The sequence below is a fragment of the Pristis pectinata genome, chromosome 29, assembly GCF_009764475.1.
Source record: "Pristis pectinata isolate sPriPec2 chromosome 29, sPriPec2.1.pri, whole genome shotgun sequence".
NCBI lineage: Eukaryota > Metazoa > Chordata > Chondrichthyes > Rhinopristiformes > Pristidae > Pristis > Pristis pectinata.
In genome coordinates, this window is record NC_067433.1 from 23043510 (window position 1) to 23115598 (window position 72089).

The 72089-nt window shown below is 50.1% G+C and overlaps 2 protein-coding genes across 2 annotated transcripts; one reads left to right on the plus strand and one right to left on the minus strand.

The window, feature by feature from the left end:
* Positions 1 to 28058: 28058 nt before the first annotated feature.
* On the minus strand, positions 28059 to 28937 carry LOC127584255 (uncharacterized). Its single transcript, XM_052040904.1, has one exon. The coding sequence runs from the start codon at positions 28935 to 28937 to the stop codon at positions 28059 to 28061; it is 879 nt and encodes a 292-aa protein (XP_051896864.1).
* Positions 28851 to 59168, plus strand: LOC127584256 (NACHT, LRR and PYD domains-containing protein 12-like). The gene is made up of 13 exons (XM_052040906.1): positions 28851 to 28998; positions 30249 to 30327; positions 34087 to 34231; positions 39104 to 39190; positions 43879 to 44045; positions 44979 to 45150; positions 45248 to 45313; positions 51037 to 52774; positions 57856 to 57942; positions 58104 to 58274; positions 58428 to 58598; positions 58754 to 58921; positions 59081 to 59168. The coding sequence occupies exons 4-13, from the start codon at positions 39133 to 39135 to the stop codon at positions 59166 to 59168; spliced, it is 2886 nt and encodes a 961-aa protein (XP_051896866.1). The 5' UTR covers positions 28851 to 28998; positions 30249 to 30327; positions 34087 to 34231; positions 39104 to 39132.
* The last annotated feature ends 12921 nt before the right edge of the window (positions 59169 to 72089 follow it).

Here is a 72089-nt window from a genome sequence, read left to right on the forward strand (position 1 = left end):
AACTGCCTCTCTCCGAAGGGGGTACTGTGGGACGGAAGGCAATTGTGCTCCCGGTCTTACACAGATTTGGACTGGGGTCACTGGGGTGAACCCTAACTCAGCTTTCGACGCGGCCCATCAATCGGGGGTTGGCTCATCCAAAGGGAGTCGGTGGGGCTGATGGTGTCGTAAATAGCCTGTCATCAAGGTAGGTATGAGGTAATAAGTCAGGTCCCTTCTGGAAGTATCTGCGGAACTCCGTAAAGGCCTGTGTCTGCCTGTACCTCACGTCAGTGGGCTCGGAATCCCAGCTCCTTCGGTTTATGTCACTACATGTCTGTGGCCTTAGATACATTCGTATGCGGGCTTTCTTTCCATCTAAGCTAATTTCTAATTCGGGACGCAATAGAGCCATGGAATTATCCTTCGGGCGTGACTTTGCTAGCAGTCATTGGTGGTGAGAGAGGAACGGTTTGCAGACTTGTCGCATTATTAGGGGGCGACAGTGAAAGGGGGTGTAGATAAGGGCTTTGGGTCGGACAATCCTTTGCTCCTCACTTTCGTCCGTATCATTACTTTGGAACAACAGGGGCACGCCAGACATGTCGGGAGGTACCTCCACTTTACCCTTATTTTTTTTCTATTTTTATTCCTACGTTTTTCCTTATTCTCCTGATCTACCCCTTCCCTCTCCCTTCTGTTCCTCTCAGCATCGTGGTCTCCGCACTGAGACTTCAGAACTCCCCAACTCTTAGGATTTCCTTTTTCATCACTCACTAATCCCCCTTCTACGTGCATTATGTTCCCAACTACTCTGTTCAGATTTATTTGTTAGGTCTTCGGCCGTTTTTCTCCGTCGACAGAAATATTTCCCATTTTTCCACTGTATTCCGCCCCCAAATCGCCCTTTCTGCCTTTAGTCACTTTTCCACATCCCAAGTTACCCCCGATGGCCATATTTCATTTCCCAATTTTTTATTGAGGTATGCCAATAATTTACGGAAATCACTCTCATTCTTCGGATCATTTTTACATAACTTTACATAACTGGTATTGGACCCAGACTTATCGAGAGTTTGTCCCACTTTTTGTTCTAACCGTACGGTACAAATCGCAGCGATTACCTGTCAGATCGGTCTCTTTCCTTCACTCACTTCAGGTTCCTGACCTTCCCGTGGGGGATTTCCCCTCTTAAGAACCGGTCTAAGGCAGGGTGGTGGTACCGGAGAACCGATCTCATAACTTAGAGCTCAAAACCTTAAAATTCACAAACTTAAAACCCAAACTTGAGGAGTCGAACCCCAAAACCACACTTGGAGACTCGACCCCCAATCCCACACCTGGGGACTCGAACCCCAAACCCGAAACTGGGGACTCAAACCCCAAACGCGAAACTAACTGAGGACTCGAACCCCGAACTTGAAACTAAGTGGGGACTCGAACCCCGAACCTGAACCTAACTGGGGACTCGAACCCCGAACCTGAACCTAACTGGGGACTCGAACCCTGAACCTGAACCTAACTGGGGACTCGAAGCCCGAACTCGAAACTAACTGGGAACTCGAACCTCAGAACCTCTCTTACTTGTGGCACTCAGACAGGTTCGCGAGGAGTCCGTCAGAGGATTTCGACAAGCGAAGCGATCGACCAGGTGTCCGACGCCCTGAGGGGGATCATACCTTGTGGGCCCTTCCGTCTCAGGTAGTCGTTATCCCCGCCTATCGCTCACGCCTCTTCCGAAACCTCGTCTTGGACTCCTGGCTGGCTCGCCAAATTGTTGTCCCGATTTTAAGTTCCCACTACTGTCTGCTGCAAAGTAACACAGTGCCACAGATTAATTCTGTTAAAACGCGTTTATTAGCAGTATACTACGGGAGAATTCTTTTTTTATTCAAGATAAAGTTTATTCATAATAAAAGAAACTATATACACTAATAAAACTGTTCAAACCTTTACATTCCTGTGCAGTTCAATCCTTAGTATTACCTTTTTATATATAAAAAACACAGCACCGATGCAACACGCGTGGTTCCCTGGGGTGATACACCAATCCCATATTTACAACATTTGAGCGGCTTCCTCGCCTGACCACGCCCCTCCTTCTCCTGTGGCAGAAGGATCCTAAACTGTCGTCCTTCCCCACCGAGCCCTCGCGCTGGCTGCGCCCGGCTTCAGTGCGTCCCTCAGCACGTTCTCCTGCAGCTTGGGATTTGACAGTCGGCAGCATTCCCCTACGGACATCTCGCAGTGCTGGCAGACCAACAAGTTTCGGGCAGACCAAAGGGCGTCTTTCACCGAGTTGATGACCTTCCAGCAGCAGTTGATGTCCGCCTCTGTGTGTCCCCCCGGGAACAGCCCGTAGATTAGTGAATCCTCTGTTACGCAGCTGCTGGGGATGAAACGTGACAAGGATCCCTGCATCTTTCGCCACACCCTCCTCGCAAACCCACAGCCCAGTAAGAGGTTGGTGACCGTCTCGTCCCCAGCGCAGTCCTCTCGGGGGCAGCGCGCTCTGGGGGTGATGCCCCAACCGTGAAAGACGGATCTGACTGGGAGGGCCCCTCTCACTGTCAGCCAAGCGAGGTCTTGGTTCTTGTTGGCGAGTTCTGGCGATGAGGCATTCTGCCAGATGGTCTGGACAGTCTGCTCATGGAACCATCCCACGGTGTCCATCGAATCCTTCTCCTGCAGTGTCTGCTGGATGTTCCGTGCTGACCAATTCCTGATGGACTTGTGGTCCAAGGGATTGGTCCGGAAGAACTTTTCCACGAAGGAAACTCTCATACAGAATCTTTATCGGAGCTCTGTGCAGTCCAAAACAGCAGACAGTGATTTATACAGATATTGTCACACACACTTGATGAATTCGGCTCTACGAGTTTCGTTCAGACCTCAAAGAACCAAAGACAGACATTGCACCTATTGTCCAACATAATTGAGTTATAATCAAGAGATTCAAAGACAGGTATCACCCTCATTGTTTAAAACAGGCTTCCTCCAGTCTGTTTATTAGACCCACCTCCCTTATCGTCTAGTATATTGGCCTGCCCCCAAGGTCCCGGACACAGCAATTAACACCTTATCCATTGAGTCAGCAGCTTGAGTGCTCTTGCTTGCGAGGTATTTTTTCTATCAGCTATCGGAATGGGTACAGTTTTTAAACCTTTACTTCCTCACAATGAGCAGTTCAACAACTCCTTACAGATTTATACAGGAGCTTTCAAGATGTGGTCCATAAGAAGAGTGCTAGCTGTCTTTTAAAGGGACGTGTCTACCAGAAGGCAGGCAGGATACTTTAAGTTATCAGGAGGAACATTCACCTTCACAACTCGGTTCCGAATATGAGAAGCTGATGTTTTTTTGACTGTTGCTCACTGAAGTTTATATTCTGCAATTAATTGAAGTAATTGTAATCTTGTACACCTGAGTGTTGAGTCAGAATTTTGATATTCTTTAAGTTGAAACATGTAATGTTGTCGACACTTTTTGTGTTCCCATGGAAGATGTTCAGCAGAAACACAAGGAGACTCTGCGGACACAGACCGAAACACTGAGAGTGAACACGATCCTGATGAGGGAGAAGGTGAAGGTTTTCCAGCTGGTTGATCGATACGCAGATCTCACGGTCATTTCTACTGTTCGAGATCGGAGACTTGTGGAACATGAACTGCTGGCACGAGGAGTGGAAAGAGAAACATCTCCAGGGAGAGCTGGAAAAAGTCCGGACTGAGCAATTCTTTCAGAGCAGCTTTTCCCGGAGTAAATCCAAATCTGGGAGTTCGGTAGCAGCGGCTGGTATGGCAGGGATCAGGAAAACAACAATGGTGCAAAAGATTGTTTCTGACTCGGCCACATAGAAAATATACCAACACTTGCAGTTTGTCTTCAGTTTCAAATTCAGGGAATTAACCTCCTTTAACTGTAGAATAAATCTAAGGGAACTGGTTCTGGATAAGTACCCTTACTTTGGGAATATCCTGGCAGAAATCTGGAAGAACCGAGAGGGACTTCTGTTAATATTCGGTGGTTTGGATGAATCCAAGCACAGAATCGATTTTGCTGACAGTCGGAGAGACACAGAACCTCAGCACATGTGCCCAAATCCCGAGTGGTGGTGTGAAGTGTCTGACATTGTGTACAGTTTAATCCAGTACAAGCTGCTCCCAGGGTGTTCCGTGCTGGTGACCACCTGTCCCACTGCGTTACATTTATTGGAAAAGGCGGAGATCAGTGTCTGGGCTGAAATCCTGGGATTTGTTGGTGAGGAACCAAAACAATATTTCTACAGGTTTTTTGAAGATCAGACGGTGGCAGCAGCTGTTTTGAAACACGTGGAGGAGAACGAGATCCTGTACACCATGAGCTATAACCCCTCCTATTGCTGGATCCTCTGGCACTGGGCCCCTTCTTCACACAAAGACACAGGGGCCCGCTGTGAGTTCCCAAGACCATCACCCAACTATATTCCTACTAAATTTACAACATCCTGAAAAACCACGGCCCTGAGATTGAAAGCCCCCGTGATGTGTTACTGAGGGTTGGTCAGATGGCTTTCACAGAGTGTCCAAGATGAAGATTGTGTTTACAGAAGGAGATTTGATCAAGTACAATCTGCAGCCTTCCCAGTTCCTGTCCGGGTTCCTGGTGGAAATTTTGGAGAGGGAAGATTCTGCCCGGAGCGTGGTGTACACATTCCCACACCTCACCATCCAAGAGTTCGTAGCCGCACTCACACAATTCCTGACTCAAGATCCCAGGGTTATTCTGAAACTCCTCACTGAAGCCCACAGCACGACAGACGGCGATTTGAGGTATTTCTCCATTTTGTTGCTGGTCTCTCCTCCCCAGTGTCAGCTTGGGGGAGATTCTGGGTCCATTTCCTCATCAAACAATCTGTCGAGTGATTGACTGGATGAAGGAAGAAGTTAACGTCAGATCAGGTGCACAGGGAGTGAAGCTGGTAAAGGAAGGCTCCTGAACACACTGCACTACCTGTCTGAGTCGCAGAAGCATGCACTGGTTCCGGCCGCACTGGGACCTGTGAGTAAACTTACATTTTGTGAATTGCGAGTGACCCCAATTGACTGTGCGGTCCTGTCTCATGTCATTGGGCTCTGTGATACAATAAAATGCCCCAAGCTATGGAACTGCCACATTCAGTGTGAAAGTCTCCAGCGGCTGGGAACTGGGCTGCACAAGTGCCAGGAGTTGGGGTAACTGTTACTTTGTCTTTGCTCTAAATGTTAATATTGTCTTGTTTTTGTTTCTTCTCAATGGAAGATGAGGACATTTTTGGCTAGAATTACAGAAATGCAGGTTCAGCACAACTTTGATGCATCATCAAGGTCAGTAATTCCAAGGAACGGAGTTGCTAAATTGGTTCCTTGTGAGTTGGAGTTTTTATCAGATCAGTAGATAACAATCATTGATTTAACCATTTAGTTACATTTATTGCCAAGTTACTCACTGTCAGCAACGTGTCCATTGATGACAATCCTTCTCACTGTTACGACCACCCAGGCCAACACTGACTGCAGTACTTGGTGAGTCAGAGCATCCCACCATCCTGTCAAGGAGACGGGACAAATGATGACCACTGGACTGCTGATGGGAGCATTCAGTTACAGAGGACCGGCACAGCTGTGGGCAGTCATTTGTCAGTGGCTGAGCTTGATTTCTCCAGATTCTTTACTTGGAAAGCAGACAGCCCTACAGCCCTTCATATTCTCCCACCTACCTATCATCCCTTCACATAGCATTTGAGGTAATGGAGTCAGAACCATGCTGATACATTTAGGAACTAAAGTCTGCCAGTGAATGGTTACAATCTACCAGGTTGTGGGGTTTATCCTGGGAGTACCAATGAAGACCTCCCAAGGAGTGGGCCACTGGGGAAGGAAATATGGGAATTCTCTGCAATCTGCCCCCAGGCACTAGGTTCCGCTGGGGAGGGAACTTCCAAACTTCGTGAACCAGTTACACTTGAAAGAAATATAGGGCTGGCGTAATGGGGATAAAGGGAGAGCTATCCCTCCTCAATGAACTCAGCTGGGTCATTGAGAACTTTAAATGAACAGAATAAATTTTCCCCATTATCTTCTCGTTCAGGACAAGATTTTGGACAGCCGTGAGTATCATTTCAGAATTTAAATCATTCAGTGTTGTACAGATTAAAATGTGGTGTGTGAACTCTTGGTACAAGGAATGGTGGTGTTATAATTTTAATCCTGGGACAAGTTTCCCATTCCCTTAAAATCCACTTTTGGGACACAGTAAATAAAGGACTGAACATGAAGAGCGGGTCACTATGCTTCATTCAGCATATGTCATTCAGGGTATGTCAATGACTTATGGGATGGGAGCAGAGAGTGAGATCCCTTTTCATTAAATGGGAAATGTGGTGATTAATTACCTGAAGTATCAAAATATATCATATCTGATCAGGGATTTGAATCAGTTTGTTTCTCATTCTGAGTGCTTGGGTTTAGACTTGCGAACAACGAATTGGGAGATTCAGGTGTGAAATTGGTGTGTGCGGCTTTGAGGAACCCAGACTGTAAACCTACAGACACTGAAGTAAGTAGCAGAATCTGAACCGATTGTGTTTCGGTCACATTCAGTATCAATGCTGTTGTTTATAAAGGCTTGAGATTTCTTCATCATTTCTTTCTTTCCATTATTACCTCTAGTCTCCAGTCTGCATGTTAACGTTCTCACAGCTTCTTGTGCTCAGGATCTCTCCTACGCTCTTGGTACAAACCGCTCACTGATAAACCTGTACCTGGGTTTTAATTAGCTGGGAGGTTTGGGGGTGGAACTGGTGCCTGTCGCTCTTGGGAAGTTGGACTCTAAAATTGAGAGTCTGTTGGTATTTAGACTGTGAGAGATTGGAGCAGATCTTCTGTTCATTCACCTGTGTCACCACAGACAATATTATGTCCTCATCTTGGGTTTGGTCGGGTGGTCACTTCTACCTCTCAAAGTTCGAGTGCTTTCCATCCACTTGAAGAACCAGAATGCTCATATAGTTATGAATGAAAGGAAAGTATATATGGAATGCCTTTATCCAGTTGCTAGATTGACATCGGCCCACAATATGAAACTGTATACACCTGGCCCCAAATGGCAGTCGGACAATGAAAGCTACAAGGAAGCACAGGCATTCAGCTCACTGGATCTGGGGTAAAGAAACTGGGAGGTGTTGGAACTAATCTGTTTGCAACTTGGAAAAGAATAGAAAAAAATGGGATAATATCCAGACAGTGCTGTAATAACCACTTGAATCTTCTACTGGGTGTCGGCACTTCTGTCGTACTAACCTGGATTTCTGATAACCTGCACCAGTCGTGGCTGTCACTGAAGCAGGTGCCATCTTGTGCTTGCCCCAGTATTGCCATGTGAAGGGTCCATGGAGTCCAGTGGGGTAGCACAGAATTCCTCAGATTCCCCCATTCACAGGTTGCTCTCCTGCTGACCCTGTGGCAGGTTAGACCAGTCATATTGAGTTGACCCAGTAAGATCAATGGACAGCAGTGAATTCTGGGGGAACAGTTAGTTGAACTTACACTTGAAAAGGTGAATGATCTCCAGTGAGTGAATGTTTGACTTTTAAATGGGTTTCTCTTGTTTTCAAAAGTTTGTGAGTGATGTTTGAATATTTAAATGTTTGAGATTCTCAACTGTTCGATTTCAGTGACAGAGACAGTGGTGAGCCTGGGGCAGGGCTTTAGCAACAAACCCCTTTCTGTTAATGCAGCCCAATGTTGAGGTTCTGAAGCCCTCTGCTGCTGAATGATGGGGAGCCTCATTTCAGAGGACGGATTCCCCGTGGATCATGATGGTATGAAGAGCCAATCTCAGCAGAAAGTTATTGAAATCTAGTTCTCTGTGACATCTGCCCAATCACTAATGTCAGTCTGAAAAACAGACTCCTGGAGATTTCCCTGATTACTATTACTTCTCTATCTGATCTGCAGTTTAAGGGGTACCAGTCTCTAGGATGCTTGCACTGAGAAACTTTCCTCTGCTCTCAGTATAATCTCCTCGCTGACGGAGCTCGACCTGGGGGGCAAGAAACTCCTTCACAGACCGATCTGTCCCTGCTCTCTGCCATTTCATTTGAACCTGCTGGAGTCCACAATGGGTTGTATGAGTGTCTGTGTAAATATTTTGTGTAATAAAACAACAGTGGATCCATGGGTTTTTCTGGTGATTTGTCTGTAAGGGATGTTGAAATATTAACCCCAGTCCCCTGTTATTGACATTGTTGTGCAATCTGTTTCCTTCCTCTTTATTCTTCAATCTGTTTTGGCTGGGGGAGGATCATCAGTTCAGTCTAACTTGGGAGAAAGAATTGAGGTCGCTGCAGGAATCCAGACCTGGACTGAGTTTGAAATTGTGAACATCTCAATGTATGAACATCTCTGTCTTTGGGATGGGAATAATTTTGGCTGATTTTCCATTCCCCTTAATTAGATGTATTCCAGGTCTTCGGTTTCCAGAACAAGAAGCGTGGCTCTGTGGCATTGCTTCTGCCAATATCTGGGATTGGGGCTCATGTAGTGGTGACCTGTGTAAATGTGTACAGACAGGAAGGGCCTGAGGTGATTTCATTTTGGGCTGCCTTCAGGTAATGACACACAATAATATTATTTTGTTTAAAAAAAATTATTTACAGCGTGGTTACAGGCCCTTCCGGCCCAACGAATCCGCGCCGCCCTTTTTAAACCCAATTAACCTACCCGTACGTCTTTGCAATGTGGGAGGAAACCGGAGCACCCGGAGGAAACCCACGCAGACACGGGAGAATGTACAAACTCCTTACAGACAGTGACGGGAATAGAACCACGTGCTAACCACTACGCGACCGTGCCTATTGTCGAGAATCTGTTCATCTGGGATGTGGCCCTTGTTCAGTGATCTCACGGCTTGCCATGAGCCAGAGAATGGACCGCATCTTGAGCGTTTCCTGATGATATGCACAAATTGGATAAACAGTGTTGTTTTTGCCCAGTGAAATCATTGACTGGAAATATTTGATGTATATTCTGTCCCATCCATAGCGGAACTCAGACAGGTGTTGTCCGTTTGGGTCTTTTGAACCTGTGTCACCACTCATCAAGGTCATGATTACTGATTACTCTTCACTGTTCCCATATTCCATAGTTATCTTAATATTAGAAGTCTATCAATCTCTGTGTGGAATGAACTCAATGTCTTGGCCTCCACCGCTATCTGGGACAGAGAATTCCACAGATTTATCATTCTTTACATGGTAATTTTTTCCTTGTCTCTGGCCCAAATGACCAACTCTTTATTCTGAGACTGACTTCTGAGTCTAGCCTCTGCAGCCAAGACCACAGCCTGCTTGCATTCTGTCTTCCAGTCCTGTAAGAATATTGTTAGTTTTTACAAGATCTCTCATTCAAACTTTTGAGACGACGGGTGCAGTCAACTCAAACTCCCCATAATGCAAACCCACCCTCCCTGGAACTTGTCTGGTGCATCTTTGCTGCATTCCCTCCACTGCAGGTACGTCCTTATTTTTAAGGAAGGAGACCAATGTCACACGCAATCCTCCAGGTGTGTTCTCTCAGCTTCTATAAAATTGCAGCAGGCCACCTTAACTCTGGTATGCAAATCATCTTGAAATAAATGCCAATAAACCACTTGGCTTCCTTGTGTACAAGTACTGATGGGTTGCTCTTGATATCACATTATAAAGTCATACCGTTTTAAAACCATGCCCTGCTTTTCTGTTCTGTAACAATGTGGCTCACTTCACATTTTTCCACATTATGTTCCATTTGCCTTACTTTGCCCCCCACTTGCCCATCTCACTCAAAGCCTCTTTACACTCTCCTCCCTAAGCTCAGTCCCAGTTAGTTTTGTGTAATTGGCAGGCATGGAAATATGACATCAGCTTAATCATTAATGTAGATTCTGAATGGCTGGGGCCCTCACACTGATCCCTGAAGTACCCATCAGTCACAAAGTCAAAGTCGTGTGTATTCTCACATGCACAATTGCATGAATGCACAAGTGCAATGAAAATCTAACTTGCAGCAGCAGCATCACAGGTTCAGCATTCACGAGAAAAAACACCGACATAAATTATACACAAAATTCTGGAGGAACTCAGCAGGTCTGTGGAGGGAAATAAACAGTCCACGTTTCATGTCAATACCCTCCATCAGCCCAGCATTTTGTGTGTTTTGCCTCAGTTTCCAGCATCTGCAGAATCCCTTGTGTCAACATAAATTATACACAATTTTTACAAGAAAGAACACAAATAAAATACATTTTAGTGCAAATTTATCATAGTGTTGCTAAACTGTAGGGATGGGGTTGTGCTGGTTGGTTCAAGAGCCCACCAACCTGAGAAGCATTCTTTCATTTTTAATTTCTGCATTCTGTCCAGTGACCAATTTTCAATCCATGCCAATCGTGTTTGATTTCTCCTTAGCATGTGCAACAGTGTGAGGCAAAATGGTGTCAGCTCAGAATGTGGTGAACGTTTTGAGAACGTACTGGAGTCCTGGTACCCAAACTTGGGATGTAGGTAATGGTGAATGGTGAAAAATATGTTTTTATGCAAGAGCTGACATCTCGGTCTTTAAGTTCTGTGCCCAGAGATAAGAAGGTACCACCTGGTACCATGGAAAATAACTCGGGTCAGGGGTTTTGAAGGGTATAAGAAATGAAGCTGCTCCTTTCACTAAGCAGAATCTATTTTAGCCTGGAGTTGTGACCAATGCTGAGAGACCGACACCAGGCAGAGAGAGAGAACTGCAGAAAAGGCTGTCGGATACCTGAGGTTCCCTCCTGCATTCTATCAGATCTATTCATTGACTGATTGGTTAAGTATTCTTTCCTTCTGTAGTTTAGTGAAATGGTTATTGAGTGGACTTTGTATAATCCCAATAAAGCAGTTTTTTTCTAAAATGACCTTTAATGTGTGTACAGTGCCTCCTTTGTTTCTGAATACCTCTTGCTGCTGAATCAGGAAATAACAAGGAAGGAATTTTAAAATGTTTCGTGGCAAAATTGACATACTCTGTCGGATTCAGCAAAATGCTTTGCAAACAGGATGTATCCACTGGTGGGACCGAGTTTAGTTACCATGGTGGACGGACAATACACATGGTTTTGAAGTAGTGGTCAACACATTGTGCGTGTGTTGCCCTCCCTCGTGTTGGAGAGCAGAGATGGAAAGCAGCAGTGGCAACATCCTGGGGACGGTAGTCACTCTGTTAAATAAGGTAGGGTATCCCAATCAAAAGTGGAGTAAGGGTACGGCATTTATGGATCTTGCTGTGCGCCTGGAAAAAGGAACAAAACTGGTGTCAGACAGCAGTACAACAGGTGGCCACCCTTGCTGGGGAAGTGGTAACCCTGGAACTGCAAAGTGTCACATTAACTGAATCGACTGTCAATGCACGAACGGGCCGAAACCCAGCAAACCTCCCCAGCCTGTAAGCTCATTCAAGCATACCAGGAAAATTGGGAATGGCTGCGGGATCAGGAACCGGATCCAGTCAGAGCAAGAGCCAAATGTTGGGATCCTGATAGCCGGGATGGCCATTTATGGTATCATCCCGATGCTCAGTGTGGCAACAGTCCTGAAGGTCTCCTGCCAAGGTATGAGCAAGGTATGAGCAAGGTATGAGAACCTGACCATACAAGCTTGTCTGATGATGATCCAAAGTACTGAGATTGTGACCAGGGGATGAATGCATGACGTAGGAAGAGAGCCTGGCCAGGGAAGTGGACAACTCAGGAAAAAGGGGCAATGTGGGATAAATTTTAACAAAAGACCCTTGTTTAAATTTATCCCACATTGAGTCCCTTGCCTTATGCTTGACTCAGTTATTGGATGTGGGTGCCAACGCAGTGTTTCTAACTGCTGAGGAGGCAAATAATTTTCTCCCTTTCTCTGACAAAGCTGTATTAATCAACAGAGGCGAAGTGATAACGGTGACTTGATGGATCTGTTCGCACGGATGCAACATGTGGTATTGAGGGTGTATCCCTCTGTGGTAGATTGGGAGCTACACAGAATACCTTGGCATGCAATAGATGAGGAAATTATCGAACTTCAGTCTATGGCTGCACATACTGGGATTTACCAGAGACTAAGGTGGGATGGCCCAGGGACACATGGATGGATAAATTCAATAAGCAACTGCCAACATGAAGGGGGTCTTGCTGCCTGTCTTAGTACCACAACTGTGACGGCCCTTGAGGGAGGCATGCGACAAGATGGAGGGACTATAGAAAAGTGAAAGTCAGAGCTCTGCGGTGAAAATTAAGTCTGGGAGACAATGAGGATGATGGAGTCAGTAACGCCTGGTAACTCGGAAAGAAATGTTTCTGGCCCTGTTGAGGGCAGGACTGGAAAAGGCAAAGATTGATGATATTCTTCCGGGAACCTTATGGAAGCATCACTGTGCCAGATAAGGAGTTGAGCCTTGTGCCCCTCCCGTGGAAGAACAATTCACAATGCGGGCTGAGGTAGAGAAAATGGCTGACAAGTCATTGGGTTATTTAACACAGAGATCGATGGGTTCTTGACTGGTGGGGTGGGGGGTGTTAATGGTTACTGGGAGGAGGTGAGAGAATAGGGTTGAAAATAACCAGCCATGATTAAATGGCAGACCCGACTCGATGGGTCGAATGGCCTCATGCCACACATGGTCAATTCAGTCCCTCCTCACCCCCACATCTAGCTCCAGCTCACACAGCCTCTACACTAACACTCTCCCCACAGCCAGACCCAACCACTTTTTCTACCCCTTATGTTGCCTCCTATCACCATGACTTTCGGCCATCAGCCACCACTGCCCACCCTGTCCCACCCCTCATCAGCTGAAGCTCCGCCCCAATCCAACACATCCCCGCCACTGTGCACCCCGACCCCTCCCCCACTGTTGTCCATCTCGTTCATTCCCCCACTCCCCAACTGCTACATACCGATCATCTTCCCTCCACACTCAGTCCCGATCAGGGGCTCGACCTCAAGCGTCAACCCTCCCTTTATCTGCACGGATGCTGCTTGTCCTGCCGAGTTCTTCCAGCAGTTTGTTCTTGTGATTCAAACTCTCCATGTTACTGAGGACAGCAGGACATTCACTCCCAGACCATTCTGATGATTATTTTGATTTTCCTTACTAATTAAAAAGTCACTCTGAACTTATGTAACATTTCCCTTGGTGAAATCAATAACCTGTTGTCAGGTTCGGACATGTTGTTCTACATCTGATGATTTGAGGGCTCTTCCAGGAGCACAGGGAGCAGGTGCACAGCCCCACACCAGGGGAGGAAGAATCCAGTCTCAGTGACAGCAGTGTGGATTGACCAGAATGATCCCAGGATTCCAGGGTTACATCATGTGCAGAGATAACCACCCAAAATGTATCCCTGGGATATGGAAAGTTGAAGAGTGATCTGATGGATGTTTCAGGTGGAGGAGAGAGAGAGAAACTATTTCCCCGGGAAGTCTGGCACTCGGGGACAGAGTCTGAACATCAGAGCTGGGAACCTCAGGCTGGATCCCCACAGGCTGAGGAGATATCCATTGACGATGTCTGTCTCACTGTTTCCAGCAGCCACACCCACACAAACTGCAGCAGTCGGTGCATCGGCATATCCCACTCTCAATCATCAGATGTAGAACAGCACGTTTGAAACTGACAACTGGTTATTGATTTCACCAAGGGAAATGTTACTTAAGTTCAGAGTGACTTTTTAATTAGTAAGGAAAATCAAAATAATCACTTCACAGTTCTGTTCCAATCAGACACAATCAGTAGACAACAATGAATGGCAGGTTAAATAATCCATCCCATTTATCAACATCACTCTGCATCAGGGTGACCACTGATTATACAATCACACTTCAGTGCAGCGTCCCAGATCACTGCAGACCCAGGGACAATGACTGAGATATTTGACAAGTTGCCATGATATCAACAGGCTGCAGCAGGGACTGGCGTAAAAATTCCAGCTGCAACATCCTCAGCAACCTGGCCAAAAAGGCTCTCTCCCCAGATAGTCCCACCCACGGGACACTGAATGCTACAACCGGTGTCCCAGACTGAGCCCACCCTGGGCACTGAATGCCATTACTGGTGTCCCAGTCTGAGCCCCACCCCGGACACTGAATGCCTTCACTCGTGTCCCAGACTGAGCCCCACCTTGGGCTCTTCTTGTCAGTACAGTTCCCAGGACCAAGAGGACGGGCTGCTGAGTCAGGGGGCAGCAGGACCGCCCATGATACCACAGCCACCTCAGCTCAAGTTGGGAACCGGTACAGCCACTTGGTGTTAAATCCAGTGTGCAACCGTTTAAAGCGGAGGGCGGGCTGTCGGCCAATTTTCCCACCCCGAGGCCGGTGATGTTCCTGCAGCAAGATGTTCACAGGGACACACTCAGTCCGGGTCTGGTTCCCCACAGTGACTTCAGCTGATTCTCTCCACCTGAACTGAACTGATTCTCCCTCAGCCTGAAACAGGTTGAAGAATAAAGAGGAAATAAACAGATTGTACAACAGCGTCAGTAACAGGGGGCTGGGGTTAACACAACACTTGGGGACAAATATCACCAGAAAAGCCCATGGGTCTACTGATAATGAATCACATTAACACTCACGTGAATCAGCTTCAGATTCGGGAGGGTCAGGATGGGGCAGCAGAGAGCGGGGACAGATCGGTCTGTGAAGGAGTTGTATCCCAGGTCCAGCACCATCAGTGAGAGGTTTGTACTGAGAGCGGAGGTGAGAGACTCAGTGCAAGAATCTGTGAGACCAAGATCCCTCAACCTGGAGATGAGAGAGAGTGAGGGTGAGGGACACAGAGAGACAGGAGATGGTGCAAATCCCCAGTGTTTATCAGTAATACAATTACTGTTCCCTCAGGTTGAAACTGTTCAGTCCGGCACCCTTCAGACCAGACCGGTGATGATCTTGACAGCAGGTGAGTGAACACACCCACACACACAGAACAGAGCGAGGGAGATACAGTCACACTGATTACACATTGCACAGTCGGTGAATGCACTGATGGACAGGGGGTCTTTACGGCTTTACTGCAGGTAATGCAGGTAAATATTACTGGGATTGTCCTCCACATGCAAAAACCTCCTAGGTCACACAGTGTCCGACACTCCCCCACCCCTCCTCCCCCACATACACCACCTATTCCTGGGTCACACACTGTCCAACACTCCCACACCCCTCCTCCCCCACATACACCACCCATTCCTGGGTCACACACTGTCCAACCTTTCTGGGGCCATTCTTCCCCATATCACACACTGTCTAACTTCTCTCCGTCCCACCACCCATACACCACCCATTCCTGGGTCACACACTGACTGATCTCCATCTCCTCAGCTCACACACTGTTTCATCTCACTTGATGAATCCATGACTGTCCAAATCTGCCCCGTACTCGGTGACTGCAATGTGCTGATCTGCAAAAGGAAATGGAGAAAAGCAAACACAATGTTGACCCCCTGTCGGGCAGCATCATTCCCTCCGATACTGAGCGACAGAGTCACATCACCATACATAACCTGACACCACGTGTGGCCTGTCCCACTGAGCCACAGTCAGATCAACAGAGGTATCAGGTGTGTTCATTCCACCCTGTGTGCAGTAAACTCATTCCCGCTCTCCTGGATCATCTCCTGTGTCCCTCAACCTTCACTAATTCCACATGGAATTACCCAGTTCAGCAAAGTGCCACAGCGGATGGAGATCGCTGATATCAGGCTACACAGAGGTCTCGATCTCGGCTGCTGGGAATTTAAATTCAGCTCAATGATCAAATGATTAAATAATGTGGAATAAAATGTCATTACCCCAGTGGCTGGCATGCAGCTACTACACAATTAGTAATTACTTCACCCGTCTCCCAGTGACACTGACATCTTGTGAACAAGTGGTAAATCCTCCCAACTTTAACACGTCTTTTGGTGCCTTCAGTTCCACTGCACCATCATGTGGATATGAAACATTGACTCCAATCTCCTTTCAGTTTGCAAGGCCAGCGTGCATCATCGGTGGGGCTGGAGACTTTCACATAATCACAGTGTAAAATTCTCTGCAGTTCCTGCTGTGGACACACATCATTACTTCACTTGCTAACACACTTACTGTAACCATCCACACACTAAACCAGATGTAATGCACCACCAGTGCTTCACCCAGTCCTTCCCTCCCCCTCATTTCCACTGAGTCATAGTTCTAAGGAGCATTGAGCTTTTCCTTCTCCTCTCTCCAAGAAAAGGAAACACAAACCCCAGCTTAATCTATATCAACAAGGGCAAGGAGATTGTTTAATTCAGAGGGAGGCGATCCCTGCACAACTGAGAATTGACCTCAGTAGCAAGCTGTGTGAAAGGGCCAGATTTCCATTCCAAAGTTTGACTCAGACAGCTGACTCATCAGGATAATCCAACACTTTCACTCCCAATATTACTGACATTAGCTTTCAAAATTAGGTGCCAAAATTATTTTAATTACTTGACCGAGTATTCCAACAGGCCTGGCTGGATTGAACCAGTCTTTAGGGATTGCCAGTTGACTGTTGGACAGAGCAGTGGCAGATTAAATGTAACCCTGATAATTGTGAGGTGATGCATTCTGGGGGTGGTCAGCTGAGGGCATGACATACACCATGAATGATGGAGATCCAGGGAGTACTGATGAACACAGAAACCTTGGTCTATGAATCCAAAGATCCCCGACGCTGGCAACACAGGGAGACCGGGGGCTGAAGGAAGCAGACAGGATGTGAGCCTTCATTAGGTGGGGCAGAAAATAGAGGTGCAGAACGTTTTGGTACAACTTTACAAAATGTCGATGAGGCTACATTTGCAACAGTGCGTGCAGTTCCGGTTACCACACAATAGGAAGGATGTGAATGCACTGGGGAGGGTGCAGAAGACATGCTCCAGTCCCGAGGAAGGGGCTTCAAACTGAAACATTAACTCTTTCACTTCCCACAAATGTGGTCTGACCTGCAGAATATTTCCCGCATTTTCTGTGTTTCACATTTCCAGCACCTGCAGTGTCTTTGATTTTTCACCAGGATATCGCCTGGGGTGAAATGTTTCAGTTATGAGATGGGTTGGGCTTGTTGTCCTTGGAGCAGAGGAGTCCAATGGGAGAGATGACAGAGGTGCACAAAATTATGGGAGGCACAGACAAGGAGAAAGTAAACTGGTCATAGAGTCAGAGTCACACAGCGTGGAAATGGGCCCTTCAGCCCAACTGGTCCATGCTGACCAAGATTCCTATCTAAGCTTGTCCTATTTGCCTGCATTTGGCTCTTATCCCTCTCAACCTTTCCTACCCATGTACTATCCAAATACCTTTTAATTGTTATGTACCTGCTTCAACCACTTCCCCTGCCAGCTAATTCCAAATATTGACCGCCCCTGGGTGAAAAAGTTGCTGCTCAGGTTCCTATTGAATCTCTCCCCTCTCACCTTAAACCTATATCTTCAAGTTCTTGATTCCCCACCCCTGGGGAAAAGATTGTGTGCATCACCCTATCTATGCCCCTCATGATTTTATACACTGCTATGAGATCATTCCTCATTCTTCTACTCTCCAGTGTAAACAGTCCCAAATTGCTCGAGCTCTCACCTTAACTCAGTCCTGCGAGTCCCGGCAGCATCTTCATCACTATATCCAGCTTCACAACATGTTTCCTCGAGCAGTGTGCCCAAAACCAAATAGAATATTCCAAATACAGCCTCACCAGCCTTCTGTACAACTGCAACATTGCATCCCAGCTTCCATGCGCAGTGCCCTGACTGATGAAGGCCAGCCTGCCAAATGACTTCTTCACCACCTTGTCTACCTGTGACGCCACTTTCGGGGAACCATGTTCTACAACACTCCGCAGGGCCTGACCGTTGACTGTGAGTTTCCAAGCCAGATTTGTCTTCCCAAGAGGCAACACCTCACACTTATCCAAATTAAACTCCATTTGCCATTCCACAATCCACTTCCCCAGCTGATGGAGATCCCTCGATAAATCTTGATAACCATCTTCACTGTCAACACCACCACCTGTTTTAGTGTCAACATCACACTTACTGACCACGGCTGATACATTCTCACCCAAATTATTGATATCAATGACAACCAGCATTTGGCCTAGCACCGACCCTTGGGGAACACCACTAGTCAAGGGCGTCCAGTACGATATGCAACCTTCCACAATCACCCTCTGCTTTCCAGCATCAAGCCAACCGTGCATCCAATTCGCTCGACCTCCCTGGACCCCATGTGAACTTCCCACAGCAGCCAACCATGTGGAACCCTGTCAAAGGCCTTACTGAGTCCATACAGACTACGTACCGAGGGCAGAGGTGTCTAAGCCCAGAGGTCATAGATTTAAGCAGAGGAGTGAGAGGTTCAGAGGGATCTGAGAGAAAGGTTTATCACTCAGAGGGCAGTTGAAACCTGGAACACACTGCCCGAGGTGCTGGTGGGGGCAGCTACTTTCACCACATTTAAGAAGTGGATGAGCATCGAAATTGCCAAGATACAGTCGGCTGTGAACCAAGTACTGATAAATGGGACCAGTACAGACAGCGAGTCGATGGGCAGAATAGGCATGGCAGGCCAAAGGCCTGTTTCTGTGCTGTATGATCTCTGACTCTGGACGTGCTAAACTAACGACGGTGGCACCGCAAGCCATTTGGTTCAAAACTCCACACCCCACTCCAACTTGAAATAAATCGGACTGTACCCCTTTGTCCCCATTGCTTAAACCTGTTTCTCTCCAGGTGTCACACAGAGTTTGGCAGCTTCTGCTGAACAGCTGGTAATAGGTGAAGCTCCTGGGCCTTCTTCCATCAACTTTGGTTTCTGTTTGCAAAGCTGCACCTCTCACTGTGTCGGAATCAGTGATGAAATCTGGCCTTCAACACCGTGTTCACATCCACAAGCATTACAACTTGAACCAGCTCACAGAGTCTGATGCAGACCCAACCCCTGCACTCTGCACAGGAGGTCACATCTCTCCTGCATCCATCATTTAAAATACCCGAGGAATGGATTTTAGATTCAGATTGAAGGTTCCGGTGGACCTGACAAACCATGACTCCCCACAGCTGGTTCCACCTGTCGGTGCCTCCTCTTCCCTCCAGCTCCAGTGAGGCTGCTCCTCCACACAAACTGCTCATTTGAGAGGTCTGCCTAGATCCATGACACAGGAAACCCCATCACTGTCACTGTCCTGTCATTGTGTCTGTCCTGCTCGCCCCTGGGGATCCTCCTGCTTCCCGGCTCACTCTCTTCCTCAGCAGCCGCTCTCCTCACTCACGGCCTTTGACCAGTTCACAAAAGTCCAACCAAGATGATTTATTGGAAAGGTCCGGTCTCCCTCCACCAGTACCGTGCTACCCCTGGAGAAGTTAACTGTCTCCTCAGCCCCTTCCCACTTCCCTTTTCCTTTGTGAACTCTGGGTATTCACACCAGATCTGAACACACTGTCAGGACATTTATATCTCACAGAAGGCTGTACAAACCCATGCCCTTCTCTGATGCAGAGGTCACTGCGTCCCCTTCCCCATCTGCACTCTCAGCCATGCCAGTGACAGGTGTTCCCAAATTCTCGTGCTCTGCAACAAACAGAATGTTAACAGGAGAGTTGGACAATAATTAGGATGAAAAGGAAAAGGTTACATTTAGAAATGACACACATACTGTACCAGATCCTCTATCGTTTACAGAATTTAGTTTCGGACCCACCCTCACCGGGTCGCTCACCGTCCCGCTCACCGTCCCATCCCCTGGGACCCACCCTCCCCGGGTCGCACACTTACCCGTTCCCCAGGATCTGACCTCACCGGGTCACGCACCATCCGGTCCCTGGGACCCACCCTCCCCGGGTAGCAGACAGTCTAATCCCCCAAGACCCACTCTCATCGGTTTGTGCACCGCTACATCCCCCGGGACTCACACACCCTGGGTCGCCCCTGTCCTGTCCCCCGGGACCCACCCTCCCCGGGTCGTGCACCATCCAGTTTATCCACCTTAATAAGGCCACCCCCACCCTCTGCACCCACACAGATGGGACCACCCTGTGCAGCCACACAGACGGGAACACCCCATCCACCCACACAGTCGGGGGAGCCCCCTCACCCTACGCGTACACACAGATAAAACACCGCCCCACCCGCTGTACCCACACAGATGGAACCACCACCCCACACTCTGCACCCACACAGATGGGACCACATGCTGCACCCATAAAGACGGGACCACACCCTGCACCCACACAGATGGGAACGACCCCCGCCCTCTCCACCCACACAGACGGGACCACCCCACCACACTCTCCACCCACAGAGACAGGATGACACCACACACTCTGCACCCACACAGACAGGACCATACTCTGCACCCACACAGACGGGACAGCCCCCTCACCCTCTGAGTCCGCACAGACGGGACCAACAACTCATCCTCTGCACCTACACAGACCGGACAACTCACCACCATCTGCACCCACACAGACAGGACCACCACCCCACCCTCTGCACCCACAGAGATGGGACCGCCACCCCACACTCTGCACCCACACAGATGTGACCACCCCTTAAACCCACACAGATGGGTCAGCCACCTCCTCCCACACAGAGGGGTCGGCCCCCTCACCATCTGCACCCACACAGATGGGATGGGCCCCCACCCTCTGCACCCACACAGACGGGATGGGCCCCCACCCTCTGCACCCACACAGACGGGACAGACCACTCACCATCTGCACCCACACAGACGGGACGGACCCCTCACCATCTGCACCCACACAGACGGTACAGTCAGCCACCCTCTGGACCCACCCAGACGGGACGGCCTCCCCACCCTCTGCACCCACACAGATGGGACAGCCCCCCGACCCTCTGCACCCACACAGACGGACCCACAACCCCATCATCTGCACCCACAGAAACGTGAAAGCCCTCTGCATCCACACAGACAGGACCACCTTCTGCACCCACACAGACATGACCACTGCCCCACCATCTGCACCCACACAGATGGGAATGCCCTCTGCATCCACACAGATGGGACCATCCACCCACACAGAATGGACCACCCTCTGCATCAATTCAAACTGGACCAACCCTTGCACCCACACAGACGGGACAATCCCCCAGACAGGATCCACCCCCACCCTCTGTACCCACACAGACATGACCACATCCCCACCTTCTGCACCCACACAGACGTGACCACATCCCCACCCCCTGCACCCACACAGAGGGGACCACCATCTCCACCCACACAGACAGGACAACATCCTGCTCCCACAGACTGGACAAACCCCCCACCCTCTCCACCCACACAGACAGGACCAACCCAAAACCCTCTGCACCCACACAGACGGGACAGGCCCTGCAACCACACAGATGGGACCACCCCCTGCACCCACACAGATGTGTTGGCCCCCTCCACCCACATGGATGGGTCGGTCCTGCTCACCATCTGCACCCACACGGACGGGACGGGCCTGTCCACCCTCTGCACCCACACGGACGGGACGGGCTCCCACCTTCTGCACCCACACAGACGGGACCACTAACAGATCATGTGCACCCACACAGACGGGGCGGACCCCTCACCATCTGCACCCACACAGATGGGCGGACCCCCGAACCCACACAGACGGGACCGCCCTCTGCACCCACACAGACGGTTCAAACACCCCACCCTCTGCACCCACACGGACTGGCCCACCTCCCACCCTCTACACGCACAAGACGGGACCACACCACACCCTCTGCACCCACACAGTAGGATCACCCCCAGCACCCACACAGACGGGACAACCCCTGCAACCATCTGCACCCACACAGACTTGACGGCCTCCGCACCCTCTGCACACACACAGGTGGGTACACACCCCCACACTCTTCACACACACAGACTGGACCACCCTCTGCGCCCACACAGACGGAAACGCCCACCCAACCCTCTGTGCCCACACAGACGGGATCGCCCTCTGCGCCCACACAGACGGGATCGCCCTCTGTGCCCACACAGACGGGATCGCCCTCTGTGCCCACACAGACGGGATCGCCCTCTGTGCCCACACAGACGGGATCGCCCTCTGTGCCCACACAGACGGGATCGCCCCCCCGCCCACTGCACCCACACAGATGCGACCACCACCGCACCCTCTACACCCACACAGATGGGACCATCCTCTGCACCCATAGACACAGTACCACCCACTGCACCCACAGATGAGGAAGTAAAGGGTTAAATTTGAGACTAACTAACTATACCTATAGCTGAAAGAAAAAATACCTCATAAGCAACAGCACGCAAGCTGCTGACTCAATGGATAAGGTGTTAATTGCTGTGTCCCGGACCCTCTGCACCCACACAGGCGGGACGGCCCCCCCACCCTCTGCACCCACACAGGCGGGACGGCCACCCCAACCCTCTGCACCCACAGATGGGAATGACCCCACATCCTCTGCATCCACACAGTTTGGATGGCCCCCAAACCATCTGCACCCACACAGACAGTACCAAACCCCACACTCTGCACCCACGCAGACTGGACCACCCTCGACCCCTGCACCCACACAGATGGGACTACCTCCCCACTCTCTGCACCCACATGGATGGGACCACCCTCTGCTCCATGCAGGTGGGATGACACACTGCATCCACACAGATGTGAACACCCCACAACCCTCTTCACTCACACAGATGGGGACCAACACCTACCCTCTGCCCACACACAGACAGGGCCTCCACACACACTCTGCCACACACAGATGGGACCAGCACACACCCTCTGCACACAAACAGATGGGTACACACCCACACAGTCTGCGCACACACGGAATGGACCGCCCTGTGTGCCCACATGGAGGGGACTGCCCCATCACCCACTGTGCCCACACAGATGGGACCACCATCACACCCTCTACACCCACACAGACGGGATCATCCTCTGCACCCATACAGACATTACCACCCACTGCACCAACAGATGAGGAAGTAAAGGGTTAAATCTGAGACTAACTGTAACTATACTTATAGCCGATAGAAAAAATACCTCCTAAGCAACAGCATGCAAGCTGCTGACTCATCGGATAAGGTGTTAATTGCTGTCTCCGGGACCTTGGTGGCAGGCCAATATACTAGACAATAAGAGTGGTGGGTCTAATAAACAGACTGGAGGAAGCTCGTTTTAAACAATGAGGGTGACACCTGTCTTTGAATCTTTTGATTATAACTCAGTTATGTTGGACAATAGATGAAATGTCTGTTTGTGGTTCTCTGAGGTCTGAAGAAAATCATGGAGAGAATTCATTAAGTATGCATGACAATATCTGTATCAATCACTGTCTGCTGCTTTGGACTGCAGAGAGCTCCGATAAAGACACTGCATGAGAGTTTGAGCAGAATTCTCCTGCAGTATACTGCTAATAAATGCACTTTATCGAATCAACCTTGTGGCACTGTGTTACTTTGCAGTGGACAGAAGTGGAAACTCAAAATCGGGACAACACAGTCAGGAACACTCACCATCCTCTGCACCCAGACAGACTGGACAACTCCCCCCAACCCTCTGCACCCACACAGATGGGATCACCCTCTGCACCCACACAGGTGGGACGGCCCCCCCCAACCCTCTGCACCCACACAGGTGGGACAGCACCCCCACCTTTTGCACCCACACAGGTGGGACTGACTCCACATCCTCTGCATCCACACAGGTGGGACTGACCCCACATCCTCTGCACCCACACAGTTTGGACGGCCCCCAAACCCTCTACACCCACACAGACATCGCCCAGCGACCATCTGCACCCATACAGATGAAACAAACCCCACATTCTGCACCTACACAGACTGAACCATCCCCCACCCCCTGCACCAATACAGATGGGACTACTTCCCTACTCTCTGCACCCACATGGACGGGACCACCCTCTGCTGCCATGCAGGCAGGATGACACTCTGCATCCACACAGATGGGACCACCCCACAACCCTCTTCACTCACACAGATGGGACGAACACCTACCCTCTGCCCCCACACAGACGGGATCACCACACACACTCCGACACCACACAGACAGGACCACCACACACACTCCGCCCCCACACAGACAGGTACACTCCCCTGACCCTCTGCACCTAGACAGGACGGCCCCCGACCCTCTGCACCCACACAGACTGGAATGCCCCCTACCCTCTGTACCCACACAAACCGGACCGCCCACACAGAATCTGCACCCACACGGCCCTCTGCACCCACTCAGACAGGACAACACACCCACCCTCTGCACACAGACATGGGACCACCACCACACCCTCTACACCCACACAGACGGGACCACCTCCCACCCTCTGCACCCACACAGGTGGGACGGTCCACCCACCCTCTGCACCCACACAGGTGGGACGGCCCACCCACCCTCTGCACCCACACAGGTGGGACTGACCCCACATCCTCTGCACCCACACAGTTTGGACAGCCCACAAACCCTCTGCACCCACACAGTTTGGACAGCCCCCAAACCCTCTACACCCACACAGACATTGCCCAGCGACCATCTGCACCCACACAGACAGTAACAAACCCCACATTCTGCACCTACACAAACTGGACCACCCCCCACCCCCTGCACCAATACAGATGGGACTACTTCCCTACTCTCTGCTCCCATGCAGGCAGGATGACACTCTGCATCCACACAGCTGGGACCACCCCACAACCCTCTTCACTCACACAGATGGGACGAACACCTACCCTCTGCTCCCACACAGAAGGGATCACCACACACACTCCGGCCCCACACAGACAGGACCACCACACACACTCCGCCCCCACACAGACGTGACCACCAGACACACTCTGCCCCCACACAGACGGGTACACTCCCACGACCCTGTGCACCTAGAAGGGACGGCCACCCGACCCTCTGCACCCACACAGACTGGAATGCCCCCTATCCTCTGTACCCACACAAACCAGACCGCCCACACAGAATCTGCACCCACACGGGACATCCACGCACCCTCTGCACCCACAGAGACAGGCCACATCCCCACCATCTGCACCCACACAGATGGGAAAACCCTCTGCACCCACACAGATGTGACCACTCCCCCACCATCTTCACCCACACAGATGGGAAAGCCCTCTGCACCCACACAGATGGGACCACCCACCCTCTGCACCCACACAGGTGGGACGGCCCCCCCACCCTCTGCACCCACACAGGTGGGACTGACGCCACATCCTCTGTACCCACACAGTTTGGAAGGCCCCCAAACCCTCTGCAACCACACAGATGGGAGCATCGCCTACCATGCGCCCACACAGACGGGACGACCCCCCACCCTCTGTGCCCACACAGACTGGACGACCCCTCCACCCTCTGTGCCACAAAGAGGGGACAAAACCCCCCCACCCTCTGCGCCCACACAGACTGGATGACACCTCCACTCTCTGCGCCCACAAAGAGGGGATGAAACCCCCCCCCACCCTCTGCGCCCCAACAGATGGGACAACCCCCTACCCTTTGCGCCCACACAGACAGGATGACCCCCCAACCCTTTGCGATCACACAGATGGGACCACCCCCAACCTTCTGCACCCACACAGACAGGAGCAATCCCCACCCTCTGCACCCACACAGATGGGACCACCCCACACGCTCTACACCCACACAGATGGGACCACAACACACACGGGACCACAACACACACACTGCATCCACACAGTCAGGACCACCCCACCACCCTGTGCACCCATGCTGATGGGACCTCCCACCCCACCATCTGTTCCCACACAGACACTGAAGACCACCTGCACCCACACAGACTGGAGCATGCCCCACCCTCTGCACCCACACAGACAGGAACACCCTCTGTGCTCACACAAGTGGGATAGCCCCCACACCCTCTGCACCCACACCGACAGGCCTGCCCACCGACCATCTGAACCCACACAGACTGCACCACCCCACACTCCCTGCTCCAACACAGAGAGGTCCACCACCCCACCCTCTGCACCCACACAGAGGGGACCACCCCTCCCACCTTCTGCACCCACACAGGTGGGATCACCCACTCACCCTCTGCACCCACACAGACTTGACTGCCCTCTGCACCCACTCAGACAGGACAACACCCCCACCCTCTGCACACAGACATGGGACCACCACCATACCCTCTACACCGACCCAGATGGGACAATCCTCTGCACCCATACAGACAGGATGACCCCTGCACCCACAGATATGGGAACACCCACCATCCTCTGCACCCACACAGACTGGACAACTCCCCTACCCTCTGCACCCACACACATGGGATCACCCTCTGTGCCCACACAGATGGGACTACCACACCACCCTCTGCACCCACACAGAGGGGACCATCCCCCCACCCTCTGCACTCCCACAGGTGGGACCACCCCCTCACCCACAAAGACAGGATCACCCTCTGCGCCCACACGGACAGGATGGCACCACCACCCTCTGCACCCACACAGGTGGGACATCCCCCACCGACCTTCTGCACCCACACATATGGGAACACCCCCCACCCTCTGCACCCAAACAGATGGGACAACCACTGCACCCACAGAGACCGGATCACCCTCTGCACCGACACAGGCAGGACCACCCGCTGCACCTGTACAGGTGGGACCACACTCTGCACCCACACAGACTGAACCGACCCCCCGCCCTCTGCACCCACACAGACGGGACCACCCCCTGCACCCACAGAGATGAGAACACCCACCATCCTCTGCACCCATACAGACCGGACAACTCCCCTACCCTCTGCACCCACACAAACGGGATCACCCTCTGCACCCACAGAGAGGGGACCAACACCCCACCCTCTGCACCCATACAGGCGGGACCACCCTCTGCACCCATACAGGCGGGACCACCCCACAACCCTTTTCACCTACAGAGATGTGACCAACCCCCACCCTCTGCACCCACACAGAGGGGACTACCCCCGCATCCTCTGCACCCACACATACGGGACGACCCTCTGCACCAATACAAGCGGGACCACACTCTGCTTCCACACAGTCGGGACCAACACCCCCCCCCCACCCTCTGCACCCACACAGTCGGGTCCAACCCCCCCAACCCTCAGCACCCACACAGTCGGGTCCAGCACCTACACCCTCTGCACCCACACAGTCGGGTCCATCCGTACACCCCCGCGCGGGTAACTACAACAAAATGATCCCACAGAGACGCGGGTTCCACTGTTGTCCAGCGGAGCCCGGTCCCGCTCCGACCCGCTCTCGATTTACACAAACCCATGACCGGCCCCTTCCTCACCGCTGACCGAACTGGAGAACCGCCGGGAATGCCTGGAGGACCCGGTCCGCGTCTGTGCTGGAGTCCTGATCGGCGTCTGCGCATCGCCGGAGCTCCGCACAGCGCCACCGTTGCTTGGAGGACCGAATGAACAGTGCAGTGGGACCGGCGGTTCGGCCGTTTCGCTTGGACACCCCAACCTCCGCCTCTGCTACATCTGGGAGACTTAAATGACCATCAAACATTATTCCGCTCAGCAATCAGCTGTTTAACTGATTCAGCCACAACTGCTTATCAGAAGCAGGGATGTTCAGTGTGCACATTATCAGGGTGTTTAGTTAACTGGGCGACATAAAACACTGCAGCGACTGCAGGTCTATACTAATTAACGTTGGGGAGACTTCTCAGGTACTTATCATTTGCATCAGGGTGTCGTTTCACTCACACAACACTGAATTCAACGTTGAAACCCTGTTACTTTCCTTCTTCGTCCAACCACATCAGTAAAACCATGTTTATCCAAACACTGACTAACGAGACCCTGCACTGACCCAAGCCGCCCCAGACCAGACCATCCTGGAGAGTCCTCCCCAGTAACATTCATTCCGTGTGTAGAAGACCGGGAATGGGCAACTCCCGCAGTTTGTGCAGCTGATGCTTCAGTGTTGTTCGTGAGGCCGGGGGGATGCGAACAGAGATCAGGGTTCAGCAATATCCAAGCGATTGGAATTAAATCAGCGTGTTTCCCCCTCGAGGGTGAGCCGTGTGCGGGTCTGTGAGCGGTGCTGGGGTGGGGGTCGAGCTCTTGTCTCTGGCACTGGGGGTGGGGGGATGGTGACGGGGCAGATCCGGCCGTCAGAATAAACTATAGCTGCTGTACCGGGGAACAGAGCCGGAGGAGGCGGCCGGCGGGTCGGGCAGCGGGTGTGGGGCGGGGGACTGAGCCGGCGGGTCGGGCAGCGGGTGGGCGATGTGGGGCGGGGGGCCGGGCCTGCAGGTCCGGCAGCGGGTGTAGGGCGGGCGGACGGGTCGGACAGCGGGTGTGGGGCGGGGGAGCTGAGCCGGTGGATGCGGCCGGTGGGTCGGACAGCGGGTGCGGGGCGGGGAGCTGAGCCGGTGGATGCGGCCGGTGGGTCGGGGAGCGAGTGCGGGGTCGGGGGTCCGGTGGGGCAGCGGGTGCGGGGCGGTGGGCTGAGCCAGCGGGTCGGGCAGCGGGTGCGGGGCGGGGGATAATTCGGCGGGTCGGGCAGCGGGTGTGGGGCGGGGAGCTGAGCCGGTGGATGCGGCCGGTGGGTCGGGGAGCGAGTGCGGGGTCGGGGGTCCGGTGGGGCAGCGGGTACGTGCGGGGGTCTAATTCGTCGGGTCGGGTCGGGGTGCGGGGCGGGGGGACCGGTGGGTTGGGCAGAGGGTGTGGGGCGGGGAGCAGTCACCGGGTCACGTGACCCCGCCTCCCGCGTTACCGCCGGTTTCCTGTATTTCGTGGCCCCGCCCTCTGAATTCCAGACGTGGCGCACAGCGCGCATGCTCACGGTTACCGGATGGCTAGCAGCTGAAGTGGGTCTGCGGGGGATGGTCTCCGGGACGGGGACTGTGAGAGGGTCCTCGTCCCCCATAGGGCAGGGAGCTGGGACAAGGCTCAGCTGCCTGTGGGGTGAGGACCGCAAGTTCCCATCAGTGAGTATTTTCCGCCGGTCTCGAGCGGGAGGGTCTGATGTTGGGCTGTGACTCCGGTTCTATTCCCCGAACAGGCGGCCACGGCCCCGCCTCCTGCGCCGAACCTGCCGGCATGGACCCGGGTGGTAGGGTCTGCACACGGAGCCCCCTGAGATCAGCCGCCGCTGGCTCCCTGTTGTCCTGGTCCTGGGAGCGGGGTGAGGCTGGTGACGCCGTGACCACTGTCATCCGTCCAGTTGTATCTTTACCTCCATCACCCTGTCTGGTAACGGGATCTGAACTTCACCTGGATCGATGCCTGGGGTTGGCTACAGTTTTATATGATTGCAGGAAGTGGTAATTCGGCCCATTGTGTCCCTGCTGAAAGAGAAGGTTAAACAGAGTAATTGCACTTCGGGACACAGCTCCACGTGTATGACTATCTTCCTCCTTCGCCTGTTCAGGCAAGGCAGTGAAATTTAGATCTGTCGCATCCTCTCGTTAGGCACGCGAGGGGTGCCAATTCAGTTTTTTTTATCTCCTCTCTGTTCCTACAAACTGCCAAACTTCAATTATTCCTGCTATTGGACCCTTCTACGACGGGAAATTGGCCTTTTCGTCTGTCTGGACACCTTAAAAATGTGTACACTTCAATTAACTCTCCCTTCAGGAGTTCCAAAGCAAATAATCCAGGCTGTTTAATCTTTCCATATAATTATTTTTACCATTTGTTCTGGCTTTATTGTTTAAGGAGCTTTCTATATAGTAGTTGTATACCAATAATTCAGCATGCGTATCTTGCTGGAAGGTTGTCAGTGATTCTCCCTGAGCTGGTTCTGTGAGCTGCCAATTCCAACCATGTGGCAATGATGCTGTTTAAGGAAAGAGTTCAAAATTCTGACCCAAAGAAGCAGAAGGAACAGCTATATGTCTGCATGGTGTGCTACCTGGAGAGAAATGTGCAGGTGGTGACGTTCGATGTACCTGCTGCCATTGTCATTCGTGTAAAGTTGTATCAAAACTTTTCTACTTTCGTACGCCACATCCTTGTAATAGTGGCCAATGTTATAGGAACCTTCCTAATTACTTGTTGAATGTGCATGCCAGCTTTGTCTTTCAGTCACAAGGATCCTGGGTGACTTTACACTGCAACATTGTACTCTCACAGTGGGTAGAGACTTTCTCTTCCAAAGCAGATAACCTCATATTTTCCCACAGTATATTCCAACTGTCAATGTCTTGACCTCTCACTTATCTATTATCCCTTGCAGGTTCTTTGTGTCCTCCTCACAAATGGCTAAACCAGCCACAGGACTTTCAGTCCCTTCATCCAGATGGTGAACATGGATTGTAAGTATCTGAGGTCCAGCACTGATTTCAGATAGTTACTGTCAGGTAAGCCAAACATGACCTGTTTATCCCATTGACTGATGGGCTGCAAGTCAAGTGGGCTGCCTTGTCCTCGGTATGTGTTGAACTTGGGAGTTGTTGGAACTGTACTTGTCCAGGCAAGTGGGATGTCTTACATCAGGTTCCTGGCTTGTGGACTATGGGAAAGTATTTGTGCGTTTGGAGGCGAGTTCTTCATTGCAGGATTCTCAGCCCTCGATCTGTTCTTGTAATCACAACAACAATGTCTGGTTCAGTTTCTCTTCAGTGCTGACCCCTGGATGTTGATGGTGAGCAGCTGTGTGATGACAGTGCCATTGAATGGCAGGTGTTGGTGGTTTGTCTCTTGTTGGAGATGGTCATTATCTGAAACTTGTGTGAATGTTGCTCACAGATACCTGTGCCTAAATGTTACCTTGATATGGGCTCATTGTTGAGGACTCCCATCGTTTCTGCCTCACACCTCTCTACCACTGTGCTGCCACTACTGAGAGAAACTGCAGATGCTGGAATCTGCAGCAACAAAAAAAAAGCGCTGATAAAATTCAGCAAGTCATGGAGCATCTGTGGAGGCAAAAGTTGTAAGTTGACGAGTTAGGTCGTGGCCCCGAATCAGGACTGAGACTGAAGAGGAACATTTACCAGCACAGAGCAGTATGAGGCTGTGGGAAGGAGGCTGGTTGGTGATGGGTAGAACCCAATGGGGAGGGGATGATGGGTAGATGGAACCAGGCAGGGGAGGTAATAAAAAGGGAAAGATTGGAATTTCCAGTTTCAGGTATCCCACACCCAGTGTTCTCTTCCCACACTCTCTCTTGTTAACCTCATTTTCTTCTACCTTTGTTCACCTTTCCCAACCCCATCCCCTCCCGCACCTGGTACCACCTGCCCATCAGGTTCCACCAATCATCTTCCAGCCTCTGTCCCACCACCCCAGTGCAATATATTGACGATATTTCTTCTTCGCTTTGTGCTGATATAATTTTTGACCTGAAATATTGCATTGCGCCTTTTGCTTCCACAGTTTCTTCTTGACTCATTGAGGACTCTTTGGGGAATTGGTTTTTGTTATAAAACGACTTGTGCTGGAGTTAATTAGGCCAATTTAGTTCTTTGTTTTAAAAATATTTTGACAGCAATTTTAAATTTAGATGGACAAAGGAGGAAACTTCATGAGTTTCACCTCTGAATTCATTGTGATGTTTACATATCCCCCAATGAACATTTGGAGCAGACATGTTATTTCCAGCAATGTGCCTCTATCTTAGATTTGCTTCTTTAGATACTGTACTTCTGAATGTTCCTTGAAGCTGGAATGACCAGAGGATTTATTGAAGGCACTGAGGGGCAGGGTAAATGCAACCACTGGAATTTTAGTTCTACTGTCAAAAATGCCTGAATGTTCAGGGTTAGTCTTTGACATGATGAGACTTGGGGCATGTGATGTTGAGATTATTTCCATTTTCAGATATTTTTAGTGAGCCATTCCCTCCATTACCAATGTAATAGCCTGCCAGACCTGCAAGGAATGTTGCAAATTTTTATTGTTCTCTGCTCATTTCCTCTCCGCGGAGAGCCGGCGGCCTCAGGAGCAGATGCAACAGAATGATGATGGGAGATATAGGATGTTTTTAGCATTTCCTGTATGGAATGCATGATGCCCGTGTTGGAATGAAGTGAGAACCAATGAACGGGTGGGTGGGGGATTTGGCATTTACACAAATCCGTTGATTATTTCAGTATGTCCCAAACATATTGCAATTAATATTTGTGCATGAAAGGTTAAAAAAAAGTTGATGCAGGACAGTTAAAATTGGAAATGCTCAGCAGGTCAGACGGCATCTTGGACAGTCCCAGTTCTGATCCTGGGCCCCTGTCCACTTCTTTCAACACATACAGCCCTATCTACCGAGCTTCCAGCATTTTCTGTTTTTAATTTCATATTAAATGCATGTTGTTCCTATTACACTGCAGACAATGTGTCAGCCAATGGTGCTTGGCAAGATCCCACTCAAAAATAAGATAATGATCAAATGTGCTCAGTTCAGCTGCCGGAGACAAGTTGAAATGGATCTGTGCCCTCCAGTGACTCAGAGCTGAATTTCCAGCCTGAGCCCCGGTTCAGTTTGTGGATCATTAGGTTACAGTTCTGCCGAGGTGTGGTTTGGAGGCATTAGTTTGTGAACCAGGAATGGCGGGGACACTGCAGCAGCTTGCCAGCAGCAAAGATTCCTGACAATATTCATGCCTGGGGTATAATCCTGGGATGGATACTTCAGGACTATGGAAATATCAGTGTTCAGGCTTTGGCACGGGTTGGTGGTTCTGCACTGAGACTGGATGTTCCTGCTTCTGCAATGAAGCAGGAGTCTAGGGGGTTGGACATTTGTTGTGGGGAAGTCACTGACTACACCTCACGGTGTGAGACATCGGGACGATGTGTGATGCTATCGGTGTGGGTGAGTGGCAGGTCAGACTGTGTCCCATGGAGGGTGGGTCCCAGAGTATCAGACAGTTTGTAACCCGGGAGGATGGGGACGGGGAATCAGTTTGCCTGGGATTATATGAGGTGTTGAGTGAACATTTCTGTTCTGGGCTCAGATGTTTGGGTCTGGCATTCCTTTGGAGGCTGTCAATGTTATTCTGGGGAGAGAATGAATTCCCATTCTATCCCCCACAGAGAGAGGCCGTGCACAAATGAGCAGTTCTGCATTTGCCACATGAGGAATGGACCTGTGGTTCAGTATTCAAACTGTGTTTGGAAGTTCCACCTCACTGTCACCTGTGATCCAGTGGAAATCAAAATGTAAAGATGCTGGAGATCTGCAATGAAAACAGGAATTGTTTGAAGCTATTCTGACAAAGAGTCTAGGAACTGAAACATTAACTTTGGTCCTCTCTCCACAGCTGATCTTTACCAGCTGAGTGTTTCCTGTATTTCTAGTTTTTTTGTTTATCACTGCATACACCTTGGAATTGTTTAAGTCTCCTGGGAAATAGGCCTGTGCACAGGCAATCATTCTGTGTTCATTTTCAGTAAAGAAACCACAGCTTTTCCCATTAAATTATCCTGCCACCAAATTGCATGTTGTTCCTGGAAATGTGCTCATTAGTTGTTGCTTACAAAGTTTACAAGAATGATAAAGACTTTACCTATGAGGAGCTTTTGGTGGTTCTGGGCCTGTACTCGAAGTTCAGAAAGATTGGGGAAGAGCTTTTCTTGGGAGAGTCTGGGATCTGAGGGCACAGCCTCAGAATAAAGGAACTTCCCTTGAAAACTGAATGGGGAATTTCTTCAGCCAAGGGGTGGATGATCTGTGGAATTTGTTGTCACAAAGGGCAGTGGAGGCCATCATTGTTGTATGTATGGCAGAGATTGCTAGGTTCTTGACTGCTGAGGTGCTTAATGGCAACAAGGAGAAGACAGGACAATGGGGTTGGGAAAAAGAACAGCCATAATTGACTGGCAGAGCAAACTCAGTGGGCTGAATGGCCTAATTCTGCTCTGATGTCTTATGCTGAACTTAATGATAACTCCTTCATGTTCCATGTTGATGTTGTGAAGTGAGAGGGACAACTGTATATTTGTTCACTGAGATGATTATATTTGTATTCAACATTTAAATTTCAGTGAGTTTTGTTTTTAGGAACACTGACCAGAAATGTTTTGTTCTCCTGCGTATTGCTAACCTGCTTCATTATCTGTCCTGTTAACTTTAGTCCTGCAGTGAGAGACTGATAGGAAAAAATCTCACAACAGGAAGTGAACAGCAGCTGAAGACTCAAGAACAGCAACAAGTGAACTAGTCCCAGAACTGAGAGAACCCTTCTGATCCTGAGTTTCCATCAATTGGGAGAAAGCTTGGTGAGTCTCATTTACCCAGACAGTGGTTCTTTGGACGTTACAGATCTGTACAAAGAAGGCAGGAGATAGTTGGAGTGAGACTGAATGTGCCTCAAAGTGCTAGGTTACACCTTTGGCAGACCCCGTTTCAGTGACTCCAAGTGTGGCAGCAGCCCCAGCTCTTTAAAACGTTCACATTCCCTCCAAAAGTGTTCCCACATATCAATGTTTTGTATCTTTTGAATTAGTTCTTGGTCAGTTGTTCTGAAATTTTCTCATGCAGTTGTGTTAAGTCATAACCATCTCAAAGTGCATTGAAAATTCTCCCCATTTTAAGATGCCTCAAGTGCAGTCATACTGTAGTAATTGCAAAAATAGGGTATTGCCATGAAGTGCAACAATTTATTGTTGATTCTCTGGATACTGAAAGCTGTAAGTATATGTTATGGCAATGTTGGTCATTAGTTGTGGCAGTTTGCAATATGTTCCACACGAATTAACTCCTGGTGAAGTATCATGCATCCTTTCAATGAAGGCCCACTGACGTGGCACTGAACTGTATTTGTGTAAGTGATGGTTGAAAATAACCAGCACTTGGAAGTGGAAGCAGTCAGAGTCTGTTGGTCACTTTACTTCCGCAGGTTGTCTGTCACAGATGAGTTCTACTCTGACTGCTAACAATGATGTTTTTGGGCCTTTCAGTGAGGGGGTGAGGGATAACTGAGGGGTAGAATCCCTTCCTGAGGTACAAACACTGGGGTAAGTGATTTGATGGAAGCCTATCAGTGTCAGGGTGGAGAAGAAGGATCCCAGTGTGTTAATGGAGGAAGACCTGGAAACAAAACTGTGACTGGATTCACGTTGAGAACTCTTCAAAGAAAAGTGGAACAATGAGAGAGCTCATCTCAAGTTAATATTTTCCTGCCCAATCTTAAACCCCCAAGTTGAGGAATGCTGAGCAGTAGAGCATAGGGGATGGATCAATTTAATGGATCCCAGGTAAATTTGTTGGCGAACTGAGAAACAGACTGTCTGTGGACAGTCTGTCTCTGGGTAATGGGCAGAATCCCATATGAAAAGTATCCACAATCTCTAGCATGTACTATCCTCTGATCTACCTCTTCCCTCAAGACTTCCCCTGGTTACTGGAGAGAACACACAGGAGAGTGCCTCCATCTGCAGTGTGGTGGGAGAAAGAGCAGACAGTATCTGTGGCGTGACATGGCATACTTGTCAAGTGTATCAGTGCTGCAGGTTGTGAAACATTGAGCAGACAATGTGCTCATTGTGGGCTGGACCAGAACACGGAGCTGAGCTGGGGCCAGCAGCCTGTTGGTAAAATGGAGAAGAGAGTATAGGCACCCAGCGCTACTCCAGAGACTAACTATGCCTTATGGGAAGAGCCCAGAGATAAGCAGCTGAAGACTGACTGTGGCAAAAATCTGGCCAGCTAAAACTCGTGGTAACAATTGATTAGTAGTCCAGTGCCATGTTGTCCATATCGGTAACATTGGTAGTATCTACAGGAGGCACTGTGTCAAGATGGCAACAATCATCATAAAAGATCCCCACAAGCCAGGACATGCCATTTTTTTCACAGCTATCTCTCACTCTCTAACTGCCACACCCAGGTCGTGAGGACTGGGACCTTTCTGCCACTTTCCCTGTGCTATGTACACTGGGAAGGGGCGGCCCACTTCAGTCCATCTCCCTTCATGTGTGTAAGCAGCCCCCTGAGTGGACCGGACTGAGGTCCTATGCAGAGGGTGCGGACCCTGGGCTGGGCTCAGGGTGATTTCCCCCGGGACAAGGTCCTCTTCCCACAGCCCCTGGGGATTGCAGGGAAGCAGTAAGGGTACAGTTTTGCCCAGATGTGGAGGGCGGTCCATGAAAGTGAGGAGTGAAGGGGAATGTGGGCCGTCCTCGGCTCCACCCAGGTGTGGGCACTGGGCCACTGACAAGGGGTGGGATAGTCTGTGAAATCACCAGGACAGCAGGGTGACCCATCAGGGGAAGGTGCTGTGGGAAGCTGCAGCTCGGGGACTGAAACTTGTTGACATTGTGATCAGTGCTGGATATCCCAGTGGGCTCCCTCTCTGCAGTGGTATGTCTGTCACAGCATTAATATGTTAGTGGCTGGTTAAAGTGTTTAATTGTATGTGAAGTACATCAGCGGGGAACAAACCACAGAGCCACACAGGATCAGTTCACGTTCGCCCTCTGGCAAACAATGACAATTAAATGCAGGAAATGTAAGAGCAGGTTGTGGTCTCATGCTGTTGCCCACTGGCCGGGTCCTGAGCCCAGGAGCTGGTGACTCCAGGGCTGCTGCAGCACCATGCGCACCTCAAGTGTCCGCTCAGGGCAGTTGGCTCGGGGCTGCTTTAGAGAAGGTTGGATGTCGTCGTTCACACAGCTCCAGGCCGGCAGTGCCCAGAGTCTGGCTCTGGGGGAAGGAGGCAGAGGTGGGAAAGACAAAGGATTGTTTCCCAACACTGGAGAGTAGGGCAGTGGCATCACTGTCCAACTGGTGCTGGATCCCACCGATCTCTGACCATCTCTCCCTGGCTTTGTTGTCGGTGAACATGGAGCATAGAACAGTGCAGGGACAGCTCCTTCGGCCCACCATGTCTATACTGTCGCATGATGCTCATCGGACCTTATCCCATCGGCCAGCACATAGTCTATATCCCTCTTCCTGTCTGTTAACGTGGCTGGCTGAATGGTTCTGAAACATTGCTGTCGGATCTGCTTCCACCACTTGCCCTGGCAGCACGTCCGAGGCACCAACCTCCCTTTTTGTCCAAAACTTGCCTCGCACATCTTCTTTAAACTCCCCCCGCCACATAAAACCTTTGTCCTCTGGTATTTTAATTTTCCACCCTGGGAAATGACTGAGCATCTAATCTATCCACACCTCTCATAATTGTATAGACTTCCGTCAGGTTCCCTTCCTCCTCCGTCACTCCAGTGAAAACAACCCAAGTCTTCCAACCTCTCCTTTAAAGCTAAAACTCTTTGATCTTGGCACCATCCCGGTGAACCTCTTCTGCACCCTCTCCAAAGCATCCACACCTTTCCTGCAATACGGTAAACAGAAATGCACACTATACTCCAATTGTGGCTGAACCAAGGATTGATACAGATGCAGCGTGACTTCTCGACATTTATACTCCACACCTCGACCGATGTCGGCATGTGTGCCATACACCTCCTTCACCACATTACCTCACTGTCTTGCCACATTCTGGGAGCTATGGACTTGCACCCAGGGTCCCTCTGTACATCAATGCTCCAAAGGGTCCTGCCCATTTACTGTATATTTTCCTCTTGCGTTTTCCCTCTCAGATGCACACCTCACACTTGTTCAGGTTCAACTCGATCAGACATGTCTCTGCCCAGTTTTCCAACTGGTCTCTATCCTGCTGAATCCTTTGACAACCTTATTCACTATTCACATCTCTGCCAGATTCTCTGTTGTCTACAAACTTGCTGTTCATCCCACTTCTAACGAGAATATTTTAAAATTCGTTCCTTGTTCTTTTCTGACTGTGCTGCAAGAGGTATTGGCAAACAAAGGAGACTCGGTGAACATGTTACAGGTTATAAAGGCACTACTTTATTGGGATGACAGGAAAACTACTCATTAACCACTTCAAAAACTACATAAGGACAGAATATAAAGAATACTGATCAACCAGTCAGTGAAGTGGTCAGTGCTGGAGGCGAACCCCAGGTGTCTGACAGCCATTTCCATTGTTCGTTCTCTTGGCAGATTATGAGGTGTTGTGTCTCCAACTTGAGTCTGGCCTCAACGTGGTTGTAGTGGAGGCCATGGATTGACACATCAGTAGGACAATGGGATGTAGAATTGAAGTGGCTGGCCACCGGGAAGTCCTTGCTTTTGCGGGGATGGAGTGCAGGCTCTTGAAGAAGCGGTTATCCAATCTGCGTCCGGTCTCACTGATGTAGATGAGGCTGCACCAGATGCAGTAAATGACACCGATAGATTTGTAGGAGAAGCCCTGCCTCACCTGGAAGGAATGTATTGGGGCCCTGGATGGTGGTGAGGGAGGAGATGTAGGGACAGGTGTATCTCTTTGCACAGCTGCAGAGATAAGTGCCTCCTTTTTCAGTAAACAAGGTTTCCCTTCCACCACCATCAATGCAGCCCTCGCCCGCATTTCCTGATTTCCCCACGTCTGCCGTCACCTATCCTCTCACCTACCACCTCACAAGCTTCCGCATCCAACACATAATTCTCCGCGACTTCCACCATCTCCAGCGGGATCCCACCACCAGGCACATCCCGTCCTCCCTCTTCACTTTCCGTACGGATCGCTCACTCCTTTGTCCACTCGTCCCTCTCCACCGATCACCCTCCCGGCGCACAGCATCAACACCAATGTTGTACAGAATCAGTTGCGACTGAGTAATTTGTAGTATTAAGTGATGAGAGGAATCGGTGTTTCATGGCCAGCAAAATGGTTTCAGCCTGTGCTACTGGAACTGGCGTCTATTGCTTAATGTAATGCTACTGGTGGCAGGAGGACCGAAGCAGCGGGCGCTGTCTGCTCTGCTGCTTCAACCTGCCCTGCAGTTCTGATGACCAACAAATTGGTTTTACTCCGTAATCCCGGTCCAGGCCACAGGATTAGTTCTTGAAACGGGACTGGCAAGAATTCCATGATCAGTTTCCCTGGACTGTGCAGGCACAGGGTATAATCCAGGAATAGTGCGGTTTTGGGCACTGTGTGACTGCGGCTGAATGGGCGCAGGTGGATCAGGCCGTGTCACGACCTGAGAGGATGGGTCCAAGTTATTTGCAAGTATTGTTCCCCTTTCCACCTTATTTAATGTCTGACCCTGCTGTTAATTCTGTGTTTATTACAGAGCGCCAGAATCTGACACCTGTCCCCAAAATGGCTGAAGGAGCGGGCAGGGAAGGAGTTCCAGTGAGCTCAACATGGAAGGACGCTGGTATGTTAGAGAATCCTTTTGAATTATAAGTATTGCATTGACAGTGGGGGCGAATTTAATTCAGAAACCGCAATTCACAAAAGATTTGTGAAGGAACCGAGCAGACAGATGGGAGACACTTAACATCTATGGAGGCTGCACAGTCACATGTGGAAGAGGTACAATTACTGTCTGATTCGTGATCCTTATTGCGGATTTGCATTAAAGCAGTGAGAGACTCCAGAGATTTACTGAGGAACAGGGTGACCCAGCAAGTAGAAGGTAACCCAGAGCAGAGACGTCCTGATGGGCAGGTTGAACAGTAACAGGAGACTGAGAGTGATGGGTTTCTACTTTCACGGGAATAACCATTGTCTTCTCCAAGCACAGGTCCCCAGTGGATATTCTATATTCCTGGAGACAGGAAAAAAGAGGTTTCAACAGGTGGGACCATCTCTGGGAAGGGAACTAGGAAGAAATGTAGCCGTAGTTGACAGCAGTAACGTGTGATGGGCTGAATATCCACCTTCTCTGCCATCTCCCTTGACTTGAATCAATAAAGTCATTATAACGTACTTGATTTTTTGAAGACAGGAGAGACATGACCCTGTATCCAGAGGATAGAGTTTGGGTCTGAATCAGCAGGATGGTCCTGAGATTCTTTGATCAGTCACAGGACGTTGTGACGAGGGCAGGTTTAATAAAAGCATCATGAGGGTACAAAAAAAGCTACAGGTAACTTTCACTGCCAAGCACTCTCCAGTGCTTGGACACATCACGTGAGGGCACTTGAGAGTTGGTCAAGCAAGTAAGATGTGGTTTCTTAAATGAAGAGATATGTGGAGAGTTTAAATGTAATAAGGGGATGGAGTGAACTGGTGATTAATGTACTGAATTTGTATCCAGATCAGCGAAACATTCAAACCCCACTAAATGCTTGAATATAAAGCGAAGTGATAAAATAAACCTATAGCAAAATACCAGTGTTCGTTATAGTGAACACACAACGCTGAATTGTCATCAGAACGTTTGCAACTCTGCAGTGCTGTGATGCAGCGCATCATCTCCCATATGCCTGTATTCAGATCCTCTAAATGACGACTGCCCTCAGATGGAGAATTTGTTACTTAGTGGCTGGAGTCTTGTCAGTGATGATGGTTTGGAGACAAAATATGTTTGAGGTAGCTGCATTCGAACAAAATGCATGTGTAACATTAAACAGGAAATGCCAGAAACACTCAGGTAGTCGGGCAGCATCATTGGAGAGAGACTCGCACAGATGCCTCTGGAAGGTCTTTCTTCCTCAACTGTGGCTTCCCATCTGTTGAAACAAACAGAGCCGGGAAGGCATTTCAGCTCTTTCCCACACCGCTGCTCTCACCCGCCCTCTTCCTGGACAGACCAAAAACAAAAGTTCCCTCATACTCACCTTCCACTCTACCAGCATAGTATTCAATGGATCATCCTTCACAATTTCTGCCAACTTCAACATGATTTCACACATTCTCTTCAACATTGCAAATGGATGGATCTCTTCAACTCCCCAGTACGCTCTTCATTCCCCATTAAACAATCCCCTTATCACTTTCCTATGTACCAAGAACACTTGACATTCAAACACACCCACCACCTTCTCACCATCCAGAGACCCAAACAATGTTTCCAGATGAACCAGCGATTCACTTGTACTTTCAAACCCTTTGATAGCACCTGGCGATCTCTGTGGTGAACTCACGCCGGAGAAACCTGACACAGATTGTGGGACCACTGTTCAGAGCCCCTGCAATCGGTTTACAGGGGTGCCCTCAGCTTCCAGTTGCCGACTATGTTAATTCACCATCCCACCCGTACACAGTCCAAATTGTCTGCGGTCTTCCACATCTTACAATGAGGCCCAACACAAGCTCAGAGAACAACGCTTTGCCTTTCATCTGAGTGTATTCACACTTATGGAATTATAGACTTCCAACTGTTGGAAATTCACGCTTTCTCTCTGGAGTAGAACTGGTCATTTCTGCCTGTCATCCATCTAGATTTTGGCTCAGTCTTTTGCTATCTGACAATTGACCAGCATACTGGGCAAATCCCACAATCCAGCTATAACAACAGATAACACAGGCGAAGAAGTATAACGTAACTGCTACTTTAACTCATGTTGACACAGATGTTCCCTTTGTTCTACCTACACCTCCCCCACCTTTTCTGATACTGTAAACTGTTTTATATTATATTACCCAGTTCCGGCAGAGGGCTTTGGACCCGAAATCGGATCCTCTCTGCATGGATGCTGACTAAGCTGAGTGGTTCCATGTTTTGTTGTTGTTCAGATTTCCAGCATTTGCAATGTTTTCACATTTCCTTTCACAATCCATGCCTGTGTCATTCAACGGTAGGAATTGGAATAGCTCAATTCCTGTTGCAATTTGTGACTGGTCATCAGTGGGGATCGGGTGCGATGACCAGGAGATGCAATGTATTTGGTCTATTTATAAAGGATGTTGTGGGGCAGTGAATTTGTTGCATGAGAGGAGAATACGTGCCCGTAATTAGAGGTAAATGAAGTTTTGCGATCTGATGCAAACATAATGTCTGGAATCTCTGGTCCCAGAGGCAATACACCAGGAATACAGAAATAACAGTGAGGTTTGTGACATCCTATTGTACCAGTGGAGCAAAAGGCACAGAACATATATTCTTGTTCACGTTGGTGAGAGCAGTTTCCGTTACCTTTCATGGGATGTTGCTGGCAATTCCGTCATGTATTACCCATCGACGTCATTAAACTCAGTGATATGTTGGGTCACGTCACAGGACAGTTCGGAGTCAAATGTATTGATGAGTCTGGAGTCACATGGAGGTCAGAGTGTGAGGACGGGAGATTTCCTTCGGTTCAGGTGTGTTGTGGGTGAGGAGTGAAGCCTAATGTTCATCTTTGTAGATTCTGGCAAGTGTATTTAGTTCCATTAATTGAAGTTCTCTGCTGCCATGGTAGTGCCCACTACAGAAGAAGTCTACTACAATAGAATTGCTGAACTGAGTAACCAGAAATGTAGAAAACAGGAGCAGCAGTATGTAATTCAATTCTCTCAGCCAGCTCCACCATTCACTATTGCCGTCCATTATCCAGTTTTCTACCTATTTTACTTGATCTCTCCAATGCCAAGCAATGTCTAACTCCTTCTTCAATATATTTAATGATTTGACTTCAACTGCTTCCTGTGGTGGAGAAATCTTCAAGTTCACCTCGTCCTACTTTAAGTGGCTTTCCTTTATCCTTAGATGATTACCCTTGGTCCTCATCTACCCGCCAGCAGAAACATCCTTCTGCATCCATTCTGTTCGTTTCTGTCAGAATTTTGTCGGTTTATCTGAACTACCATCTCATTTTTTGAATTCCTATAATCCTAATTGGCTCAATTTATCTTCGCACATCTGTCCTGCCATCCCAGAAATCAGTCTGGTGAAATATTGCTGAACTCCCTCCATAGCAAGAACTTCTTCCTCGGATAAGGCGACAAAAACTGCACACAATACTCAAGGTGCAGTCTCAACAGCACCATGCATAATTTCCGTAAGACAGCCACTCGAATCCTCCCGCTCTGGTGTCCAGCAGAACATTGGACTTCTTTGTTGCCTGCTGCTCTTGCACGATTACCTTCCTCGACAGACTAATATAGACTCCCGGATCTTCCTGCATCTCCCTTTTCAGATATCATCATTCAGATCATCTGCCATCCCATCATTGCTACCAAAGTAGACAAACTCATGTTTGTTATCCACATTTTATCTGCCATGTATTTCTTAACTTCCTCAACCAGTTCAAATCAACCGGCAGCATCTCCGCATCCAAGGATCACTTTCACATCCAGACTTTGGTCTTCCACAAACTTGGATATGTTACAGTTAATTCCATCATGAAAATCATTAACATCTATTTTGAATAACTGGTGTCCTGGCAGAAATTCCAGTGGTGTCCCACTAGTCACTGCCTACCAGTTGGATAATGACCAATTTATTCTTACTCTATGTCCTGTGGACCAACCCAAACCCATGTACATCTTATCCCCAAGCCCATGTACTTTGCCTGTTAATCTCTAATGTGGGATCTCACTGAACGTCCAAATGCACTACATTCTCTGTCTCTCTTTATCTCTTCTGCTGGTTGCATCCTCAAAACATTCCAGTGGATTCAGTCAGCATGATTTCCACTTTATAAATCATTGTCGATTTTGTCCAACACTTTGTTTTCTCCTTTTACAGCTTCTACCATGGTCTCGAATTATCCACACCACTGATGTCAGGTGGACAAGTACACTATCTTGAATTTTCACTCTGCCTTTTCTTTGAGAGAATTACCTCCCAAACCTTTCAAAACCACCTCTACCTTGACGGATTCTGGGGCCACTTTCTGTAGCACCCTACGCCCGTTGAAGGAAAATTGCTGAACTTGGTCAATGCAGGTTGGAATTAGTGAGAAGAAAATGACACCAAAGTTAATTCAGGAGGGACTGGAATGGTTTACATGAAATGCCTTTGTTCAGTACAGATGATGTGGAGCAGTGAAATCCCACAGGCGTTGTGACTGTGTGTGTTTCAGATTGTGTTTGGTGACTTGGCGCATGGCAGCCCCATCTTTTAGTTCCAGAGAGAACGTTGCTGCCCAATAGGAGGTCGACAATGTCTTTAGTTTTCTCCATTTTCCTTCACAGGTCCAGACTCGGAGATCACTGAGCTCCTGGCAGATTGGAATGATTTCAAGCTGCTGCAGTTGACAGACTTCTACCGGGACAGGCTGCAACAGGCGATGGAAGGAGGGGTGCATGGAGTCAGCTTGGCGTTAACGTACGAGAATCAGTTCAGTGGTCGGGAACATCGGGTGAGTGAGAGGGAGAGAGACTGAGTTTGGGTTATTCACACATCACAGGACTGATGGGATGTTGGAAATCAGCCATTGGATATTAAAGTAGGAAAACAAACAACTGGGGAATAACTGTATAAAACTGGAAAAAAAAAGTGAATCTGAAGCAATGATAAAAAGGGCTGAAAAAATCCTGCGGACTGGTGGTAGCTGCCAAATGTTCAGGTGGAGGGGAAGCAGGTAAAGTTTGTATGAGCTTAAAATAAGAGTTGAAATGGAAATATGATGGGAAACTTCAGTTTGGGAAGATCGTGTAGTACAACAGCAGGATTTCATTGAGAACTGGGTCAGCATCTGTGGGTGCAACAGGTGCTCGTGTGTTATGGATGGAGATGATTGTGTCATAATTTGAAACTTTAAACAGTGTGAAACGTGGAATACTGCAATATTGTAATAATGTGATGGTGCAATCACTGAATAAATCTCCTTTTCAAAAGGAAAAATAAAGTATTGTCTTTCAGCCAGTAATCTGCTGTCATGTTGGACACCAGCGGCCTGAGGAGGTGAATCATCATATTTCTGCAGCTTCTCTGAGACTGCCCACTCTCTTAGAAATATTCTCGTAACTTCTTTCTTCATCTGTGATCATGATTTTCTCAATTTTGTTTGACACTATCAAAACCCGTGAGGTATTATTTTCCAGCATTTAAGGATTTGTAGTCACGTCAACGAAGTGGTCGCGGACCAAGCCAGGATCTCAGTGACTGGTGGAACAGGCACGAGGGTGAATGTCCCTCCCCGCGGTCTGCTGCCAGAATGTACAGTCCATGTTCAGACAGGATCAGCATTCATCCTGGTGGCTGCTCAGTGTGAGACCGTCACGGCACATCATTTACTCTCGTGCTCAGTGTGATTCTGTCAGTTATCAACATTGATTGTTACTCTTCGCAGAAAGTTACTGAGCTCGCTGATAAGGGAGACCGAGCGGAAAGTTCCAAACTCCTCCTGAACCTGGTGACGGAGAAAGGCTCCCAGGCCCGGAGGGTGATGTGGGAAACCTTTGTGAAAATGCGGAACGGGGTCCCAAAGTTGAACAAAATACTGAAAGAAATACAGGAATATGGTAAGATAATATCAGAGATGATTTCAATTTTGAATACAAACACTGCATGTTTTACATATTTACATATTTGATTTCATCATCATTCACATTGAAACAGGTTGTATTCCATACGATCGAGCAAGCATCGTTCAAGATTTACCAGGGGTGCCAAGTGAGCTGAAAGGTAAGGGAAGAAACAGGTTTCCAACAATGGCTGATATTTGTGTGGCGCCATTAAGTTGATGAGCCATGGGGGTTTGATCAGGTAAATGTTGGCACTGTGACACAGCACATAGTGGGACATGTGGAAAAGAAACTGCTGATGGGATGGGATTTCTGAACACCTTGAGAATCATGGACTGATTAGGGACAGCCAGCATGGCTTTGTGAAGGGAAGATCTTGCCTCACAAGCCTGATAGAGTTCTTTGAGGAGGTGACCAGGAAGACTGATGAGGGCAGTGCGGTGGATGTGGTTTACATGGATTTTAGTAAGGCATTCGATAAAATTCCTCATGGTAGGCTTCTTCAGAAGGTCAGAGGCCAAGGGATCCAAGGAAGCTTGGCTGTGTGGATTAGGAATTGGCTTGCATGTAGAAAGCAGAGGGTTGTGGTGGAAGGAGTCCCCTCGGATTGGAAGGCAGTGACTAGTGGTGTCCCTCAGGGATCGGTTCTGGGACCTCTACTTTTTGTGATATTTATAGATGACTTAGATGAGGGGGTGGAAGGCTGGGTTAGTAAGTTTGTGGACAACACTAAGATAGGCGGTGTTGTGGATAGTGTGGAGGGCTGTCGGAGCTTACAGAGGGATATTGATAGGATGCAGAGCTGGGCTGACAAGTGGCAGATGGAGTTCAATCTGGAGAAGTGTGAGGTGGTACACTTCGGAAGGACAAACTCCAGGGCACAGTACTGGGTGAATGGCAAGGTACTTGGCAGTGTGGAGGAGCAGAGGGATCTGGGGGTTCATATTCACAGTTCATTGAAAGTTGCCTCACAGGTGGAAAGAGCATTTAAGAAGGCCAATGGGATGTTGGCTTTCATAAATCGTAGGATTAAGTTTAAGAGCCGTGAGGTAATAATGCAGCTTTACAAAACTCTAGTTAGGCCACACTTAGAGTATTGTGTTCAGTTCTGGTCGCCTCATTATAGGAAGGATGTGGAGGCGTTGGAGAGGGTGCAGAGGGGATTTGCCAGGATGCTGCCTGGATTAGAGAGTATTGAATATGAGGAGAGGCTTAAGGTGCTTGGGCTTTATTCACTGGAAAGGAGGAGGATGAGAGGAGACATGATAGATGTATATAAAATCCTGAGAGGAATAGATAGAGTAGACAGTCAGCGCCTCCTTCCCAGGGCACCAGTGCTCAAGACGAGAGGTCATGGCTTTAAGGTTATGGGTGGGAGGTTCAGGAGAGATGTCAGGGGAGGTTTTTCACCCAGAGAGTGGTTGGTGCATGGAATGCACTGCCTGGGGTGGTGGTGGAGGCAGATACATTGAACAGGTTCAAGAGCTTGTTGGATAGGCATATGGAGGAGTGTGGGATGGGGGTATATGCAGGAGGAAGGGGTTAGGTCGTGTGAGGGTGGTTTGATGGATGGCACAACATGGTGGGCCGAAGGGCCTGATTTGTGCTGTATGGTTCTATGGAGCGCAATCAAGGGGCATGATTATGACGAATGAGGCAGAGAATTGGGGAGCTTGAGGAAAGGGATCTCACCTCTCTGGAGCCTTTAGCTACTGCTTCCTCCTCCAGGATCAGAGCGATTCATGTTGGGGATGGACAAGGAGATGGATCTGAAGGAGGGAGAAACTGGGCAATGACTTCACCCAAAAAGTCAAGGTCTTCCCCAGCCCCCATTCTAAACGGCCCTCACCTTAAATCATTTTTCTAAACACCCTCAGTTTCTTCAGTGCAGCACTTCTTAGGGTCGGAAGTCTGTGGAAGTTCCGGTCACGGACTAAGAGGAACAGCTTCCCTTTAGTTAGAAGAGCAGGTAACACCCAGCTAATGTGTTCAACCCCCAAACAGCAAATGAACTCCACTCTGCTCATTTCTGCAGGCCCTCGGTGCAAACAATGCCACCGTCATCCAGTTTAATTTCCAACTCAATAACCTTGGGGAGTCCATCAGGAGACAGAGTTGGTGAGGGTGAGATGGGAGACAACATCCTGAGCACAGTCCACAGAAGCTGAAATGCATGTGCGCCGCTGGTGTGTGATGGAAACTGGGGAAGTGCAAGAGATGTGTAGACAAACCGAGTGTTGTGGGGTTGGGGAGAAGAAGGCCAAAGGAAAGACTTGGAGAAATCTTCAAATAACCGTGCGATTAACCATACCGGGACAGTCTTGGCAAGAAGCTGACGTCCATCAGTAAACACAAGGTGTCTGTGTAAATGAAATTCAGTGCAGTGCGAAAGCTCAAGAGTTTGGAAGGCTTCATATTTGCAGAATATGTTGGAATACTCCACTTCACAAGTAACCAAGGTGAGAGGAAGGTTTAAGATGCAGGCAGGGCCAGGTGGAACGGGGAAAAAATGAGATAGCCTCCTGCAAGATTAAGTTTTGCAGTCTATGTTTTGTCTGATTATCTGAAGGGGTTGAACAGAAACACAAGGAATCCCTGCCAGAACCCTTCGTCATACTCTCTCATTTCCAGTAACCAAGTCCAGAAATTCTACCTTCCTCCTTGGACCAGAAACATACTGATAAGGAAGTTTAGAAACTCATCCTCCTCCATGTCGCTTCTGTTATTGCTGCTTCAGTCCACATTTGGACACTGAAGTCCCTCACTTTCCCTCCGCCATGGATTTGGTACATTTCCACAATTCACCTGCAGACTTGTTCTTTATGGTCCTCCCTGCTGCTTTCCTGGAGAGCAGACACGACAGTCTAAATCTGTCATGATCGTTTCTGAATATAGAAAAGATTATCCCCGCTGTCCTTGAAGAAAATCCTCTCTATCACCACTGTATTCTCTTGAGTAACTATTTCCACAATCCCTGCTTCCTTGTGCCTCCTATCTTGCCCTAATGCATTGTATGGATGAGTACTGAGAAACCGTGACTGCTTTCTTTTTCCACCAAGTCACTGCAGTTGCCTTCATAGCTCCAAGCTCTCTAAGTTGATGACATAATCATAAACACTTTTGGCTGGGCCCTGATACACAATGATGACTAATATTGTCGTGGTTCCGAGCGCTGGTTCTTGGTTCTGACCCTTATCCCCACTGATGGTGCCTTGTTGTGCAGCACATGGTTTCCATGCACTACTATTTGTCTAATGACAGACACCTGAGTATCATCAGGAGACTAGTATAAGAACATTGGTTTCACAAACACTGGTTGCCAGATTATTGGTCTCTCTCTGGGTATACTTCGTCTCCTGGCTGATTAGAGCTATTAACTCCAGAGCAGTCCCGGTTTCATGTTTCTCCTAGAAAACCCTGTTCTGTGTCGAGACTCCGTCTCAGAGTCCCGAGGCAAAATTCCTTCAGTTCGGCGTTCTGCGCTCGGTATCGCGAAGGCATCCCGACTCCAGTCTAGTTCTATTGTTCTGCATTTGGGTTCTCTGCGATCTCGGTCTTCATGTGACATTGTGACAAATACGGTCCTACCAAGATCCTGACACACTGCCAAACCACATATATACCTGGCAGCGCCCAGATAACCGGAAGTCCACATACCCGTCGCAGGCTCCTGATGCACTCTGGAACACCTCTGGAAGGGCCCTAACACGCTATCTACTTACTCCTTGATCCCATTTCTTATGTCTCCGAAATATCAGTGTCTTCTCACCCATTCCAATTCAGTTGTCCTTTATTTCCTTTCGTGATTCTGCTGTTGAAAAGTGTCCAAATTACTTTGGGAATGGTGGGCTTGCTTGCTTCTTCCTCCAATGTAAGGAATGTCATTTATAACATTCCAATGTGTGCCCAGACTCTTGGTCAAACACAGTACACTTCAGGCTGCCCTCGACCTAGTTTCCCTCTTCATATTCAGCAGGAACCTTTGCGCATGATTTAGTAGCTATCGAGTTCAATGAAATAATCCACAGAAATTCTGCCAGTCCTGAAATTCTTGGCAATCTGTCTCTATGCATCCAGCATCCCAGACAATGTTCTGGAGGCACTAATAAAGTGGAGTCTGTGAAGAGTTGGGCGGGGTTTGTATCCCAATTTACATCCTTGGAAACTGAAAGGCACGGCTTCAGAGGAGGTGTGGAAATACGGGAGGGGCAGCATGGCTGAATTGGAGGCTCTGAGAGGTGTCCGCTGGAGCAGGAGACAGAGACACGCTGGAATTTTAATGGTTCATGAACTGGAATTAAGATCTATGTTGAAACAGGATAATAGTGGATTGGTGTCCAAAGTAGGGAGAACCATGGGGTTGCTGGGTGAACCGGAACTATTGAGAGTTTGGGGACGGTCACCAACCCTTCAGACAAGATGAATGTTGAGGGAAGGAGACTGACACGAAGGGCAGAGCACTCCAACAGGAAGGAATGAAAGGACCAGGTGGTTTAAGCGTCAGGGACAGGGCAGGAGGGAAAATATTACAGAGGTGGAACTGGACAGGTCTCACAATAAGGGGGATACGATATCAGGAACTTAACTGAGGCTGATACTGTCCCATTGGAACCCCTGACCATTCACAGAGTGCCCCAGATATTTTGCCCAAGGGGTGAAGCAACAGCCACCACCGGAAATGTGATGTCAGCACCAGGCACATTTCCACTTCCCTCTCCATTCACTATTCAGCAGGGACTGTTCCCGTTGTAATTAACAAGCATCTTTCCTGTTCTTTTACCTCTTCCTTTCCAACCATTCAGGGGAACAAGCACCTTCCTGTACTTTCAAGCACTTATTGTACTTTATTCTTAGGCTCTCACGATGTGACCTCCGCTACAAACGGAGAGAGGTGACCACGTTACAACATGACTCCCCCTCTCCGCCCCCTTTCAGTTAACGAAGATGACTCTGAACTTTCTGTTGTATTCCCCTTCCATTCTCTGTCGCACACCCACTATGTCACCTCTGACTTTAGCCTTCAACACAACCCCAGCTTGAGACAAGGAACAGCATTTTGTCTCCCCAGAAGGCATGTGACAGCCTTCTGAACTCAACATTGAACACAGCACCTCCAGATACCCAGTCTCTTCAGTCTATGCCAGATCTTTTCTTCTGATGACAGGTCGTCAACCTGGAATATTCACTTTGTCCTTTCTCCTTCTTCGCTGGCCCGTCGATTTATTCCCCTTATCGACACGCGTGCCAGCCAAGCCAGTCCTCTTTCTGCGATATACGTCATCCAGTCTCTCCACCGGTCTCCCTTCTTTGTGTCCGAAGACATTCTGGTTTTCCAACTTCTAGTTCCAATGAAACTAGGAGACCAGTAACGTGTTCTCTCGCTCTCTCGTTCCCTCTCTCGCTCTCTCGTGCTCTATTTCGCTCGCACTCAACAGAGGGTGCCAGGTCTGTTGAGTATTTTAACCACATTCTGTTTTTACTTTGAAACAGTAACAGTGTGATTGTGTTGATTTGTTAACAGTGTCAACAAAGTTTAGGTGTTCCATTATCAACACTGGTGTTGTCCAAAGTTGTCCTACATGAAAAGAAATGTGGCTGTGGGGTTGTCGTGGGAGTGGTTAATAAAGGTCAGATAGGAATCAATGAACAATCAGGGGAATGTTTACCTTCACAGCAGTTAATGTCCAAGTGTGAGGGTGTGACTTTTTTCAGCCATTGCTCTCATTCGACTCACCTATCTGTAACCGTTTAAATTCGTTCACTATGTACCATTGGTGAATTGACTTCATTCAAGAGCATTTGACTAATTCATGTAATTTTAAATACTGAGTTTTGAATTGAGCCATCCCACATTTTGACCATTTACTGCCTGTACCGTGGAAGATGTTCAGCAGCAACACAAGGAGACTCTGCGGGCACAGACTGAAACACTGAGAGTGAACACGATCCTGATGAAGGAGAAGGTGAAGGTTTTCCAGCTGGCTGATCGATACACTGAGCTCACAGTCATTTCTACTGTTCGAGATCGGAGACTCGTGGAATATGAGCTTCTGGCAAGAGGCCGGGACCATGAACGGTGGAGAGAGAAACTTCTCCATGGAGAGTTGGAAAAAATCCGGACTGATCAATTGTTCGACAGCTGCTTTTCCCGGAGTAAATCGAAATCTGGGAGTTCAGCAGCAGTGGCCGGAGTCCCGGGGATCGGGAAAACAACAATGGTGCAAAAGATTGTTTCTGACTGGGCCACTGGGAAAATATACCAACACTTCCGGTTTGTCTTCAGTTTCAAATTCCGGGATTTAAACTCCTTTAACTGTAGAATAAACCTGAGGGAACTGATTCTGGATCAGTATCCTTACTTTGGGAATATTCTGCCAGAGGTCTGGAAGAATCCTGAGGGATTGCTGTTTATATTCGATGGTTTGGATGGATACAAGCACACAATCGATTTTGCTAACTCTCGGAGAGACACAGAACCTAAGTACATGTGCCCAGATCCTGAGTGCTGGTGTGAAGTGTCTGACATTGTGTACAGTTTAATCCAGCACAAGCTGCTCCCAGGGTGTTCTGTGCTAGTGACCACCCGTCCCACTGCGTTAGATTTATTGGAAAAGGCGAAGATCAGTGTCTGGGCTGAAATCCTTGGATTTGTTGGTAAGGAACGGAAGCAATATTTCCACAGGTTTTTTGAAGATCAAACGGTGGCAGCAGCTGTTTTCAAACACGTGGAGGAGAACGAGATCTTGTACACCATGAGCTACAATCCCTCCTATTGCTGGATCCTCTGTCTGGCACTGGGCCCCTTCTTCACACAAAGACACAGGGACCCGCTGCGAGTTCCCAAGACCATCACCCAACTATATTCCTACTATATTTACAACATCCTAAAAAACCACGGCCGTGAGATTGAAAGCCCCCGTGCTGTGTTACTGCGGGTGGGTCAGATGGCCTTCACAGGAGTGTCTAAGAAGAAGATTGTGTTTACAGATGGAGATTTGATCAAGTACAATCTGCAGCCTTCCCAGTTCCTGTCCGGGTTCCTGATGGAACTTTTGGAGAGAGAGGACTGTGCCCGGAGCATGGTGTACACATTCACACACCTCACCATCCAAGAGTTTGTAGCCGCACTCACACAATTCCTGACTCCACATCCCGGGCATATCCTGAAACTCCTCACCGAAGCCCACAGCATGAAGGATGGTCGATTTGAGGTATTTCTCCGTTTTGTTGCTGGTCTCTCCTCCCCAGTGTCATCTCGGCGGCTGGAGGAGTTCCTGGGCCCATTTCCTCATCAAACAACCTGCCGAGTGATTGACTGGGTGAAAGAGGAGGTGAAACGTCAGATTGGAAATACAGGGAGTGAAGCTGGTAAAAGGAGCCTCCTGAACACACTGCACTACCTGTTTGAGTCTCAGAACCGTGGACTGGCTCAGACCGCACTGGGATCTGTGGAAATACTTTCATTCAGTGAATTACGACTGACCCCGATTGACTGCGCCGTCCTGTGCCATGTCATTGGGCTCTGTGATACAATAAAACACCTCGATCTGTGGAGCTGCTGCATTCAGTGTGAAGGAATCCAGCGGCTGGGACCCGGGATTCTCAAATGCCAGGTGTTGGGGTAACTGTTCATTTGTTTTCTATTAATAAGCTTTCCCGATCTGTATTTCTTCTGTGCGCCTCCCACCTCCACCTCACCCTCCAGGTGCGTCTCTCTTAATTGTCTGTACCCTCGGCGGGACTCTCTCCCCTACCCCCACCCCCGGCGCATCCTCTCTCCCTCCAACCTGGATCTCTGGCAGGTCCACACCCTCTCCCCGCCATCTACGGCCCAACTACTCCCCCTCCAGCCCCGGCGCGTCCACACTCATTCCCCCCGTCCCTGGCCCTTCCACTCCCCCCACCAACGGCCCATCCACTCTCAGTCACGCTCGGCCCGGGCGCTCTCAGTCACGCCCAGTCCCGGCCCGGCGCTCTCACACCCACCCCGCCCCTTCGCAGCCACCGTCCCTCCCCCTCAGTGTATCTGTCCTTCTCCGTCCCTTAGTTGTATTTTTCCCCTCCTAACGTGGTACGTGTGGGTGATTTCCCTCCTACCCCGCCCAGTCTCTGTTGCTCGCTCTCGTACATGCACTGAGACTGAAGGGGGTGTAGCGGTTGCTGCCGCGGAATAAAACAAGACTCTACTCGGAGGATTGCCAAACAGAACTGGTTTATTTTCCCGCATTGCGCGGGCCCTTTAGGGGAGAATGTTCCCACCCAAAACAACCGGCAATGACGTAAGTCCTACGTCATCAGGACTTCCCCGCGCGCGGGTTCTCCCCGTCGCTCGGAAAGACGAGGCCCGCCGCCATCTTGGGCCTCGTCGCTCCGACGCCGCGCGACCCGACTGCCCAGCCGGTTCGCCCGACTAGACGGTGAGTCGCCACACAACCCCCCCCCCCCCCCCAGAACCGGCGAGACAGTCCCCAAGGTCCGTGGGCTGTGCTAGCTGCCGCTTAGGGGGGCGGCCTCTGCGTCGCAGCGTGGCAACCTCGACAGGCTGTTGCAGATCCAAATGGGCCGGTTTGAGGCGGTCCGCCGTGAAAACCTGTTCCCTGCCTCCAATGTCCAAAATAAAAGTCGATCCGTTATTCCGTATGACTCGGAACGGTCCCTCATATGGTCGTTGCAATGGCGCCCGAGGTGTGCCCCTGCGAACGAAAACAAACACAGTCCCGTAGTTCCTTGGGCTGGCAGGATGGGGCTTGACCGTGCCGTGAGGTGGGAATTGGGGCCAAGGCACCAAGCTTCTCACGCAGTCTTTGTAGGACTGCTGGGGGTTGTTCCCCTTGGTCCAGAAGGGCAGGTATGAAATCCCCAGGGACAACTAGTGGTGCCCAGTATACAAGCTCAGCTGATGAAGTGCGGAGGTCTTCTTTGGGGGCAGTGCGTATGCCGAGCAGGACCCAAGGCAGCTCGTCAACCCAGTTAGGACCCTTCAGGCGGGCCATCAAGGCCGATTTTAGATGGCGGTGAAAATGTTCCAACAACCCGTTTGATTGAGGATGGTAGGCCGTGGTGGTGTGCAGCTGCGTCCCTAGCAGGTTCGCTAATGCAGCCCAGAGACTGGAAGTGAATTGGGTGCCTCTGTCTGAAGTGATGTGGGCCGGAACGCCAAAACGTGAGATCCAAGTTGTGAGCAGCGCCCGGGCGCAGGAATCAGTTGTGATGTCAGTCAGGGGGGTTGCCTCAGGCCACCTCGTGAACCGGTCCACGATAGTAAGGAGGTACCGGGCTCCTCTTGAAACTGGCAGAGGGACCACGAGGTCGACGTGTATGTGGTCGAACCTCCTACGGGTAGGCTCGAACTGCTGTGGTGGGACCTTGGCGTGTCGCTGGATTTTTGACATCTGGCAGTGCGGACAAGTCCTGGCCCACTCACTGACCTGTTTGCGCAGGCCATGCCAGATAAACTTGCTGGCGACCAGTCGGACAGTAGATCTGATGGACGGGTGAGCCAACCCATGTACAGAGTCAAAAACGCATCTCCGCCAGGCTGCAGGGACTATAGGGCGGGGCTGACCAGTCGCAACGTCGCAAAGTAGGGTCCGCTGACCTGGACCAACCAAGAAATCTCGGAGCTGCACACCCGAGGCTGCGGTTCTGTAGCTGGGCAGTTCGTCGTCGGCTTGCTGTGCGTCAGCTAGGGCCGTGTAGTCGACACCCAAGGATAGGTTGTGGATGGTTGGTCTGGAAAGTGCATCAGCAACGACATTATCCTTTCCAGAGACATGTTGAATGTCAGTTGTGAACTCGGAAATGTAGGATAAATGTCTCTGCTGATGAACTGACCAGGGATCGGAGACTTTGGAGAAGGCAAAGGACAGAGGCTTATGATCAGTGAAAGCGGTGAAAGGCCTGCCTTCTAGAAAGTATCGGAAATGCCGGACCGCCAGATACAGTGCTAGAAGTTCCCGATCAAAAGCGCTGTACTTCAGTTCGGGCGGTCTAAGGTGCTTGCTGAAAAATGCCAAGGGTTGCCAACGGCCTTCGAGTTGCTGTTCCAGTAGCCCACCTACCGCGGTGTTGGACACGTCTACCGTGAGGGCAGTCGGGACGTCAGTCCTGGGGTGTACCAGCATCGTGGCATCTGCCAGGGCGTCTTTGGCCTTAACGAAAGCAGCCGCAGCCTCGTCAGTCCAGGTGATGTCCTTGCCCTTTACCAGCCAGCAGCGAGAACAGAGGGCGCATGATACGGGCTGCTGCAGGGATGAAACGATGGTAAAAGTTGACTATCCCAAGGAATTCCTGTGGGCCTTTGACTGTGTCGGGGCGGGCAAAAAGGCGGATAGCATCCACCTTGGCGGGTAGGTGTGTTGCCCCGTCGCTGGTGATTTTGTGTCCGAGGAAATCGATAGAGTCAAGTCCGAATTGGCACTTGGACGGGTTGATCGTGAGGCCGAAATCGCGGAGGCGGGAATACAGCTGGCGGAGGTGGGAAAGGTGTTCCTGGCGGTTACGGCTGGCGATCAGTATGTCGTCCAAGTAAATGAACACGAAGTCCAGGTCTCGGCCTACCGCGTCCATCAGCCACTGGAAGGTCTGCGCGACGTTCTTAAGGCTGAATGGCATCCGAAGGAATTCGAACAGGCCGAATGGGGTGATAATCGCAGTTTTGGGGACGTAATCCGGATGGACCGGGATTTGGTGGTATCCCCTAACGAGGTCCACTTTGGAAAAGATGCAGGCCCCGTGTAAGTTCGCTGCGAAGTCCTGGATGTGAGGGATGGGATAGCGGTCCGGGGTGGTGGCGTCATTCAGCCTGCGGTAGTCGCCGCAGGGCCTCCACCCTCTGGTGGCTTTGGGGACCATGTGCAGGGGGGAGGTCCAGGGGCTGTCTGACCTGCGAACAATCCCCAGATCCTCCATGTGACGGAACTCTTCCTTTGCCAGGCGGAGCTTGTCTGGAGGTAATCGTCGTGCACGGGCATGAAGGGATGGCCCTGTGGTAATGATGTGATGTCGTACCCCGTGTGTGGGCCTAGAATTTGTAAACGAAGGTGCCAAAATCGATGGGAATTTGGCTAGGAGCTTGGCGAAATCGTCGCCAGAAAGGGAAATAGAGTCCAGGCGTGGGGCTGGTGGGCTGATTTCTCCCAGGGGATAGGTCTGGAGAGTGCTAGAGTGGACTAACCGCTTCCTTCGCATGTCGACTAACAGGTTGTGGGCCCGAAGGAAATCGGCTCCTAGGAGTGGTCGGGCGACGGTGGCAAGGGTAAAGGTCCAGGTAAAACGGCTGCCGCCAAAGTGTAATTGAAGCGTACGGGTGCCGAAAGACCGTATCATTGTACCGTTGGCGGCATTGAGTAGAGGACCTGGTGGCCTGTCACGAGTGTCGCGGCCTGTCGGGGGCAAAATACTGACCTCCGCTCCAGTATCAACAAGGAAACGCCGTCCAGATTTCTTGTCCTGAACGAAGAGGAGGCTCTGTCGGCGGCCAGCCGCCGTAGCCATCAGCGGCGGCTGGCCCTGGCGTTTCCCTGAAACTTGCAGGGTGGGCGGCATCGACGGTCCTCCGCACCCCACCTCTGATGGTAGAAGCACAGCTGGTCACCCGTGTCGTCGTCTGCGTTCCTGGGGCGTGGCTGCTCGGTTGCTGGGGCCGGGCGAGGCGGGCGTTGGGCTCGCGGCCTGGTAATTTGACTGACGGACGAACTGCTCTCGCGCTTGGCCCTCCACAGGACATCTGCCCGGGCGGCCACCTCACGGGGGTTGCTGAAGTCGGCGTCAGCTAACAACAAGTGGATGTCATCGGGGAGCTGTTCGAGGAAGGCCTATTCGAACATCAGGCATGGCTTGTGTCCCTCGGCCAATGCCAGCATCTCATTCATTAGGGCGGATGGGGAACTGTCCCCCAGGCCATCCAGATGAAGCAGGCGGGCGGCACGCTCACCACGGGAGAGGCCGAAGGTCCGGATCAAAAGGTCTTTGAAAGCCGGGTACTTATCTTCCTCCGGAGGCGACTGGATGAAGTCTCCAACCTGGGCGGCTGTCTCCTGGTCCAGAGAGCTAACCACATGGTAGTACTTCGTGGAGTCGGAGGTGATCTGCCGAAGGTGGAATTGCGCTTCGCCTGGTCAAACCAGATGCTGGTCCGAAGTGTTCAAAAGGTGGGCAGCTTGAGGGCCACTGCGTTGGCTGCTGCGTTGTCGTCCATTTCGCCGGTCCAAAAGCCGTTTGGACCGTCGGGGTCACCAATGTAGCGGTTGCTACCCCGCAATAAAACAAGACTACTCGGAGGATTGCCGAACAGAACTGGTTTATTTTCCCGCCTTGCGCGGGCCCTTTATGGAAGAATGTTCCCGCCCAAAACAACCGGCAATGACGTAATTCCTACGTCATCAGGACTTCCCGCGCGCGGGTTCTCCCCGTCGCTCGGAAAGACGAGGCCCGCCGCCATCTTGGGCCTCGTCGCTCCGACGCCGCGCGACCCGACTGCCGAGCCGGTTCGCCCGAGTAGACGGTGAGTCGCCACAGGGGAGAGTTTACACAGCGCTGACATTCCGTGAGTGACCAGGAGCTGTGCACTAAGGGGTGTAATTCGTCATTAATTTCCTGAAGTATCTCATGTAATATCAGAGTTATATCCTGTTTTGTCAGATTCTGACTGGACCCCGGGTGTGAATCAGTTTGTTCCTCACTCTGTCTGTCTGTGTTTAGACTGGGGAGCAATGACCTGGGAGATTCGGGAGTGAAACTGGTGTCTGTGACTCTGCGGAACCCGGAGTGTAAAATACAGGAACTGCGGTAAGTCCCAGACTGTGAGAGATTGTGTTTACAGTCGCTGCGTCCCTGACACTAAACATTGATGTGGTCAGTAATTGTGCTACCGATAAACCCTGGGGATTTGCACCGTGTCCTGTCTCTCTGTGTCTCTCACTCGTACCCTCACTCTCTCACATCTCCAGGCTCGGGAGAAACAGTCTCTCAGATTCTGGTGCCGAGGATCTCGCCTCCTCTCTCAGTACAAACCGCTCACTGAAGGAGCTGGACCTGAGTTACAACAACCTGGGAGATTCAGGAGTGAAACTGGTGTCTGCAGCTCTGATGGACCCGGCGTGTAAACTACAGAAACTGTGGTAAGTCCCAGACTGAGCGATTGTGTTTACCGTCACTGGGTGTCTGACACGGAACATTAATGTGGTCAGTAATTGTGTTACTGATACACCCTGGGGATTTACACAGTCTCCTTTCTATCTGTGTCCCTCACCCTCACTCTCTCTCATCTCCAGGCTGCGGCGTGTCGGTCTCAAAGATTCTGGAGCCAAGGATCTCGCCTCCGCTCTCAGTACAAACCGCTCACTGACGGAGCTGGACCTGACTGATAATAAACTGGGAGATTCGGGAGTGAGACTGGTGTCTGCCGCTCTGGGTGACCTGGAATGTAAAATACAGAGACTGCGGTAAGTCCCAGACTGTGAGAGATTGTGTTTACAGTCACTGGGTGTCTGACACTGAACATTCATGTGGTCAGTAATTGTGTTACTGATAAACCCTGGGGATTTGCACCGTCTCCTTTCTATCTGTCTCCCTCATCCTCTCTCTGTCTCATCTCCAGGCTGAGAGGTGTCGATCTCACAGATTCTGGTGCCGAGGATCTCGTCTCCACTCTCAGGACAAACGGCTCACTGACGGGGCTGGAGATGGAATTTAACTCCCTCACAGACCGATCTGTCCCCGCTCTCCGCCGCCTCATCCTGACCCTCTCGAGTCTGGAGCGGATCGTGTGAGTGTTTGTGTTTAATGTGATAAAATAACAGTGGATCCGCGGGCTTTTCTGGTGACTTCAGTCTGTAAGTGTTGTTGAAACATTAACCCCAGTCCCCAGTTACTGACACTGATGTGGATTCCGGTTATTTGCTCTTTATTCTTCACTCTGTTTCAGGCTGGAGGGGAATCAGTTCAGTTCAGATGGACGGAATCAGCTGAAGTCTCTGCAGGGAACCAGACGCAGACTGTGGGTGGAGGTGTGAACGTCCCAATGTACAGACATCCCCGCCCGTGGGATGGGAATATTTTTGGCCGGATTCCCGCCCTCCCCTTTAAACGAGTGCGCTCCCGGTTTAAATCCCAACGGCCGTAACGGTTCCCAGCTGGAGCGGAGCGCGTGCACCCTCCCGCTGTGACGTCAGCGGGAGTCCCGCTGCTACGTGACCCGACCGCTGCCTCGAATATCCGGGGCTTGACTGCCCCCTAGTGGGCCCTGGGGGATTACGTAGACAGGAAGGTCCCAGGACAGTCTGGGGCACGAGTGATCGCATTTAGCGTCCGGGGTGGGGCTGAGTCCGGGACAACAGTAATGGTATCCTGTGTTCTGTGTGGGGCTCAGTACCGGAGACCAGAGATAGCATTCAGTGTCCCGGTTGGGGCTCACTCTGGGACACCAGTAATGCCATTGTGTTAGACTGGGCAATTAGCTGGGTGAGGAATCCTTCCGGCTACGTTGCTGAAGGGGGAATGTTCCTCCATTCAGCAGCCTGTGTATATAGTAGTGATAATTTGTAAAATAATTCAATAGATAACCCTAGACCTGCAGTGTTCTTGGAACGGCCCTGAAGTGTGATTTATAATCATTGTGCTGTTAATGTGAGTGAAGACAGAGAGCATCCAGCAACTCCTTCTGGTGCGGAATGACATTGATAAAAGGGGCTGATTGTTCAACCTGCCGCTTATTGTCGCTTGTCTGTTAATTGTGCACAAATGACACTGAACTGCAAGAAGCTTATTTTACCCGTACGTCAGAAAGTTACTCAGCATTTATTTACAATTGGCAAATTGAAATCAATAAACTGTTGTCTTTTCAGTTCAGAGTTCCTGTCTTAGTGTCTGACTTGTCTCTGTCTGGAGAAAAATGCGTGAACGGACACCACAGAGTGCATGTTTTTGCGGAAGAGTCCCAGTGTTTCAACAGAAGTCTCGAGCGCCCAACACTACCAGAACAACAGAGTGCAGCGCACCGTGAACCCAGAGGTTCCCTCATCGAGAGAACACCAGCGGTACACTAACATCAGCCCACAGATTCCCTCACCAACAGAACACCAGCGGTACACTGTAACATGAGCCCATAGCGTCACTCACTGACGGAACACCAGCGGTACACTGTAACATCAGCCCACAGCGTCCATCACCAACAGAACACCAGCGGTACACGGTAACATCAGCCCACAGCGTCACTACCGACTAGACAGTTGCCATTATCTAATATTTTGGGGGAGAAGGGGGCAGATGGAGAAAGAGGGAGCGAAATTGGGAGAGAACAATGGGTGAGATGGGGTGTGGAAAGAGAAGGGAGAAAGGTTTGGGGAAGGAGAGGAGTGGGGAAGCGGTGAGAGAGGGTTTGGAAAAGTCGTCATGGGGAATCTTGCAGAGCGGGGTGGTGAAGAGGAGGGAGGGGTCAGGAACAGGATGGGGAAAGTCGTTGAAGAGGTGTAGGGAAACGGGGAGAGCGTTTGGGGAAAGGGGTGTGTGGTTGGGGACAGAGGGGAAAGGGGGTGGGGAAAAGAGGAAGGTGGGGAAAGTGGGTGGTGGGGTGGTGGGATATGGGGGTGAAATACGGGGAGAAGTGTGGGGGAAAACGATTTTCAGAAGGCGAAGAGTTGGGGAAAATGTTATTGGCAAGAGGCGGGGTTTGGGGCAGGGAGTGAGGGTGTGGGGGAGTGGAGGTGAGGTAGAGGGGAGTAGGTGTGTGGAAAGGTTGAGAGTAAGAGAATGATTGAGGAGGATGAGAGGTGTGAGAAGGTGTCAGACAGAGAACATGTGGGAGAGAGCGGAAGGCGAGAACGAGGGGACAGAAAGAAGAGAGGGAAGGAGAGAAAGAGGAGATGGAGAGGGGGACAGAGGTGAGGGGAAGTGGAGAGAGATGGGGAGGGAAATGGGGAAATAATGGAGAGAAAGTGGGAGAGAAGGGCGAGAGAGCTGTGAGAGGGAAAGCGGAGGGGAAAGGGGAGGAAGTGAGGGGAGGGCAGGAAAGCGGGAGGGCGGGGGGTTAGAATGTGAGAAACTGAGGGGGTGAGCGATGGACAGATGGAGGGAGAGGCGAGTGAAAATGAGACAATGAGTGGTCAGAGGTGAGGACTGAGGACAGATGGGGAGTCAGCAGGGGTGAGTCGGGGTTAGGGAGAGAGAGGTGAGAGAGAGAGAGGAGAGAGTAGCTGAAAGGGGTGTGGGAACAGAGAGAGCCAGAAGAGAGGTGAGCTTAAGAGAGACGGATGGAGAGGTGGAGAGACAGGTGTCGGGGCCGGGGGAGTCCAGAGACAGAGAGGGGTAGAGGGGAGGAGGTCACAGAGACGGGGAGGTGTATAGGGGCCGGAGGTGTTTACAGAGACGTTGGGTGGGAGTGGAGGGCCGCAGGGGTTTACAGAAATGGGGAGCGGTGTAGGTACCGGAAGAGGTTACAGACACGGCAGGGGTGCAGGGGCTGAATGGGAACACGGCGACATGGATAGCTGTTCAGGCCCGAGGTTGTCACGGAGACAGGGAGGGGTGTAAGGATTGGAGGGGATCACAGAGACGGCGAGGGGTGCAGGGTCCTGTGTTCGCTACAGAGAGAGGGAGACATGTACGCGCAGGAGGGGTTACAGAGATAGAGGCTGTTATAGGGGTTGGAGGGCGTTGCAGTCATAGGGCGATATATGGGGCTTGAGGAGTGGGGTTTCAGAAATAATGAGGGGTGTTGGAGACGGAAAGTTTACAGAGTTAGGGAGGGGTGCAGAGGCTGGAGGGGATTATAACGACGGGGTGACTTAGGGGGCTTGATGTGGTTACAGAGATCTGGAGAGATGTCGGTGGGTAGGGGGTCGCTGGGAGAGGAAGGTTCGTACGTGCCGGGGGTGTGGAAGTTTACAGATAAAGAGAGGTGTAGGGACAGGAGGTGGCGTCACAGAGACGTGGAGGGGTGTAGAGGCTGGCGGGGGGGGGTCACAGAGATGTAGAGGGGTGGAGGGATGTAGAAGCCAGATATATCTGAGCAATGGCAGTGTGACTGTGGTGTTCTGAGTGTTAAATCTGGAATTAACTGTGTTCGTGCATCAGGGTGTTTTCCAATCATCCTTTCACCCAACAAGCACTCAGACAAACCTGCTCAGGATGCATTCGGAGCAGCTGCTACAAGTCCGGAGACCCCACCATCCTCCGTCCTTTCCCCCAAAATGCAAATGAAACAGTCGGTGCAGACGCAGGAAATCTAAAATAGAAACTGGAAATGCTGGATCCATTCATCAGGTCGAGTCGCGCCCCTGGAGGGAGAAACAGAGGGGACGTTCTGGTCTGAAATAAAAGTGGGTGCGGACGACTGTGGAAACACTCAGGAGATCCAGGGAGAGATGGAATTTAACTCGGACAAGTGCAAAGTGATGCATGTAAGAAAGTTAAACAGGGCCGGATACACACAGTGAATGGCAGGGCCATTTGTAGTGTGACAGAGAGCACCAGGGGCACAGGTACATTGTTCCCTGTTAGAGCCACAGGTAGACAGGACAGTGAAGAAGACGTACGGCATTGACTACAAGAGTTGGGACATCATGTTACAGCTGTACAAGACGGCGGTGAGACCACACTTGGAGTGCTGTGTGCAGTTCTGATCGCCCAGCGACAGGAAGGGTGTGATTAAGCGGGACAGGGAGCAGGAAAGATTCACGGAGTTGTTGCAGGGACTGGAGGGCTGGAGTCATAAGGAGAGGCCGGAGAGGCTGGGTTTGTTCACACGCTCCTGATTACATCTACGGCACTGAGGTCGAGAGGGTTGATAGCTTCAAGTTCCGAGGAGTGAACATCACCCATAGCCTGTCTTTGTCCAACCATAGCCTGGAAAGCTCACGAGCGCCTCTACTTCCTCAGGAGGCTGAAGAAATTTGGCATGTCCCCTTTACAGATACAGCATTGAAAGCATCCTATCCGGAGACATCGCGGCCCTGCCCGTGGCCGCAAGAAACTGCAGAGAGTTATGGAGACAACTCAGCACATCATGGGAACCAACGTCCCCTCCATGGACTCTGTTCACACTTTTCGCTGCCTCACTAAACCACCTTATGTAATCACAGACCTCTCCCACCACAGTAATTCTCTTTTCTACCGCCTCCCGTCCGGCAGAAGATAGAAAAGCCTGAAAGCACGTACCACCAGGTTCAAGGACAGCTTCTATCCCGCTGTTATGAGACTATTGAATGGGCCCATACTTCGAAAAGATAGACACCTGACCTCATAATCTACCTCGTTATGGACTTGCACCTTATTGTCTGCCTGCACTGCACTTTCTCGGTAACTAACACTTTATTCTGCATTCAGTTATTGTTTTCAATTGTACTGCCTGGTGACCTGATGTGATGAAATAACCTGTGTGGATGTTTGCAAAAGAAATTTTTTCACTGTACCTCGGTATATGTGACAATAATAAACCAATTTCCCAACTTACTATAGCAAAGGAGACTGAGGGTTTATAAATCCATGAGGGACACAGATGTGGTGGAGAGACACAGTCTTTGTCCGCAGGCTGAGGAGTCGACAATTGGAGGGCAGAGGTTTAAGGGAAAACGGTAAAGATTTCAAAGTGAACTGAGGTGCATGTTTTCCACACAGAGGGTGTTGGGTTTATGGATCAACCTTGCCAACTCGCAGAGGTGGGTACATTCACGACGTTTGAAAGACATCTGGACAAGTACAAGGATAGGAAAGGTTTAGAGGGATATGGGTCAAATGCAGAAGAATATGATGAAAGCTCAGGTAGGCAGCTTTGTCAGCATGGACAAGTTGGGCCGAAGGGCCTGTTTCGGTGCTGTATAGCGCTCTGACTGTAAACAGAGGTAGTGTTCATCAGGCGAGTTTATTGTCATATACGCCAGGGTACAATAACATTTCTTGCTCGCCTTTTCCATCATTTCCTTTTTTTTAAAATTTTGGACATGATACCCTTCCCCTTTTTCTCCCTCCACACACACTACCCGACCGGCTGACAATATTACATTTTTTTTTTATTTTCAGTGAAAACAAATGCCCTAATGTTTCAGAATCCCATATTCAGTCCTGCAGCCTGTAACCTGTTTGGGAAGAAACTGAGGTGATGTTCATCAGGCTCACTGTTCTAGCAGTGCAGGAAGCTAGTTCTCCGGTCCCATCCCAACCACCTGTGAAGCAGTGCGTGTGTTCCTGGAGAGGGAGCACTCTGCGTCCGCAGTCCCGCCTTCAATGGGGACCAAAGGGAGTGAGGTAAACCTTGGATACTGAGCACAACCCTCGGATTTGAATCTATACTTTATGCCATATGCCTTCCGCTCCGCCCTATCCACCTCTATTGGAAATTTCAGGTAACGATGGACTTGGACACCGAGTTTTCTCTGTGCATTAACATTCTTTCGTGCCCTGTCATTTACTATTCCATGATCCTGTCATCATATTCTCCGCTTCATTGATTTAAAAAAACATGCCATTTAATTTTATTCAGGTCAGACCCTAACATATTTTGTTTTTCACACGCAGACTGTCCCTCACGTTATAACCAGTCTGGTCCTGATTCCCTGATTCCTTGCACCAATCCAAGATGGAAGCTTCACTTGTTCCGGCTCTTACGTCATCAGAAACCCCTCCATCAACCCAGTGGGGAGGGCACATCACAACTCAGCCTCGCACAGGGTAAATGAAAGTGAAACCTTCGACATCTTGGGTTGAATATGTCTACATCTGCGCTAAAATTTAAATGTAACAAAGTCGATTGCTCTGAATTTATTGAATTTGCAGAGGAATGGCAAATAATAAGTCAGTATTGTGAACTACTCCCCTACTGTTTTTTTTGTGAATCAGTCCGATTCATCCCCAGCTGCTGGGAACAGGACTCCGCCGTTGCAGCGGAGGGGTGTAATTGGTCGTAATTTAAACCATGGGGGCGGTTCGCGGATAAAAATTAAATATTCCACAGATTCTTTCCGCTATACTGAAAACACAGGAGTTGAAACGTGGCACCACAACCGTGATCAAGGTGTCTGCAGATGATGTCCAAAGTGAGAGAGGCGCACCCCTAACTGCTGTCGGGTGTTGAGGTCCGGGCTTTGGGGACTGTGCCGCAGGGGCTGGAAAATTGTGGGGAGGGGAGTGGTCAGCTGAAAATGGTCAAACGAGAGTGAAATGCACAGCAACGGCAGAATAAATAAATAAACCATAAATGTAACAACAGCAGAACATTTCGGGCTGGCTTGGGGACCGAGCTGATCTCAGGGAAGCGATTAGGTGGAGAGCGGGAATATGGCGCATCTCTCCCCCTCCTGCTCCCAGCGGCAGCGTGTCACGTGACAGGGCGGAGCCGGGGCACCGGCGTCATACTGCGGGGGCCGGCCGGAGGAGGAAGAGGTGTTTCTGCGTTCTGGCCGGTTGTGCGTAGGGGACTGCACGCCGCCTGCTCGGGATTTCAGGGATGGGGGAGGCAACAGGGGTGGTCGGCGTCTCCCGGGGCAACGTCCCCGCCGTCACGTGACCTCCCATCAGCCGCGACGAACTCTGTCCTTTCCGGGTTGGCAGCCTTTTCCCCTCAAAGTTCCATATCTGACCAGATTTTGGGAACTGCGCCGATCGTTTTGATTCTTCTAGAAACTTTGTAGATTGGGGGACTTCTGCTTGGAATTGGGAGTCCACTTGGAGTTTGGGAATCCCCTGGAATTTGAAAACCCGCTGCATTTGGGGAATCCCCTGGAGTTTAGAAACTTGATGGATTTGGGGAATCCCTGGATTTTGGAAACTTGCTCAATTTCAAGGATCTTCAGTTTTCTGGGGATCTCCCCTAGATTTGGGGAACGTGGATTCAGGGAATCCCCTGGATTTTGAATGATCTGGTGTTTGGTAATTCCTTGGTTTTTGGAAATTCGTTGGAATTAGGGAATCTCCTGGATTTAAGGGTCTGGTAATTGCTAATACCCTGGATTTTCGAAACTCGTTGGATTTAGGGAATCCCCTGTATTTTAAGGGTCTAGAGTTTGGGAATCTGCTGGATTTTGGTGATGTTGATTCAGGGAATCCCTTGACTTTTAAGGATCTGGGGTTTAGGAATCCCTGGGTTTTAGGAATTCCCTTGGACTTTGTGTACGGAAATTGTGATTCCCCCTGGGTTTTGAACACTCTAGATTTAGAGAATTCGCTCTAAACATCTGGTATGTGGGGCTTGGGTATCACCCTTGATTTTTGGGAAGTGGAGCTTGGCGGTTCCCTGAGGGTCAGGGATCTCGATTTTGGAAATAGGAAGTTTGGCAGCCGTTGAGGTTTTGAGGGTTCCTGTAGATTTCGAGAACCTTCCTGGATATCAGAGATCTCAAGAATTCCCAATTTTTATGAACTTCTCTTGAACTTCGGGGGAATCCCCATCACTCTTGTCTTCCGGACATTCACCTTAGCTCCGCACTTGCCGGACAGAGGAGCCGGGTAAGGTGTGGGGCTTTAACCCGGGGACCATCCGAACATCAGGAGTAGGTCGGATATTTCGTCCGGTCCGAACCTATCGACTTCTCGGGAGTTTGACAGAAAGGGGTACGCCGTCCAATGCAGACACTCAGGAGTCCGCAAGTACCGTCCCGCCGTCCAGTTTCCCCCGGCTTCCCACCGCCAGCAAATCCTGATTTTTTGATTGTGGATGCATAGTCGATCCCTTAATCCTGCACAAATTCCTGACTGGGTCAGAAATTCCCGGGTTTTTGTTCTGCAACTCTCTCTGTACCTTGCTTCCGAGACCACCCTGAACTCCCAACTCCGTTATTTTCCCGTGATTTTCCATAAATTTCAAGGAAACTATTGAACTATTGCTGCCTTTCTGCTCTCAACCCCTGCTTAATTTTGGGAGGAGGGAGTTTCTGGTCCCCGCACGGATCCAGAGATTCGCCACCACAGAAGACGTCGGAAAAGCCTTTCGATCAGAGGGGTTTCGGGATTTCGGTTCCGTGCAGGGTGGCCTTCCTGACCCCACTGCCCACCATGTACGGGGACGGATCGGCTGAAGGGGAGCTTGCCGGTCCCCGTAATTCCGGAGGGATTTCTGCCGCCGCGGCACAGTGGTCGTTCCCCGATGCCGTGGCACCCCATCCTAGCAAAGCCCCACTCCGGACACTCCTTCCCCTGGAGAGCCAGCGCCCCTCCCGGTCTCCCTGTCCGTCCCACGATGCGGGGGTTCCGACCCAGAACCCATCCCTCGTTTCCCTTCTCGGGGTTGGTGGGGGGAGGGAGTCGAAGAGGTCGGGAGCGGATTGCTCGCTGTATTTCTCATCTGGGATCGGACTCTGAGCCGAGAGAGTCGGGCACGGATCTCGGGAGCTGCCATGGGCGTCCACCAACAGCTCACTGAAGGATTCACACTGGTGTAGGCCTCGAGGCAAGGGGGAGGGGTGTGGGAGAGAGGCGGTGAGTGGTGCTGTTTGGGATTAGGGCAGTGAGGGAGGAGCGGTGTGGGAGAGGGTGTTAAGAGTGTCGGTATGAAAAGGGCGGTAAGGGGAAGCCTGTGTACGAGAAGGGAGCTGAGGGAGATGGTCATGAGAGAGGGGTGTGGGAGATGGACGCTAAGGATGGAGGGCTGTGGCAGATGGTCGGTGAGTGAAGGGTGTGGGAGAGGGTCGGTGAGGGGAAGGGGTGTGGGGGAGGGACGATTAGCAGGACGGAGTGAGGGAGAGGGGCTGTGAGGAGGTTGGGGTGTGGGAGAGGAGATGTGAGAATGAAGCGGTGCGGGAGAGGGACGGTTATGGGGGCGATGTGGGAGCGGAACAATGTGGATGGAAGAGTGTGGTAGCGGGGCCGTGAGGGCAAGTGTTGTGGGAGAGAGGAGGTGAGGAGGAAGCGGAATGGGAGAGGGGGTGTGAGAGGGTCGGAGAGACTGAATAGGCTGGGGCGCTATTCCCTAGGGCAGAGGACGAGCGGTGAAGATACAGAGGTTTATAAAATCACGAGAGTCGTAAATGGGGCAGATAGTTACAGCACTTTTTTTCTAACGTACATGAGTCTGAAACTAGGGATTATGGTTTTCAGGTGAGAAAGGAATTTTTGTGAAAGGGACCTGAAGAGCATGTTTCTCACAGAGTGTGGTGGGGATAAGGAACGAGCCGCCAGAAGAAGTGGTGGAGACAGGTACAATTCGAACGTTTAATAGACATGTGGTCAGGAACATGTATTTGAAAAGCTTGGTGGGATTTGGGCTAAACGCAAGCAAATGAGACAGGCGCAGGAAGTCACCTTGTTGGGCATGGGCCATTTGGGTGAACTGTCTGTTTCCCTGAAATACAACGTCATGTCCGAATGACTCTATGAACGGGAAATTAAACCAGGCAGACAGTTCGCCAAATGTGATTCACGGACTAGAATTACAAACTACATGGAAACACGCGGAAGGGAAACGTGAGATTGTTTTCTCAGCAGCCGTTCAGCCTCTGGAGCCTCAGCTTCTAGCGTTCTTTGTAAATAACTGAATAACGAATCTGTGCAAGGGCGATCCTTGCGTTGTGCGGATGCAGTGGGGCTGTTGTTCGTACTACCGCCTCCCGAGAATACGGACCTTAATGCGTTTTTCTGCAAAGTGAAGCGACATTATGTGTACACGTGTCAAGAAATGCGATTTGAAGACAAATCCATTTTGTGTTGAGTTGTTTATTTATTTTCGGATAAATTACGTGAGCACAATTTTTGTTCTGTATTTCTATTTCTATATGTTGTTTTGTGGATTCTGGAGAGGCGAATTTCTGTAAGCCAAGTGTTGATCACTGGGTCTCCTGTGATGACTCCAGCCAGGATAGCCCATGGAGTATTGGCTTCTATTGCACGGGGGTGGAGTAACCGACTGAGGACGTGTTGGTACAACTGAATAGGGCTTTGGTAAGACCACGTATAGACCATTCGGATTTCCGTCCTGAAATATAGAAAGATCTATTTCTCATTTCGAGGCGGTCGACTGAAGGTTCTCAGTTTTGATCGCTGGGCTGAGGGCGTTGGTTTGTGGGGAAAGATTAAGCAGAACGGGTCTGAACCTTCAGGTGTTTAGAAAGAATGTTGATATGATAACAGCGTGTGGTCGTGCTGGGATTGACAGAGTTGCTGTTGTGACAATGTTTTCCATTGACTGGTGTCACGTACAAGGAGGCATAGTCAGAAACGTGGGTCCGTTAACACAGGCAGCAGTGGATGTCAGTCATTGTGTATTTTTGAGGCTAAGATGGATGGTGTTTTGGACGACAGCTGAGTCGGGATTCTGGGGAAGTTGCAGCCGTGGTCAACAATCAGCTGTGACCTTACTTGATGGTGGAGAGTTTCGAGCAGCGGGATGACCGTCACCCGCTACCATTGCTTGTGTTCTAATGATAAGCAACATTGTTCAACACCCGAAGTGTGCCGTGGGAACTCGGCCGGGTCCGAAACAGACTGGCAACTTCCTACCCGAATTTTCAATCGGGGCCAACTGATGGCCATATAACAGTTTCAAGAAGGCAACCGACATTGAAGTAAAACGGGATATGTAAAGGGGATACATTAATTTATTGCTGAATTCCTACCACAAATTACCGTGACATTATTGCTCACATTCTCCAATCCCTCCGTAGTGTTTGAATGGCTGTGGTGCCGTCAGGATTCGGAGAAAATCACGCCGATTCCTCTTTCCTTCAGTTTTCAACAAGAAACAGTTCGGGTATGTACATCAGGGTGGCATTGATCGTTAGTGTCCGCTGTTTTCCAAACGACCAAGGCGGGACACAGGTCGCTCTGGCTCAGTAGCACATGTTTATCTCTCGTCTCGATTTCCACCTGTGTTCCGCAACGGAGCCGATGAAACTTCTGCCTCAGAGGCCAAACTCCTGTCGATTCTGCACATTTAACCATTTTCCTTTTACCTTAAACGAGTTCTTATCATTGCGATACCACAACTAGGTTATGTCAATTACCCGCACCGCGAGGCATTAAACCCATTAATTTGATCTTACTCTTTTTCTCAAGCACAATCCGGATCCGTCACAGAACAGTGCCTGTTGTGACAGGGGGCACGGAATGGAACCGAAGACTACGGAGCACAGGAGAACTTGTTTTGACTCACACTTTTCTTGGTCAATGCCAGAATAAACCGCCAAGAAGACATTAACAACATCTTCAGCCCCACGCTGAATTTAGTCTGGGTCACTGCATAAATACATGTGTTTGTACAGGAACTCAGGTGCGTGAGCAGATGTCCGGTTTTAGCAACGATATCTGCGGGACAATAACAGTCGCGATCAGAATGCATGGTGAATTCGGCGACCAGGAGGGTGACAGACGTTGTCAGCTAACAGTAAAGTGAAGCTGCCCGATACACTTAACAATAATATTATGGATTTTCCTCTCTCCATTTCCATGTCACGATGATTCTCAGTCTTCTTACCCCGGTATCCCCTTCGGGATCTACTGGCCTCTAAGATATCTCTGTCTGTCGACCCGTTAAATAAAAACATTTAGCCAGAGACGCACAATGTGCCTTGGAAAACTTTCAATCAGGTGAACGCGACAAATTCTGGCGAACTCGGAACATCAAGATGAAATTCAATACCCCAAGAAATATTGGCAATTATTCGTCGAGGCTGAAATACAAACAGGTCGGGGACGTTCTCCAAGGAGTGCAGGATCAGAATTCCTGCTGCAAGGATTCTGGCCATTTTCATTCGGCAGGACTTTGTTTTAAACTTCTGACAGCACATGGCAACATATCGATTAGAGGTGAAGGCTACTGGATACCACTGTGACAGATCCAGACTGGCCGTCATCCGATGCGGCGTGGCGATAAGGAAGTTCCTGTAATGCAGGAATGTGTGTGACGGACGGGGAATTAAAATTTCACAGAGAACGACATTGATAATGATGACTGATAAATCTGACACTGCCATGATCATCACGTGGGCGCCGATACATTTGGAAAGACCGCAGATTCCTCTGTAAAGAATGACAACTGTCAGCAAGTTCGCTGTAATAAAAACTGAAAAAGCGTCAGAAACAGGACAAATATTCGCCTGTCCCTCCGCTTAGTCTCATCCAGACTGGTGGGGTGAATTATTTTGGGGGTTGGTGGCATCGCGGCCCTGAGAACCAGGCATCGTCAAACACTCAACTTCTGAACAATTACCAGCAGGACAGGTGTTCAAGTGAGACTTCCAGCTGAGGCAACAGCAACGCATTCAGAGCAGATCGCGGTGCTTTCTTATAATTGCTGGCGGGAGCCGCATCTAACAGTGTGTGAGCGGGTTCCTTGCAGCCGAGGGAAGGAAGGAATATTGAGACCAAACTACAAACTAATCGATCATATTCATTAATTCACGGCAGGTGGGCGTTCCTGTCGAGAGCAGCTCGTATTGTCTGTTCGTGGTTCCACCTGATCTGAGAGGTGCTGAGGAATCAGGCACCCTGGTGGGACTGGAGTCACATATGGAGAGGACTGTGTGCATCTTCAGGGCACGTTAGTGATCAGGCTGGTCCGTGTGTCGTCCCGAAATCAATTTCCCTATCCGTCCGCTGTAAATAACACAGTGCCACGAGGTCGATTCGAACAAATACCTTTATTAGCAGTGCACCGCTAGGAGGATTCTCTTCAGCACTCACTAAGAGTCGCTTCCCGAGTTCTCCCATTACAAAGGGGTAGACAGAGATTTATACAGGTATTGTCACGCACACTTTAATGAGTCAAGTGCCGGAGTTCTTGGTTGAGCAGGGAACTGACAAAGGGCTACTGCAGATGGACAAAGAGCAGCCTCACACCACAGGTTCAGCTAATCATTTTGAAATCGGGTGAGACAAAGGCAGGTATCACCTTCATTGTTTGAGACAGCCTTCCCATTTCCCATTAAGATTGACCATCATCTCCACAGTCAAGCATAATGGGAATCCAATTAAGTTCCAGACACAGCAATTACCACACAGCACACAGCCCAGTT

Bases quoted from the DNA above. Each gene is read 5' to 3' on its own strand.
- LOC127584256 (XM_052040906.1), top strand. From the start codon at position 39,133: ATGGCTGAAGGAGCGGGCAGGGAAGGAGTTCCAGTGAGCTCAACATGG. The intron at 52,775-57,855 runs GTAACTGTTCAT...GTCTGTGTTTAG, and splicing joins CTCAAATGCCAGGTGTTGGG to ACTGGGGAGCAATGACCTGG. The intron at 58,922-59,080 runs GTGAGTGTTTGT...ACTCTGTTTCAG, and splicing joins TCGAGTCTGGAGCGGATCGT to GCTGGAGGGGAATCAGTTCA.
- LOC127584255 (XM_052040904.1), bottom strand. From the start codon at position 28,937: ATGGGGGACGAGGACCCTCTCACAGTCCCCGTCCCGGAGACCATCCCC.